Source organism: Helianthus annuus, chromosome 4, assembly GCF_002127325.2.
Source record: "Helianthus annuus cultivar XRQ/B chromosome 4, HanXRQr2.0-SUNRISE, whole genome shotgun sequence".
NCBI classification, from domain to species: Eukaryota; Viridiplantae; Streptophyta; class Magnoliopsida; order Asterales; family Asteraceae; genus Helianthus; species Helianthus annuus.
The window spans coordinates 16,148,767-16,220,183 of record NC_035436.2 but is presented as its reverse complement, the minus strand read 5'-3'; the positions used below and the strand labels follow the sequence as shown (position 1 = coordinate 16,220,183).

The window sequence follows — 71,417 nt, the reverse complement described above, 5'->3', positions numbered from 1 at the left end:
GATGAAAATCTTTCTTGGTGGTCCTCGTCTAAAGAAACACTTCCAGATTCTGATTCTGAAAAGCTTAAAGAAGAATTAGAAACTTTTGTCGTAAAGTTAAACTTAGATGATTCCTTTGAAGAACTTACTGAAGCTGAAGATGAAGCCGTGGCATGTGAACCAGAACCAACGGCAGAAATCAGTGATCAAGGTCAGTCAAGTACTCCGTTAAGAAGATCATCTAGAGCGTCGAAACCGAATCCACGTTATGCTCACGTGGTTTCAATAGAAGAAGAGGTTAAGGAACCCGAGACTTATATTGAAGCGAGCACAAAACCAGAATGGATCAAAGCAATGAAACAAGAACTTGATGCATTGAAGAACAACGAAACCTGGGAGTTAGTTCCGAAGCCCGAAGGAGTGAAAACTGTAAGTTGTAAGTGGGTATTCAAATTGAAAAAGAACACAGATGGTACTATACAACGATATAAGGCACGGTTAGTAGCTCGGGGATTTACCCAAGAATATGGTTTAGATTATGACGAGACTTTTAGCCCTGTTGCCAAGCTCACAACAGTAAGAGTTCTAATCGCGTTAGCTACAAGTCTTAACTGGAAGCTTGATCAAATGGATGTAAATAATGCATTTTTATACGGAGATTTAAGTCATACAGTTTACATGGATCAGCCGATTGGATTTGAAGAAAAGAAGAATCAAGGTTATGTTTGTAAGCTGAAAAAGGCGTTGTATGGACTCAAGCAGTCTCCGCGAGCTTGGTATGGTAAGATGGGTGAGTTCTTAAGTCATAATGGATATGAAAGTTCATCTTCAGATGCGAGTTTGTTCGTGAAACGAGAAGGAGCGTATGTTGCCATAGTATTAGTATATGTGGATGATTTAATAATTTCGGGCAACTGGAATGAAGAAATTGGTATGCTCAAAGAAAACTTGTGTACTCGTTTTCGAATAAAAGATCTGGGACGACTAAAACATTTCTTGGGGTTAGAAGTGAGTTATTTAGATGATGGGGTGATATTACATCAGACTAAATATGCGTCTGACATACTACAAAGGTTCAGCATGGGATGTTCAAAATCTGCCATAACGCCGGTAGATGTGAACGTAAAGTTATATGCCGAAGAGGGAGCCAAGGTAGAAGATCCAACTAGTTATCGAAAACTAGTTGGGAGTTTAATATACTTGACACTCACGAGACCTGACTTAGCGTTCTCTGTAGGGCTCTTAAGCCGGTTCATGCAGGAGCCACGAAAACCGCATATGTATGCAGCAAAGAGGGTGCTAAGGTATGTAAAAGCAACACTTGATATGGGTGTAAAGTATAAGAGAGGAGGAAAGGTTGAGTTAAAAGGGTTTTGTGATGCGGATTATGCCGGTGATCCGAATACAAGAAGGTCAACAACCGGATATGTGTTTCTCGTCGGTGACGGTGCTATAAGTTGGTGTAGCAAGAGACAACCCACAGTTTCCCTATCCTCTACAGAAGCCGAGTATAGAGCTTCGGCAATGGCTGCGCAAGAATCGACATGGCTAGTGAGAATGTTGAAGGACTTAAACCAAGAAGTAAATTACAAGGTGGAACTTTTATGTGATAATAAGTCGTCTATTGAACTAGCTGAGAATCCTGTGTTTCATGCTCGTACTAAACACATAGAGGTTCATTATCATTATGTGCGTGAGAAGGTGTTGAATGGAGAACTTGAGCTATCATACATCAACACAAACGAGCAAGTAGCAGATATATTAACTAAAGGATTGCCAAAGTCAAAGATGTTGAACTTTTGTTCAAGCCTGGGAATGAAGAGTGTTGATATTGAGAGGGGGTGTGAAAGTAATCGCAATATCAACTATGAAGAAGGCTGATTTGTATGGCAAGAAAGGGAGGTACGGATAGTCTCGGAGGGGCGGTTTGGAGGAGACTAAAGTGGAAGGGCTAAACTGGAAATTATGATTAGAGATAATTAGTTTAATTGAGTCTGAATTATTTTGTGTTTATCCGTATGTTTAGTCTAGTTTATTTAGAATAGGATTAGTGCCTTGTGTGGCAAGTTAGAATAACTATAAATAGGGATAAGGTTTAGTTTCCTATACATGTTCTGTAATTCGTTTTCAGTTTTAATTAAAAAAAAGTGTGTTTAATTAAACCTTGTGTTCCTGTGAAATCTCGGCTCCCAGTTAACAACTTAAACATTACATATTTAAAAATAAAAACCATTACATATTTAAAAAAAACATTACATAATTAAAAAAACAACAAAAAATAAAAAAGATTACATAACTAAAATAAAACTTAAAAACAAAAAATTACTACATAAAAAATCTAATAATATGCGAAGCCGAAACGTGACAGAATTCATGGTTGTGTTTGTGCCTGAAGTTGATAAGAGCGAGTTGTATGATGTCGTCCTCCCCAAGGTCACCACCTGCATTTTCCACCACGGTGTGAACCGTCTCGAATCTTTCGCAATTCAACCTGAAAACCCTAAAACAAGAAGAAAGCGAGTCCACTATTCGGGTGGTCTCACCCCAATGAAAGCAAAAGTGTTGAAAAATTCTCCCCCAAAACGGACCGCTCGAGCGGTTACGCGGCGTGTAGTGGCTCAAGGCTTTGGCCCACGACTCGCACAATGCGATATCCTCTTTTTCGGTCCAATGAATGGTTGACATTTTCAGTTTTGTGAAGTGGAAATGGGAGAGCGGTTATAAAAAAATTTGGGTGAAATGTGAGAGTTTGTAAAAAAATGGAAGACGTGGTTTATATAGGGTAAATTTTGTTTTTTTTTTTTAAGTTTATTTTTAAAATTTAAAAAAATAACCGTTGTTGTCAAATGGCTAATGCCCACGCCAATTGAAACGTGCCATGTCAACGCGATTTGGTCTCAACGCCCGTGGGATTTCCACCGCCGAATGACCCACGCCATCCTCCACGCCGTGGCCGGGCTCGTGTGCACGACGTTGACAAACTTCCACGCAACTTGTAAATGCGCACACCGTGTGGTCTTAGCACGCAAATTATAGGTAGCATTTGGTCCATTTACTATAAATGAGTCGATTTGGGTTATCTTTTTATCTCTAATGGGTTTATTAAAAGACTTGGCGAAGAAAATAGGCCGAAGGTGTTGAAAGATCGATCTCTAAAGAATCAAAAGGGTTCACTCTTTAAGGAATAAGGATTTAACTAAATAGGAACTAGACTGGATTAGTAAAAAACATGTTAAAAGTCGGCCCAAATATATTCAAATGCATAGAAATATCAACTTTCTAAAGACTAGATTTAATGAACACCTTTCCTCTCCAACACAGATATAATTAGTTATATAAACGGTTGGACCGTTCTGATTCTTCAGCACTGCACGGACTTTATATATACTCCCTATATAGACAGACCATTCTCCTCGATTTGACTCATAACTCGAAGCAGGTTCGACTCATAGTAAGGTAACACTGTGAACACAACCTTATTCTGGTATGTTACATGTATGTGTTTTTTGATTAGATAACCGGGTCGTTTGAGTTTAAATCCATTTTATCTTGTATAAATTTTAAGTCAGTGGTAATTGACAAAACTAAAAATTATTTAAGCATCTCATTGCTTTGGTTGAAAGATATGATTAAACTAATTTTTAATTTGGATTAAAGATCAAAGTTTCATGTTAGGTTTAGTTGGGTAAATGAGTTGAATGACATATGAGTTTTGGGTTTTAAATTTTAATTCTAGGCTTTTGTTTTATAAACACTTAAAAAGTACTAGATTTCTAAGTAATTATGTTTCTGATAGTTAAACTTTTTTTTTTTTTTTTGTTTTTTGTAATTTCAATACTACAAACTGAATATATTAAAGTTATATGTTACACTTATATAATCTTTGTGTGCAGCTACGTATTTGAAAATGTCAAGCGTTACAACACCAGTAGGTATTGATCTTGGAACAACGTACTCATGTGTTGCAGCCTGGTTTGATCAACACGACCGTGTTGAGATCTTCCCTAAGGAACAAGGTTACATGATTACTCCATCGTATGTGGCTTCTAACGGCAGAGACCTTTTAGTAGGTGAGAGTGCTAAAAACCAAGTCACCAGAAATCCCACTCGAACTGTTTTTGGTAAGTTGATTTGATGAACAACTTTGATATTTAAAAAAAAAAAAATCATACCTTTAAGTTTTAACCTTTGTTTAGTATATTTCAGATGTTAAGCGTTTAATGGGAAGCAGATTCAGTGATACCAGATTGCAGCAAGACATACAATCATGGCATTTTAAGGTAATCAAAGGATCTAATGATAAGCCGGTAATTGTACTTGAACACATGGGTGTAGACATGGAGTTTTCACCTGAAGAAATATCTTCCATGATTCTAAAGAAGTTGAAAGAGGCTGCGGAGGCATTCCTACGAACCACTGTTAGAGATGCAGTGATTACCGTTCCTGCATATTTCAGTGACAAGCAACGACAAGCAACAAAGGTTGCTGGTACACTGGCTGGCCTCAACGTTATGCGCTTGATCAATGAGCCCACAGCAGCTGCAATTGCCTATGGTCTAGACAAGTTTTCCGACCCAGACCACCCAAATCAGAAGAACGTTTTCATATTTGATTTGGGTGGAGGGACATTTGACGTGTCACTTCTCACTATTAGTAAGGACGGAACCATACGTGTTAAAGCAGTGGGGGGTGACACTCATTTGGGTGGAGAAGATTTTGACAAAACAATGGTTGATTATTGTGTACAAGTATTTAAGAAAAGGCAAAACAAGGATATCAGTGAAAATGCAAGAGCAATGGCGAGATTGAAAGTTGCATGTGAGAAAGCAAAGAGGGAGTTGTCCTCGACGTACATTTGAAACTTCGATTGACATAGATTGCTTGTATGATGGGATTGATTTTTCATTAAAGGTTACTCGGGTGAAGTTTGAGAAGCTAAATGCTTGTTTTTTTAACAAGTTTATCGAGCATGTGGAAAATTGTTTAAGGGATGCGAAAATGCAAAAAAATAATGTTGATGATATAGTCCTTGTTGGTGGGTCAACAAGGATTCCCAAAGTACAACAAATGCTTAGGGAGTTTTTTTGACTTGAAACCACTTTGCAAGAATATTAAAGCGGATGAAGCTGTTGCTTATGGTGCGGCATTGTTGGGTGCAAAGTTAAGAGGGAACAACACTAAAGTTGTGAATGATTTGATACTTCTAGATGTCACTCCTTTATCCCTTGGTGTCAAAGAGTATGGAGGACGTATGAATGTCCTAATCCCAAGGAACACACCAATACCCACAACGATGGAAAAACTTGCTGTAACAGTGTTCGACAACCAAGTAGGAATGCAAGTATCAGTGTTTCAGGGTGAGTACGATGAAGTGGAAGACAACATCTTCCTTGGTGAATTCATTATTCATGGCGTTCCACCAGCCCCTCCAGGTAAGGAAAGATTGAAGGTTTGCTTTAGCATAGATGCCAATGGTATTCTTGATGTCTCAGGTGAGTTGGTATCTACGGGTGATAAAAAGAATCTAGTGATAACTGAGAGTGGAAGTTTGTCTGGCTATGACATTGAGAGGATGTTGAACACGGTTGAGCTATGAATTCTAATAATGGAATAAGGAATAAAACAAAGTTTCCACTTTCAAGATGTTTGTTTTGTTTTTTTATCAACTTCAAATCTAATATTATATATTGCTTTTATGGATGATGTCTCATGTCTATACAATGCACTGTTATGATTCTTGTGACTATATGCTATTGCTAACAACCAAAACATATAGTAACAAAAATTAGAATGACTCGGATGGTGTGTATGTTCATATTACAAGTTTGGTTTCGAAGTTTGAAAATTTACATTTTTGGTCCATACTCTTCACAACGGGTAACATCGATGGTCCCTGGGTGGATGAACCCTCTAACATTTAAAAATAAGCTTTAAATATCAAAACTTAAAAACACTTTTAACTTAGCAGAACGAATTTGCAATATGGACATACACAAGGATAATCCGAGTAATGAACTCTAAAAATTATATGTGAAGGTGCAATTCTAAGTAAAGTTGAAAATTTCTTGAATATTTTGAATTAGGGGAGGGGTTCAAGATTTAGGTAAGTACTTCTAGGGATATTTTGGAAATTCTTGTAGATGTAACTAGTTCGCTACTCTATAAGTGAACTCATGCAAGTTCTAATAATGCTTTTGGGAGTTCGTTAGTGTGACAAGCGAACTCAACTAATCCGCTTGAGTGGCAAGCCTACTTCATCAAGTTTTTCGCCAAATGTCACTCGTCCCTTACAGTTTTTCATCAAACTCTATGGTGTTTGCTTGCCACTTAAGCAAACTTTTCGAGTTCATTTGCACCAGTAGCAAACTGCCTAGAAATACAATAACTATACAAATAGCCTATAAGTAATTAGCTGAATCTTAAACCAACTACTAATTCAAAAAAGTCAATCAAATTGGTGCATTATGAACAGTGTATGCTTGCCTTTGGAATTGAAAACTCTTTAATATATATTTTGAACCCTGGATTAGGATCAAATACAAAAGCTTCTAAAATTAAGAAGTGTACAAAGGCTCCGAAAAATAAAACAACTACAAAAAAAAAAAAAAAAAAAAAAAAAACCTAAACACCCATCACCACCCAAAAACCTAAACCCCCTCCCTACCCACCCAATATTTTTTTTGGCCGGGGGGGGGGGTAGTTTTTTTAGGGGGTTTTTTTGGTGAGGTATAGTTTTTTTTTTTTTTTTTTGCAGATTGGGGTGGGGGTGGGTGTTTAAGTTTTTAGTTTAGGTTTTAGGTTCTTGGACACTTGTCACTATATAAAGTTTTCTTGCACTTCTTACAATTATGAGTCTTTGTAGAATAACTTAACCCTTTGAACCCTTGTAAATGGGCTTAGTTTAGATCACACATGTTATGAAGCCACTTTTTTTTAACAAACTTACTTACTCTCTAACTCTACTCCAGGTTACATTCTTATGACAATCATGAGCCTTCACCATTTAGAAATACAAAGGCTTATCCCACTTGTTTTGCTTAGTTGTAAATATTAGGATTTGTATGCATGTTTGTAAAATTTAGAAATACAAAGGCTTATCCCACTTGTTTTGCTTAGTTCTACATATTAGGATTTGTATGCATGTTTGTAAATCTCCCATAAGGAAGTACTATAAAGGTTGGATGACACGACTTTGATAACTCCTCTAATAGCATCCACACAGTTATGTTTTCACCAAAATACCGCAATGTTAGAGAAAACACATCTACGTACGCGAAGCTTGAAAATTTCCACCGGTGGGTCGGAAATCACCAGACCTAAAAGTATATACCTAATTTTTTTTATAAAACCGGGGGTCGAAAACGTATATACCTGAAAAATTTTATACGAAACGTATATACGTAACACTACTGAGTGAAAAGTTCGGAGGTCCCCCCGCCCCGATCCGCCCCCTTCATAGCTGTGCCACTGTATACGTATTTAGTTTTCTTAAAAAAAAAATCCAACGAATGTAGTTTTCAAATAAAAACCAAATTAGTAAAAACTAAATGAAATAAAAACATATAATATATAAAATATAAGGTGGTAAAATTACAAAAAAATGGTTAAAGTTACTTTTTTATATTTTGTTTGAATTGGGCTTTGTGAATTGAAATAACTAAACCATCCAAAAAGTATAGTCACCTAATAAGGAAGTGTGGCAATAATTAAGTCACCTAATAACTGAATGTAGTGAAACTAGTTTTTGCCCCGCTCGCGTTGCGGGGCAATAGGCTGAATATTTCTCTCTCATAACATGTATTTTCTGTACAGAGAGTAAAATTGTAATTATATTTTGAACTGGAGGCGAAATCATAATTTTAAACTGAGAGCAAAATCATAATTTTGAGCTAAGGGGAAAACGTAATTTTTTTAACTGTGGGAGAAAACGTAAATTTTAGCTGAGGGCAAAATCGTAATTTTGAGCTAGAGGGAAAAACAACATTTTCTTTTGAACTGGGGGCAAAAACGTACTTTTAAACGGAGGGCAAAACCATAATTTTAAACTGGGAACAAAATTAAATATGAGTTTTTGAACCGAGGGCAAAAGCATAATTTTGAGCTAGGGGCAAAATTGTAATTTTATTTTGAGCTGAGCGCAAACGTAATTTTGAGTTGAGGGCAGAAGCGTAATTTTGAGCTAGAGGAAAAAAACAACATTCTATTTTGAACTGGGGGCAAAAACGTAAATTTAAACGGAGGGCAAACCGTAAATTTAAACTGGGAACAAAATTAAAAATGTGTTTTTTAACTGGGGGCAAAAGCGTAATTTTGAGATAGGGGCAAAATTATAATTTTATTTTTAGCTGGGGGCAAAACCATAATTTTAAACGAAGGACGAAAGCGTAATTTTAAACTGGGAATAAAATTAAATAAAAAAAAGGTTGGTCCAATAGAAAAGTGCCAGGTAGCTGCCTGACACTATTCCCCCAAACTTCTAAATGTATATGTAAGATAATAACTATAAATTAAATTAAAGAAAAAATAAAAAGAAATGAAAATGATGTTATTGGTGAAAAGGGAACGAACCCCATCTCTGAAGTGCTTAACGCCCGTTATTAGGTACCCTCAATCCCACATTAAATGCAGGTACTAGTGTTTGGCGCCAATGCTCGATGAGGCGCCAACCCGCTACAGAGAGCCTCACAAATGACAAGTCAACTTTATCTATTATACACTAAATATCTATTTTTATAGTTCAGTTTTTATCCGAGCTAGTCATAAGACTCGCGCGCATTGTGGCGCGGGTACTTCACAAATATCTAATGGATTAGTCCAAGCGTTATATGATGTGTTAACCATATGAAAACGCATGTTTTGACGTATCCGATTGAACTCAATGTATCCTAAAGTTGCATTGCGATTGGATCAAAATGTAACGTAAATCGTATTTATATCGTATAATCATAATGTATTATACGCGACCCGACTAACTCGAATTTATACCTTCAAGCCAAAAACTCTCGAGGGGGTCAAAGTGACATTTACAAAGTTCATAAAAAGTTAAGTGGTTAAAAATTGCATTCCTAAACATAAGGGCTAAGAAAGGGTAAAGATAAAATTTGATAAAGTTTTGGGGTAAGAAGGAAACTATAACAAAGTTGGGGCTGAAAAGGAAACTACGACAAAGTTGGGGTGTCAAAAGCAAACTATTTGTAAAATGGAGACTCCGTTATAAGAAGTTGTCGGTTGAATGGACTTTTGAAAAGTTGTATGTAGGAGATGAATGTTTAAAGCGGGTTGAAGATGTAGAAGCCAAGTTATAATCTCTTTTTAAAAAGTATCATAATACATTCATGGCATCTAAGGCTTCCATGAGTCACTCAAATATTTCAACATCTTCTAACGAACCGACTCAAGATGTAGATGATTTTCATGCTTTCCTCAAACGTAGACCTGTTGAAACTGGAAAAAAAACTGAACTTGAGGTGTATATGGACGAGCCAAATGATGAATGTGTGGATGATTCAAAATATGATGTGTTGAAATGGTGGAGCCAACATTGTAGCAAATTTCCTGTATTGAGCAGGATGGCTAAAGATATATTTAGCATTCCGATCACAACTGTTGCATCGGAATCAGCTTTCAGTGCTGGTGGACGCATATTGGACGACTATCGGAGCTCTCTTTCAAAGGACATGGTGGAACTTCTTGTTTGTGGAAGTGATTGGTTAAAGTCCGGCTCAAAAGCAACCATTAAAACATTAAAGGTAACCTTTTATTACATTATTTTTTCATTTATATTCTTATACTTTATGCACTTAAGTTTTATCTACTTTTAATGCGTAGCAATGTGCGGACGAAGAAGAAAATTTGGAGATTGAAGTGTTGATTCCAGATGGATGTGGTACAAGCACTTGAATAGAATGGTATTTTTTTTACCTTTTTTCTGTAATATATATCTAGATTATGAACAATTTACAGCCTTGATTATAACGTATTTTTGTCCATATTTTATTATTTGACCCGTTTTAAAATATTTTGACTAGTTGTGTTTAATTGGTTGGTTTGACAGGTTATATTTGTCAATCTTTTAGAAGGATTTTGCTAATGAAGATGGGATTTTGCTGAAGAAGACGCTATATGTTGCTTTAGTGTTAAGATGTTTTTTTTTTGTATTTGAAATAATCAGTTTTATGTTCGTATTTTGGTGAACTTATTATGTAACTTGATTGGATTTTGGTGAATGATTCACGGTAATGACCTTTAAATTTGAAATCTTTATACCATTTTTTTAATTTGAAACTGAAACTGAGCGAAACTGAGCAAAATCGAGCTGCTCGGTTGTAAACCAAGCGAGTTCGAGCAACGATTTTTGCTCGTTTCATTAAATTCGATCCGAGCAGAGCCGCTCGGTTTAAATTCGAGCCGAGTTCGAGCAGAGCCTTGCTCGGTTCTGCTCGGCTCGTGAACAGCCCTAAATGGAGTAGTAGTTTAGGGACTAAATTTGCAATTTTATGAAACTTTAAAAGTACCAAAATTAAGGGTATAAAATTGTAACATTGTAAAAGTACGGGAAATGGGAGGCAAAGTCGATGGGGTTTCCACCAATTTTGTAACCAACTAAACTAATTATTTAAACATTATAAAGAACCAACATGTTTATGCATATATGACTTGTAACATTGGTTTAGGGTGTTTTTCAAAAAAAATTGAAATTTTCCTTTTTAACCCTAAAGTTTTAATCTTTGACAATTTAAGTTTAAAGTTTTAATATTTGTTTCCTTTTTAACCCTAAAGTTTTAGTATTTGACAATTTAAGTTTAAAGTTTCAATTTTGGTAATTTAACCCCTTTTGATTAATTTGATTTTTCACTTCTAATTCAAAAGTTTCCATCTTATACAATTTAACCACTTAGATTAATTTGATTTTTCACTTCTATTCAAAAGTTTCCATCTTTTGCGATTTAACCATTTTGTTTTTTTTTTTTTTTTACTTATGTGTTGTAATCTTGGCTTTGAGGGTTTTTCAAAGAAAAAATGGTTATGCATATGGTTTTTGTAACCTTGGCTTTCGGTTTTTTTTTTAATTGATTTTTTACTTTTCACCCAAAAGTATTTCATAAACCACTTTTAACCCAAAACTATTTGTTTTTTTACTTTAACACAAAACTTTTTAATCTATCCTCACAACTTTTTTTACTTTCAACTTTGGTCCTTTATAGTTTTCATTTTCCGCAAAATTTTCGCTTTATGCTTCGTTCTAAATTTTGTGACTTAACACATCGCAACATGCGTCTTTGGTTTAACGTTTTTACGTTTTGTTCTAAATTTTGCGAGTTAACATGACGCAACGTGCGTGCGTGTATTTTTTTCCCGTTTGATAGGTTCAACATAACGTGCGCGTCCTAAATCGACTTAATTATAACAAAAGAATCCCCGCCGCATTGCGGCGGGTTGTATTTCTAGTTAAACTATAATTAACAGTGATTTTTACTACTAAAAAAATAAATAAATAAATAAATAAAAGTTTGATAATCAAAATCTCAACTGTCAATCACCTCCAACTGTTATCGTTATCTCTCTCCCACCTCAACTTCTTCTCACTCTTTCTCTCTCTAAAATCGCCATGGTTTCCTCACTTTCTCTCTCCTCACCACACCTACACTCTCTTCATCAACAGAACCAGCATCTTACTCTCTCTCCTACTTTCTCTCTCTTCCCCGTTCGAATTCTCTTCAATTCCTCATCTTCCCCCAAAAAAGTTGCATCAAATTCAATCAGGTGCAGCAGCAACGACGGTTCTTCTACTCCTGCAACTGCTCGGAAGCTCGGAGTGTCAGTTTACAAGCCTAAATCCTACGAAGTTCTCGTTGCAGATGCCGCTAATTCTCTCGCCTCTGCTCTCGATGACGGCAAAACGCGCCTCGAAATTGATTTCCCGTAATTCTCTTATCTATTCATTTTAAGCATTTTATTAGACACTCATGCCTCTGTTAATATTAATAAAATTGCATCTAATAATGTGCTGATTGTTCCTCATTGCATGATTTGTTTGTTGAGTGTGTTTCCCCCAATCCCCTGCCTTCGGGTACCCCTACCCGTAGGCCGCACACCGCCGCCGGTCCTGCGGGTAGTAGTACCTTGAGGGTAGGGTCTTGAGTGTGACAAGAGGAGAGAGATAGAGATAGAGAGAGTTGTGTGGATGGAGAGAGGGGTCAAGTGGTGGGGTCCATGTTTTAAGATAGTGGTGTTACTAAATCGGGTAGTTTAGGGTAGTTGATAGACCGAGAGACATGGCGCAAGGGGATTGGCGGGACTAGGTCACTCCCACTTAAGAACGTTTAGGAGCTCATAGACATGCCACCCATCACTAGGTTACTCCCACTTAAGCATGTTTAACTGTGGAGCTTTGCTCTCACCCATATCCAGTGCGACCAAAACGCGTTGGTGATATTTCAGACGGGCCATTAGTTACGGCCTGGTTATTGGAGTATATTATTATTAGGTTTTATTAGTGTGAGCCTACATGCTCATTCTTATGATCTCTATATATAGTATGACAACCTTCATTCATAATCAATTTAAGTATTTTACCATCTTACACCAGTATGTTGTCCGTACTCCGTAGGCAGAACAAAACAATGTGGGATTGCGTAAGGTATCACAGTGTAGATTGTGGAAATGTGATTGTATATAATTCATCCCGTAATATAAAATTAGGTAAAGAGGTAAATATTGGATTAGTATAGAAGTAGGAGATATATGATTCTAGTATGCAACTATCAACATTTAGGATATATGGAGAGATGGGGTATAAATGGAACACCAGGCTAAGAAAACCAGCTCATTGGAGTTAGGATATAACTCCAGCAAGTTCTTAGCATCAGAAACTCAGCTGCAAGTCCCGTTGCCTACTGAGGAGCCGGTAAAATTTGCTTAATTATTCATCTGCAAGAAGGCCCCGTGCCCTAAAAATTTAAAAAGCGTGCTTGAGGTGCGGGGCTATCGGAAAAACGACTCAGGGTCTAAAGGCGGCGCATGTGTGTCAAAATTAGGGTCTGGAGGAGGCTAAATTTCAAAAACGACCAAAAGGGTGAAGAGATTATGAATGGGTTTGATGAAGGATGTAAAAGAGGTGAGAGAGATGCAGCTTTCAGTTGTACATAAAGCTTATTTGTTTGTACATATAGCAATGTCTCGCGTACAGGAGGATCTCGCTTCGCACCTTGGCTTTCGGGTCGTAAACACCTTGGAGGGCCTCACACTTTTTAAAAAACAAGCTTGGACCCACAGTTCATGACCAGCTGCACTAAGTAATAAGAATGATCGTTAGTTTGTAACGGGAAATCAAGAAGCTAATCAGTCTTTGTTTATTTACTGGAGTATATACATTGTCTGATTGCCACCTATTCATTTGTTATAACTCATAATCTGATAAAACTGTTGCATACATTTGTTATTTTTCGTTTGCTTACATTTTAAATTGATGACATCAACAGGCCATTACCTACCAGCATTTCTTCATATAAGGTATCTTCATAGACTTCATGCTGCTTCTGTAAAATGATGCTTTTTTTTTTCTAAGTAAAAAGATTCCCCTATATGACATTGTGAAGGGATCTTCAGATGAGTTTACTGATGCCAATGTGCAACTTGCATTGGCTGTTGTAAGGAAGCTACAAGAAATTAGGGAAACCCGAGCTCGCATTGTAAGACATTTTTATTTTTCATTGAATTTTCTTCATTTGAAGTATCTACTAGACATTTGAAGTTGCCACCTCATTGTCAACCGTTGATGGTATATGTGTTTTGAACTTATTGTTTGATGTAGGTGTTCCCTGACAAGCCAGAAAGACGTAGAGCCTCAGAGCTATTCAAATCAGCTATTGATTTGGTAAGTGAAATAATCCTTTTAGTACTAACTAGATTAGAACGCCGTGTATTACACGGGCTGAATAAATGTAAATTTATATACTAAATAATAAAATAATATATCTTTAAAAACCTCGTGTATTGTTGTACAGGTTGAATAAATATAATTTTATACATCAAATAATGAAAAAAAATACCAAATAATAAATTATTTATATATTTACAAAACCCCGTATATTGTACGGGTTGAATAAATCTAATTTTATATACAAATAATAAAAAAGTTATAATTTTAAAAACCTCATGTATTACACGGGTTGAATAAATGTAATTTTGTATAGTAATTTATAAAAAAAGTTATATCTTTAAAAAACCCGGTGTATTACACGGGTTGAATTTATATATCAAATAATAAAAAGTTATATTTTTAAATACCTCATGTATTACACGGGTTGGATAAATATAATTTTACACAGGTTGGATAAATGTAATTTTGTATAGTAAAGAATAAAAAAAGTTATATTTTTAAAAAACCTCGTGTATTACACAGGTTGAATAAATGTAATTTTATATAGTAAATAATAAAAAGTTATATCTTTAAAAAAGCTCGTGTAATACACGAGTTGAGTTCTGATTAACTTTAGATTTTGATTTCCTGCATTTTCTCTCCTATAAAATAATAATAATTTTTCTCTCCTTAAAATTACATCTTAAGTCATATTCTTCTTTTTATAAAACATATTAAAAAAATATATAATATTTTATTTAAAATAAATATATTTAAAATATATACCTATATATATATATATATATATATATATATATATGTATCTTAAATAATAATATAATGTAACATGACTCTTTTTATTATCAATATTTTTAATAATTATATATATTAAATGGATATCTCATCGTTATCTCATAAATAATTATTTAATTTTAATAGGCTAAAAAATAGATGGCTCCAATGAATGACATGTGTCCCATAAATGGTTTCTTTTATTATATAGTATAGATTTATATATGGATTTATTTTTACATTTCGAAGTATGTAATTTGGTGCACTTGAAACAATAGATGCTGTTCAACTGAAATTTGTTCTGCTCCTCCAAAAAAACTCTTTTGTTATTGATCAGTTTATATGAACATATCTTTGTGGAAACATTAGCAATATGTTCTTGTTAGCTGTTTTAATTGTTAATGTCATTATAAACCCTAATCTGAGATTCATAAATCCCTATATGTCCTTAATCCAGGTTGACGGAATCACTATCGGTTCGTTGGATGATATTCCAGCTGGCCCTGTTTCTTCCTTCTTCAAATCTATAAGGAACACACTCGATTTTGATTTTGACGATGAAAATGAAGGTTAGTTCTATAAAAAAAACAAACTTCTCTAAACTTCCATACTGCAGCGTTTATTTTAATGTGAATGAGGAATATATACTTGTGATAATATTGGTGAATATCGTATATAATAACTAGAATGTAATCTAGACTTAGATTATTTGATCATGTATTTGGATTAAAAGTGAAAGTGCGCTAATTTTAACGTTATTTTACTAATTTCGTGAAAATAATGTTATAAGAGGGGGATGGTTAATCATGCATCATGTGGTGGCGTTGATAGCCGAAAGACACGGGAGTACATGCACTAATTGGCCTTTGTTTTAATTGCCGAGTGTTATGTGCCTTATGTCCAAGGCTTGATACAAAACTACCATCGAGCCGGGGGTCTCACCAGTGGCGGACCCAGGATTTTTTTCCACTGGGGTCCCCTTTTTTCGGTGTTAAGATTTTTCACGACCAAACGTTAAAATTTTCGGGTCGATCGTTCGGGTCGGGGCAAGGAACATAGCAAAATATAGTATCATAATAGCAATATATGCCCATATTGCTTATTAGAGAGTAGGTTAGCCCATATTCACATTCCACATATTGTTGCATTGTGTCACTGCATGTAAAAGAAAGACGGTTTAACTTAATCTAAGATTAATAAACCAGTTTCATCAAATTTTTTTGCAAAGTTGCAGACGTATAAACATGGGATTAGATAATGTAGATTTTTGTCATTTTGAGTCGAGAGTTAACTTGTTCTTTTTTATTGTCAAGTTTTTGACATCCATATGATTCATAATTAAACATGAAAATAAAGAACCATTTAACGGACATGCAAAAACTACATTATGCAAAAACATTGGGGTCCGGGGACCCCGATTCACCCAATGTGGGTCCGCCCCTGGGTCTCACTGGAAGCAGCCTCTCTATTCCAACGGGGTAGAGGTAAGGCTGTCTACATCTTACCCTCTTCAGACCCTACCTTAGCTTTCCTATTGGTGGGATTTACTGAGTATGATGATGATGATTGGTCATAAGGCAGGAAAGGAAAGTCAAAGGCCGTTAATTGGCAGTTAATGACAGTTTTCTGGTACCCCAAACGAATGGGTATAACTACCTTGTTCGTACCGTTTCATAGACTATAAATGGGCGCAAAATTGTATGGATACGTAGATCAATTTCATAATCAAAACAGTATGCGTTGAGTTTCGTTGACAGACGAAATTTATCCAAATTGACCCCATGTTTTTGTTCTTGATGCATGATTAATTCATAATTAAGTGTTCTTGATATCCAACAATAATTACAATTTTTGTTGCATAAGTGACCCGTTTATGACATTTTTTTGTAACTGACCCGTTTATAACATTTTTTATAACTGACCCGTTTATGACATTTTTTTTTGTAATTGACCCGTTGATAACATGTTTTTTGTAACTGACCCGCTTATGACACAGATAGGTGGCAGTCTGACAAACCGCCAACGCTTTATGTATTCATTTGTTGCAGCACCCGTGAACTTGCTACCATCGAGACATATCTGGTACGGGTGTATTTTCTCTTATATGGATTGGTTTAGTAACAGGTAAAATCGGTTCAGGTTGAAAAAGGTGGTTTTGCTACATGCAAAAAAGAACAAAATCGGTTTGGTTGACCAACAAACACTTCTTGAATTATGGTTTAGAAACAATATTGTTAGTACAATAATTAAAATATCTGAATAAAACAATATTGGTCCATGCTGACGTGCAGGAAAAATTTGGGGCATCAACACCCGCGCTTCTATTTAATCTGGAACTTGAGACGTTGCGGTAATATTTATGTGAATTTAATTTCAGATAAAATTCATATATGATGCCATTAATTTTAGTTTTTTTTCCTCTGTGACAAATGGAACGGTTGGATTTGGCAGAGCTGACCTTGGTCTTCTTGGTTTTCCACCGAAAGATTTACACTACCGATTTCTTTCTCAATTTACTCCGGTTTTTTATATTCGGATAAGAGAGTATTCCAAGGTAGTTCTTTCAATCTTATGATTTTATTTATTTAAATTATTATTTTTATAGTGTTTGACATTTCTTTGATAGACATTTTTACTTTGAAATGTAAAGACAGTAGCAGTAGCACCATATATTGTGAATTACACTGGGGCCCTCTTCCGCCAATACCCTGGTAAGAATATTAATTTTGACATTACGTTGATGACATGTCAGCATCCCCATCTGATGCCATATATATGCATATGAAATAAATATATATACAAGTTCCTCTAAAGTTATCTTTTTTTAGAACAATACCCTGGTAAGAATATTAATTTTGACACTACTGTTGCAGGACCCTGGCAGGTGATGCTTAAGCAAACGGATAATTCGTATGCTTGTGTTGCTGAAAGTGAAACCCGCTTCACCCTTAATGAAGTAAGTACTTCACACTTAGTTTTTGACCCGTATCTTTTCAAGCCGATTTTGTTTATTTTAGTGTTCGGCCCGTTCGGGATAAAAGGGTAACCCGAATCAACACATTTTTCATAGACATTTGTTTGGTATGAACAGACGAAAGAAGAACTGCTAAGGGTTCTTGGACTGAAGGAGGAACAAGGAAGCCAACTTGAGTTCCTTCGCAGGGGCTATAAGGTAAATTTCTCATTTCTATTCGTTCCTCCAAAAATTCACCCTCCACCCGTAGGATGTATTTCTCTAGAAAGTTCCAGGCAAAATCACTCATCAGCCCATTCATCATCATTATTGTTATCATCATCATTAGATAATAAACTGATGGTAATTCAAAAGATGATGTTTCTTGGCTAAATTGCTCATTGACCATTATCATAGTTACAAAATTTCAATAAACTGATGGTAATCCATCTTTTCTTTTTTCGAGGCTTATAAATAACTATATTTTTTATACAGTAATGCCTCTTTAAATAAAATGATTTAATCAAATTTTATGCATAGAATACGCTTTGAGCGGCTTTCAATCAATTTGACCCGTGTAGCCTGTTTTCAATTTAGTCATTTTTTTATCTTACAAATTTGACCCCTTAAAGGCTTTGTAGAGTTCAAACTTTTGACCTTCTTCCATAACCCGTCCCAAATTAACACGTTTACCATTTTTTTGTACATTTGGTATAATTCGGTGTGTTGTCTGTAGACTGCAACATGGTGGGAGGAAGACGTTGATTTGGAGTTATCATCAGCATGGCGTAACTAAGTTGAACCCGATAAAAAAACGGGGCCTAGTTATGATCATTTTATATTGTTTTTACTTGTATATCAATCAGTACACATATTTCCTCTTGATTTTTTTTCTAAAGTTTTATATACTTCCATTTTTGTCACTAGGTCTCCTATTGGTCATAGTGAAGAATATATATGTATCGTCGTAGATTTATTTTTATTGGACAATTAACATCTAATGCATAATTTTCTATGGATTGATGTTGAAGATTAGGGGCAAGCATTGGAGCAACCTTTAACCTATTGATATCAAATCATTAATATTAGTTAAAACAAAACGAAAACATGTTAAAAGTTGCCTATAGCAATACCAAAATCTGTACCATCTCTGGAATTGTTGTACCAAATAAACATTAGATCATCTTAACAACAGTTCTTTTTTAAGTATATTTAACATATATGTTTGGGTTCTGACGAAAATGAGCTCGGATTGAAAAGGGTCGTTTTATTAAAGTATCAAATGACAAATAACAGTTATGGTAACCGTATATTATTATTATTTTATAGATTAAACATAAAAAGACAATTAATATAAGGATTCATAAAACCCCCAACATAGCTATGCAAAACCTATGGTTGAGTAATATTTTATCCTACAGATTTGTTTACCTCAATTTCCCCTGAGTTGCCGCATCCCATTTCACACCTTTTTTACTAGCTTCAAAGAAAATGATCATACAAAGAACAACCTTACTAACACAAACAACACGGCATAACATTATCCAGTTTTGATACATAGTTTTCAAATTTTGAGGCAAAGCATGAAACATATTACAACATCAACAAGAAAGCATGTGACAACAATTTGAGGTAAAGCATGAAACATATTACAACATCAACAAGAAAACATGTGACCGCAATACTTATGTATAACATCATAAACCATATACCTCAAATTACTCACAAAACTAAAATATGCAATCCTCCATGATCTTCTCACTATCAATGGACCCATAATCATCCAAAATCCACAAACAAATCCAACCACTATGCTTATAATCAACCCCCAATCTGCTCCATCCTCTTCTTTTTTCTCTCCTATTGTATGAGTTGCTGCTTTAACCCGTTCACAACCATTAGTTTCAGTTAGTGGAGCTCCACAAAGTTTGTTGCCAAAGAAGCTAGACTCACTGAAGCTTTGAAGCTGTGTACTTGTTGGAATTCTTCCTGTCAAACTGTTGAAGGACACGTTGAAGCTACTCAAGAAGTTTAACTTTGACAAGCTCATGGGAAGTTCTCCAGAAAGCCAGTTTACCGATAAATCTAACGATATAAGTTCTTTCATGTTTCCAATCTTCTCTGGGATACTTCCACTCAATTGATTTCTTGATAAATTCAACGATTTTAATTCCATTAGGGACATTAGCTCACTAGGAATGTGTCCGGTGAGATTGTTACTCGAAAGGTCTATCAACATCACTAATGGAAGAATACTGCTATATGTGTCCTCTCGTCCGTTTGTCACCAATGAATCACCAGCAATAAATAATTCAGGTCCAATAATGCTAATGCTGTAAGCAAAGTCTCTTAAATTGCTTTCGGTGCCGGAAAGGATACTAAAGTTGTTGAAGCATCTCGGAATATTTCCAGATAAGTTGTTATGAGCAAGATCTAATATTTTAATATGTCTAATATGACAAAGCTCATGAGGAATATTTCCGGCAAAACGGTTTGATCGAAGGTTGAGAATTCTTAAAAGAGTAAGTTTTGTTCCAATCCATGTTGGAATGCTTCCGGTAAGTTCATTCCTTCCAAGTTCAAGAATACCTAGATCTGTTAAGTTCATTAGAGAAAAATGTAATCTTCCAGAGATCTTGTTCCCATGCATGTTCAGATGCTGTAAAGGTAAAGAACCCAATGTTCTTGGAATCTCACCAGACAAACTGTTATTCCCCAAATTTAAGGTTTCCAACCTTGGCCATTTCTCCCAACACTCTGGAAGGTCACCCGACAAATGATTATTTTCCAAATTAAGAAAAGATGTGCTTGTCACACCACTAGAACACAAGAAAGGATGTAACGATCCCCGAAACCCATTCGAGCTAATGTCAATAAACACAAGTGTGACAGGGTTACCAGAGAACGTTAATGGTCCTCGGATATGATTATTTGACATATTCAAATACCTTAAATTGGAGAATGATCCCACAAATGATTCGGGCATGGGCGATGAAATGCCTGTGTTGCTTATGTCTAAATAACTTAAATCCTTCTGTGATTGCAACCACAACGGAAATTGAGGCCCTAAAACCCAATTTCTCAGAGACAAATGTTCCAACTGGAAAGGGGGAATCCAGTTTGCAACTTGCAGCCTTAAGATTAATTTGTTAGTTGATCCTTCTAGACCCTTCAAGCTCACTAGTTTGATAAAGTGAGCTTCTGTCACAACACCTGTAAGCAAATTATGAGAAAAATCTAAAAGAATCAACTTTGAAAGTTGTCCGAGGCTATCAGGAAGGCTGCCATCCAGTCGATTATAACTAATACCCAACGCCTCCAATGATGATAATTTTCCAATTGAGTATGGAATGGGACCAGAAATTTGATTATCAGTAAGATATAATGTTCTGAGAAATGACAAGTTTCCTATGGAATGAGGAATTATACCAGTTATATGGTTCCCGATCAAGGATAATGACTCCAAGGCAGGTGATTTGCACTCGAAAAAACTTTCAAGAAAATATGTCAGACTAATATTATCAATATTGTTAAAAGACAAATCAATCTCTCTCAAATTACAAAAGTTACCCAATGATTTAGGTATTCTCTTAGTGAGTTGATTGTCAGACAAGTCGAGGCTAATAAGATTTGTTAGATTTTGAAGGGAATCTAGAACTGAACTTGAAATACCACAACCTCCAATATCTAACGAGATGAGATTACTACCGGACAACTCTTGAAATATTGAGGAAGAATTCATGAAATCATTGTCGGCAACATGAAGCAACTCAAGAGAAGTCAGATTGCGGAACCCAGGAATAGGAGCATGAAAATAACACCGAGTTAAATCCAGCGAAACTAGACTAGTTACACTGAATATCCACTGTGGTACTGAACTGTTAAAATAATTGTAAGAAAGATCGAGAACAGAAAGGGATGTGAGATTGACACTAGGAACATACATGTGTAGATTTGAGAGTTCACATAGAGACAAATGTAGCTGGACCAAAGAAGGAAGGGTGTTAATCACCTGAAGCCAATCGGTTGCTTTGCTAAGGTCCATGCCACTCATATCGAGGTGATGCAACATACCAAGGCTTGACAACCACTTCATATTCGCCATGCTCGTTCTTTCAAATGGATCGTCATGAAAACTTCCAAGAGACAGAACATGTAATTCTGAGAGATTCCCTAGTTGTGGAGGGATTGTTCCGCTAAAATTGGAACGTGAAAGGTTAAGGTACCTTAGGTTTTGAAAAGAACCAATGAATTTAGGAACATGGATGCCTCCAAAATCATTGCAGCTCAAATCTAGATGCTTGAGTTGCTTTAGATCCAACAAAGATTGACTTATATCACCTTTCAATGTCATGCCATCAAGTCCAGGAAGATGAACACGATGAACATGACCTGTAGAATTATCACAAGCTATCCCAGCCCATGTACAGCAGTCCTTGTTCTCAGCAACCCACGAAGCGAGTCGTACATATGATTCATCAGTGAGGCCACGCTTGAACCGGAGAAGTGCTTGTCTCTCAACATCATTGCATAACACATGATGAGAGTTTTGATTAGATGAGCATAAACGGAACAAGGCCAATACAACAAGAAAGAACAAGTGAAAACAAGAGAAACAAGAATATGAAGATCGAGCACTCATATTGTTTGATATTTGTTTAGAAGAGGAGATGGGGGCTTAATCTAAACTTGAATATTTATAAATACCAATAGTACGTAGCTTTTACTATGAATGGACTTAAACATCTAGTAAACGTCAAGTCAAGTAAACGAATAGTACACACACCAGTCTATACGGACACAAATAGCATCAGTTCAGTGTGTGGACATGATAAATGAGAGTGATGGATGAATAAATCAATTTAGAATAAGTCAAGGATAGCTGTCATCCAATGTTAGTGGACATAAATGGAGAGGTCTATAATCAGCTTTCATTTCAAGTTAGAAAACCAATCAAAATTGATACCAATTTGTGAAAAGTAGAAATCAGACTTTGAATGAGTCCAAATAGACTTTGAATGAGTCCAAATAAACCATGAAAGGTGCATGACTAAATCTGTCAAATGAAGCTCGTATAAGGATAGCAGGTGAACTATATTTTGTTCTTTTAGGCTACATGCCTGGTATGGGGGCGTCGCCCCACCCGTCTTGCTTTGGCGACGGCATCTACACCAACCCCCCCCCCCCCCCGCGTCCCAGTCCTCACCGTCCGAATATGGACGTTTGCGACGGACCAAAACATGTGGGCCCCCCTCTTTCTTCTCGGCGCCGCTTCGTCACCCCATCCCGCCACCCCGGTCTTCTTTCTTCCCTCCGTCACTGTACCGTTCAACCTTAGTCTAAATTAATCATCTTTGAATCATATATAATCATTTGAAAGTTTTAATAGAGAAAACAACACGAGAACCACAACCAATTCATGGCCTGATTGTAAATTGACTATGATATATTTATCAAGCCGAATTTTGTTTTTCCATGCCAGCATAATGTATAAACACCCATAGACAATCAAGGAATTTATATATATATTTTATCTTCAGCATCTACCTTTATGCGAGCCTACTTAACATGCAGTTTAACATCAACTTTATCGGTAGGATTTCAAATTTAAACTAACATCAACGAATAAATTAGAAAAAAAATATATTCAATCCTGGTACTTATAAGTTTCTTAATCCTTAGAGTTAGGTGACCCGGGACGCCCCGTGATGACAAATCCTTCACGCGTTGAAGGTAGTGAAACACCGCCGCCACCACATTTATTCACGCGTGAAGATTATAACGCGTCCTCATCATCACACGTTGTAATTGAAATTATGGAACGTTGAAATGACCGTTGGTGAAAAAATTTGACCGTTTATTTATGATTTGGCTATATATATACACACACAATGCAATTATTTAAAATACCAAACAATACAATTCTTCCAACACAAAAAATAGAATCTTTCAAACTTCAAAAAAATACAATTCAACCCAAAATGGAAGGTTCAAGCAAACGAGGTTCGGGTTCGAAGAAAAAACCCGTACGACTGAAGGTTCAAGTTAAATTTGGCGAGCCGGCGAGATTTCGGTTGCAAGACGAACCCAACACAATCCCACCATTTCAAACCCAACCGTTTCCCAACCAACCCTTTCAAACCCAACAATTTCCACCATTTCAAACCCAACCGTATTAAAACCAACCTTTCATTCCACCATATCAACCTCAACAATTTCAAACACAGCTGTTTCAAACCCACCATTTCAACGTCGACCCACGAGAAGATAACAATCTCATCCACCAATTTGTCCGTGCATACCGCGAACCACAACAACTTGATGACGATAGTGAACCGGCTGAAGAAGAAGACGACGATTATGAAGTTGAAATCGTCCCAACATCCGCTGGGAGAGCTTGGAGGAGCGAAAAATAGGTCGGCTTGGTCAAGGCATACTTGCACATCTCCGAAAACAAGAAACATTTGAATGAGCAAAAAAGGACTTGTTTTGGAGACGAGTTATATCTCATTTTGGCAAACTTCCCGGTTCGACCGAAGGAAACATGGATTAAATGACTTCGAAGTGGGGAGATTTGAACCCAAAAATGAGTAAATTTAACGCTTGCTTCATTCAATTGGTACGTTTTTTTTACAAAGTAAACTGTTTTTTTTTTTTTATTTTTTTATAAACCGTAAACTGTTTTTTTTTTATTTTATAAAACATAAAACTGTTTTTTAATGTTTATTAAACATAAAACTTTTTTTTTTATTTTTAAAAACAGAAAACCGTTTTTTTATTTTTAAAAACAGAAAACAGTTTTTTCTATTCTAAAAAACAGAAAACTGTTTTTATATTTTATAAAACATAAAACTGTTTTTTTTAAACAGAAAACCGCTTTTATTTAAAAAAAACAGAAAACTGTTATTTTTATCTTATTTTATAAAAAGGTTTTTTTTTGTATTTTTTTAGACCTGAAATCCACAAAGCGGAGCGGCGATGCAACTATCATAAAAAAAACGCCTTAGAAGACTATTGCCGGTTATACAAGCATAAAACTTTTCCACACTTGGTGGCATGGGAGGTTGCGAGACATCACCCGAAGTGGGTACCGGTTGCGTTGGTCGACATGGATGGGCCGACGGCTCTAAGAAGAAGAGGAGGTCCCAAAAGATCAAAAACTTCCGATTATGGGAACTACACTACTTCCGGGTCGGGTAACATGCCCCAAATGAATTTGAACTACCAACCTGATCAAGATGTTACACCGACAAGGCCGTGCCGCAAGAAAAATGGTGATTCGTCAAGTAGCTAGAGGAAAGGAAACGGTGGCGGAGTCGATCTTTGAATTCAAAGAGGCTAAATTGGTAGAAATGGCCGAATCCAAAGAAAGAAGAGAAAAACTTGTGGTGGCAAAACTTAAACGTGAGGAGGCGTATATTAGACACTTGACCGAAATCGAAAAAAATAGTGATTTAAACGTCTTGTTACAACCGCACAACAATCTCGACGAACCGTTTAAGTCGATCTTACTTCAACACAAATGTGAGATGTGTGGAAAGTGTGGTTGGGAGATGCCGTAGATTTTTAGGTTTTTTTAATTTGCAATGTTTAGTTTTTTTTAGTTTGTAATTTAGGATTTATTTAAATGAAATTTATAATTTATAATTTTATTGTTTTACTGTTAATTTATATTTTAAAAATTAAAAAAACCATCACTAGTGATGAGCATTTCCACTAAAATCCATCACTAGTGATGGAATAAAGCTCGATGACATGACGGAACTTGATTGAATGTTGTGATTGACGGAATTTCATCACTAGTGGAGTGTCCCTACCCCGTTATAATTGTATTGTAAACTAAGTGTTGTAATTCTTAGGATACTAAAATATATATGTAATAAATTTGCTATACTACTAGTCCAAATATATATATATGTATCTTACCATTTTTATAAATTAATTATTAAAAGTTGTCACGAGAAAAAGTATATTTATTTGTTTATAGATAAAAGTTAAAGAAAATATGTGGACGTAACTGAGGTCATTTTGTAAGTAAAGGTCCTGGGTTCGATTCCCACAAAGGGGGTTTTTCCCATATTTATTGGGTTTCCTCCTGAATTGGTGTATAGACATTATGCCTAGTGGAGATGGATATGATCGGGTGGTTCCGCTGGTGGCACGATGATACTCCAGTGGTCCGTCAGTGATCCAAATTTGCCGTTCAAAAAAAAAAAAAAAGATCAAGTTGCAAAACAATTTACTAAAATTCGACATAATTAGTAAATGAGACCGTTGTATGAATAAATCAATCATTTTAATATCATGTAATAAATTTTGTATTTATTAATGTACCCACACCCTTCTACATGGTGGTGATGTATCAGGTGGCGGTGGTGGTGGGCTTATGGAGGTGGGAGAGGTGCGACGGTGGGATGGGGTGCGACGGTGGGAGAGGTGCGACGATGGGATGGTGGTAGTAGGTGGGAGGGTGGCAGCGGGTGGGAGGGTGTTATGGTGGCAGCGGGTGAGGTGAGGAGAAGGGGTCTATGATGTGAAGAGGAGTGTTTAGAAGAGGTTAGAAGACATGGGTTGATGTCTGCGTGAGGAAGAGGTCTCGCAGACCTTTTTTAATGAAAGGTCTGCGAGAAAACAAACAAGCTACAGGACCCAAAGGTCTGCGCGCGTCTGCGCGACGCAGACATAAGTGGCCAGAAGTGCTTCTGGCCAAAAAACAAACAACACCTTAGTGTGGTTTATCAGAACTTTGAATTTGATCCTCAATTTTTCAAAAGTATATGGATGGTCTGATGGTTTACACTTTGTAACGCATTTAATTCACAACTTTTCTAAAAGATACATGGACGGCCCCAATGGTTTGCACTTAGTAACGTATTTAGTCCCTAATTTGACCATGCTTGAATCATAAGATTTGTTGGTTGGGGACTAAATACGTTACTAAGTGCACACCATAAAGACCATCCGTGTACTTTTGATCCAGGGATCATATCCAAAATTTTGGTAAATCGCGGGGACCATGTAACACCCCAAAATCCTAATTTTGACTATAGTTCCCATTCGTGCTCTCTCACTCCCTCAGTCACCTAAGCTTTTTTTTCTTTTTCTTTTCTTGTTCCTATTATAACTATGTTATGATTTCACCTGCTACTTCTTTAGTTAAGTTTAATCCAATTATTTTGCCATAATGTTGTAGTCATTGTTCCTGCTATGATCATGTTAAGTTCTATGTTAAGTATAGTTAAGATTAAGAGTGACTAGAGGTATAGTTAGATCAAGGTTTTATTATAAGTTTAATATATTATCGAATCCCAAACCGTAAAATCAAACCATTAACAGTTAGGTGTGATTCGGTTGTAATTTTCAACGGTTCGGTTTCAGTTTTCGACAATAAAAAATCGTTACTAACGTTTTGGCTCACGGTTTGACCTAAAAACCAGCCAAACCAAACCATGAACATCCCTACTGTTAGATTTTGCAAGCATGAGGAGGCAAATTGCAAGATATGGATAATACGGGGGTGCGTAGTACAAAAGGTCATTGTAAGCAGGATGCAAATTGTAATTTACTCCTTATAAAAATAGGCTAAAAGTAATTAGGTGAATCTTAAAATTAATCTTAAATCAACTATAATTGATGCAGGCTCAAGTGTAGAGGATCGGGCCATGACATTTCTGGAGGCCAATCATCGAGCTTCCAAGGGTATTTTACGAAAACGAGCATAATTTTGGCTACGGGTCTCCGTTTTAGGCGTTCGACCAGTCAAATCGAAGCTTGAAACGAGGAGCACGTCATGGCAAGGTCCCGGAGGGGCCTTGTCCAAGTTTCGGCTCCTCTAGATCTTTGTAAATAGTTAGAAACTAAAATAAATACGCTTTATTGATAACAATTAAAATGTGAAAACTTTCAAGATAAGTCAACAACTGGGATGCAAATTATTATACGAAAGCTCTTGACATATTAAATTATGTTTTGAAAATACATACATCTGACCCATCTCCATCTCAAATCAAAAAATATCAAGCAAAACAAAATCAATACTTCAATTGTTACATTTTGGAACCCTTTCTAGACCAGGCTGTGGGCAATTTTAAAACATGATATATCCAATAAATATCATAAATTGCCCTCATTCGTGTATCCCAAAGTTAATTGGTTTGGTGTATAGGAGATTAGCATATAGTAGTTTCATTGGATTTTTTTTTACTATGAGAATGTACTGTTAACAAATTCAACATTGAAAACATTGGAATTTTTACCCGGTTACGTTGAATCAGTTTGGATTGTGCTAAACTGTCCTTGGCATTGTAATGGTTCTTGGATGATTGTCTTAGCATCTATCGTACTCAGGTCGCAGATTTGTTACAAAGTTTTTCCGATTGATATTATGTTGCTCGTGTTTAGCGCATGTACTCCCTATTATGCGAAGATTAGGTTAGTTTCATTCTCATAGTCACGGTTAGGAGAACTTTTGATGCATCAACAAAGCATCAATTAATAGAGGTTTTAAAACTCCAACTACAAAACGTGACAACCAAACACCAAAAGACACCATGATTCATTTCATCAAACACCTTAGTTGCACAGCTTCATGGCAAGAAATAAAAGCTCAGGCAAAACCATCATAGTCTTTGAAATTTGGCTACACACCACAGATTCAAGACTATCAAATTATAGAGGTTTTAAACAACATATACAACATATATAAGACTTTTTGCACATTGTACAACTACATGATGCGCATTTGTGTTACAAGTTTATAATATGCTAGTATTAAACCCCGCGCGTTGCGCCGTGGTTCCCGAATTGTTCTATATAATTTGTTAGGTAAACAACAACAAATATGGTTAATAATGTTGCAACAAAATGAGTACAAACCTTTATAGCTATAAGTTACACGTTAAGTTGCAATCTGACCCGCTACCAATAGAATGTGACCTGCAATCTGACCTATGAAATGCCACCTTGATTTTAACCTGTTGTAAAATACAATGAGCTTTGCCACCCCATACAGCATGCATCAAATGACCTCTTCTTTGTGCTTTTAAAGATCCATCTTCAATAGTTAGGCTGGAATCAAAGAAACAAAATATGAGGTAATTAATGTTGGTGCACTTGTGTCTGTACTTTGTCTGTATTGGGTCTGTATGTAAACGATGTCCTTAGTAGTCTGTAAGTTGACCAAGTCAACCATCCTCCGGTTTGACTTGGACAACATTTGAAAGATGTTCTGATCGAAGGATAGCCTCGAAGGATACACCTGATCCTTCGAGGTGATCGAAAGATATGGTTCGACCATGGTTCGACCATTAGACCTCGAAGGATGATCCTTCGAGGTCCATGCTGATCTTTCGTGTAACATGTGGTCGACAGATGATCCTTCGGACCATCTGTCGAATCCTTCGAGCAGACCTGCTGAGCTGGGTATATATACCCATGCATGTGTTGAGTGTTACAGAGTTCTGCCATTCCCACACACCCGAGAGATAGAAGCTTAGAGAGCATTCTGCCCAGAACTCACACACACACTTAGAGAGTTTATAGAACACTTCTGTAAACATTGAGCTTGTAACCGCACCTTCATTTGCATTAATACGACTAGTGTTAATCGGTGAATCTTTGTGTGTTTGTTTCTCTACTTGCTACTAACTCGGTTTGCTTGCTAGCTTGGATTCCGCACTCGCTAGTAGGTTTGTATAACAAGGTTTAGGTTCGTAATCCTCCGCGAAACAGGGACCTACAAGTGGTATCAGAGCTAAGGCTCTTAACCTTGTTTAAAACCGGGTTTTTACAAGTTTTGGTGTGTTGAAACACTTGGTTTTGCACCTGTTTTTACTGGTTTTCTTGCTTTTTCTTTGAGTAAAAACGTGTCTAAACTAACCGGGAGTGTTCAAGTTTGGGTTGGGTAACATAAAATTGGTTTTTAGAAAACTTTGTGTTTTCCGGTGGTATTCCGGTGTGTTTCCGGTGACTGGCTTAAGGATAAGGTTATCCTTTTTGGGCAATCTTTCAAAAGTTGGTGGGAAAGTTGATCTGACATCCCCTTTTGCCGAAAGTTTGACCTTACCAACCTGTCACCTTTTCACCAACCCGTCACATCTGTGTCAGTGTGTCAGTGCTCATTCGAAAGATATCCTTCGACATCGAAAGATATCCTTCGACATCGAAAGACAATCCTTCGATCAGTGACAGCTCGATAGATAAACATCTTTCGAGTAGTCCTTCGAAGTTCGAAACATATCTTTCGATCAGGGAATCTTTTCGAAAGATAGTTGTTTTATCTCGAAAGATAAGGATCTTTCAAGTGTGAATCTTTCGAGATTTTGAGTCTTTCGAAGCCAGTGCTCGAAAGTCAACAGTGATCCTTCGAACACTGTTGATCATTCGAACAAGTGTGATCCTTCGGAAGGTAGCTATTCGAAAGATAAGTGTCCGAAAGATAGGGATTGACTCGAAAGATAAGGATCTTTCAAAAGGGAATCCTTCGAGTTCTTGAATCTTTCGAAAATTATTGCTCAAGACTCAACAGTAGTCTTTCGAGTACTGTTGATCCTTCGAACAATAGTTGATCTTTCGATTGTGGTCTGTTTATTGTTAACAAGTTTCTGTGATTTCAGATCTTTCGAACAGGATCGTTCGGCTGTGTGATCTCTCGGATTATTCACTTAGAATTTATTTTTCTTGTCAAAGATGAATCCGAGTTGGTGGAATCCTGCCCCAGACAGTGGTAAATATACAAGTTCAGGAGTTACTCCTTCATGGTGGGGTACACCGGCTCCTGATAGTGGAAAATACACGTGTACAAGTCTATCACCATCATGGGCCGAATCTCCAGTATCTACATCTTCACAAGCAAATGCTTTACCATCAAATCAATGGGCATTAGTAACGGGTCAAACTCCGAGTGTACAAAGTATCTTATTAAGCGAAAGCGAAACAGGAAGTTTGAATCGACCCCCAAAACTGATGAGTTTGAATGAATATCCAGGATGGGCTGAGAGGTTTAAAACATATGTTCTTGGTCAAAATACGGAACTGTGGATACGTTTCACCACAGATTTCGATCAAGCCATAGAGGTTGCTGCTTCAGAGACTGCGTCATTTGCTGATCTTCCCGAAGATAAAAAGAAAACGTATGATCTGGAAAAGAAAGCATACGCCATTCTCACCCAAGCCCTGAGCAAGGATATTTATCACCAGTTTGTCAGCTTCAAGACAACTAAGAAGTTGTGGGACGGTTTGAAAACAAGAGGAGTAGGGAATGAAGCAACACGTCAGTTGCGTCATGATCTGCTCAAGAAAGAATTTGACTGCTTCGCTTGCATGGATAAGGAGTCTCTGGGAGACATGACAAGTCGTTTCTATCACCTGCTTACTGAGTTGAACAATTTTGGAGTTACAACAACTCAAGCAGAGGTGGTAAAGAAGTTTGCTGATGCCTTACCTCCTCAATGGAATAGTTTCTTGGAAATCCTTAAGTATAACGGAGCGTTGACAACTACAAATATTAACGACTTCGTGCAGCTTTTGGAAAACAAGGATCAGGAGGAAACACTGAAGGCGAAGAGAGTTCCATTGCCACAGAATCCAGAAATGTATTATGGAACTTCCAGCTCTTCGTCTGCAAGAACTGGTTCACATGCTCCAATTCAAACGGCGTTTGTCACAAGCACAGATTGTTTTGGCAATCCAATACAAGTTCCTGTTAAGCCACCTCCCACCACAGACATGTATGGAAATCCAATCCAACCACCTCCACCTCCTCCTGCTCAACAACAACGTGCATGTTATGGAGGAACATCATCTGCTGGTCAACAATCAAAGCCAAATACAGTACAGCTCGACACTTCAAGCTTCTCCAAAGTCAGTGTAGAAGTAGCCAAGGAACACATGGAGCTACTTAACACTATAGTGAGCGCGTACTGTGGGTTGATAGAAGGTCAGATTGGTAACATTAATCTGACACAGGAAGACTATCGGCAGATAGATAAAGAAGAGATGGACTTGATGGACATCAAGTGGGCCTTTGCTAGTGCTGTGAGAAGAGCAAAGGATTGGATGGAAAGTACTGGAAGAACCAGCTTGGAAAGTAAGAGAGACACCAAGTATGGGTTTGATAAACAAGCAGTAAGGTGCTTCAACTGTGGTGAACGGGGTCACTTTAAACGGGAATGTGCAAAGCCAGCACAGCATGGAAACCAGAACCCCTTCAGAAACCAGGGCAACCAGCAGAACCAGAACAGGAATAATGAACGTACATTAGTGCCTGTCAGCAATCAAGACAACCGGGCACTTGTAGTTCAGATGGATGAAGGTTGCGACTGGACAATCCAGTTTGGTGGTGATGGTCCTAATGGTACAGCTTGCTTTGCTCAAGTTGTGAAGGATGTAGTTAACACCAGTGGTGGAGAATCTTCCGCCAGTGGTGGTGAATCGTCTGAAGATGAAGACTCTTCTGGGTACAGCAGAAGTGTTGATGAAGATTCATCTGGGTCAGGCGATGAGAATATGGGTGAGACATCTGGTGTCTCAGTTGATGCTGATATTGATGAACTTTTGGAAGAAGCTGCAGCAGAAACTCAAAGAAGATCTGTTCTGATGGATCAAGCTGCTTGTACTTCGTCTTCTCTCCATTCAGCCTTTATGGCTAATGTCGACAGTTCTTCAAGTCAGGTATGTGTCGATGAACCCATTGCTGTAAACTGTGATAACTGGGATAGCTTGCAGGCTAAATGTGCTGAGTTTGAGGCAAACATGTCTGAGTTGCAAGCCAAACATGATGCTTTACAAGCTAGTTTGTTTGACTTGCAAGACAAACATGATTCCTTGAATGCTGAGTGGTGTGCATTGCAAAGCAAACACGAGGCTTTGCAAGAAAAATATGATGTGACATTCATCCACAATCAGAAGTTGACTGTGGATCTTTCAAAATGCACAGAAGCCAATATGTTTTATGAAAACCATGAAAAGGAATTTAAGTCAATGATTGAGACATTAAAGAAAGACAAAACTGAATTGACTAAAATGGTTTCCAGAAAACAAACGGACATTAATTTGTACATCTCACGTCTTGAGGCAATGCAAAAAGAAATGGTCTGTGTAAAAACGGAAAGTGAGGCAATCCAACTCAAGCTAGACAGCTATTTGAGCTCTAGCTACGTGTTGGATCACATCATTGACGTTCAGAAAGAAAAACGGGATGTCACATGCATAGGATACAAAAAATGTCCACCACCAGTCAGACACAATTATGATGCCATGCCTGATGAGGAGGATAGAGTGTTCTTCGAACCATCTGTTCCTCTTGATGTGAAGGAGTTTGCAGCAGGACTCGGATACCAGAAAGAAGTATCCTCAGATTCGGATGTGTCAGCAGATACATCTGTAACTGCTGAACAGAAACAGGATCCTCCAGTTGAGGTTGAGGATGCTGATTCTTCAGATGATGAATCTGATGATGCTGCTCCAGCAAAGTCTGATGCGGTAGTCAAAAATGAGGACATACCTCTTGAGAATCACATTCTATGTGATCCCCCTGTCACACCCGCTAAGACTGTTGCAACTGAGTCCTCGTCGGAGAAGGAGTCGGAGAGTGTGACCTTGCTGTACACTTTGGTTGGTGATGATAAAATTTACTCAGACAAAGATTTTCCTATTAAGAACGTTAATCAATCCTTAATCGATAAAGTCTTTGAAAATTCGACAAGTAAGTTTTTGGGGAAGAAAGGACCACATGTTACAGTTACACAGTGTCCTCCAATCCCAAAGGCTGAAGTTCGAAAGCAATTTGGCAACAAGAAATTGCCAACAGTGCCAACACAGCAAAATCACACCAAACCCAAAGGTAAAGCACCGGCTCAAGTCCAGAAGAAGCCGAATCAAAAGAAGAAGAAAAATGTTAACTTTGTGAAATCGACGGGAACGGACAAAATTGAAACGTTTGAAAATAAATCTAACTTAGATTTTGTCAAGAAAGCTACTGTTTTGAAAAGGAATGAACAAAACAGCTCAAAGCCTAGTACCTCGAGTTCACAAGGTTCAACATCATCAGCTAAGAGAACACATGATTCTTCGAGGTATGTTGAACGAAGATCATGTTTTGAGTGTGGAACCATTGGGCATATAATTCGAAATTGCCCTTACCTTCATAAGCAAAAAGGGAAGGTTGATGATCCCCGTGACAAGACTGACCGTAAGCCATCTACTTCCACAAAACAAGATCCCCGACTTGTAAAAGAAAGGGAGAAGAAGCAGAAACGCCAACAGGTCAAAAGGATTGAAAAAGCAATTAAAACCGATGTGGTTCAAAAACAATCTGTTTCTGTAAAATCAACAAATTCAAAAACTTCAAACTGTAATGAAGTTAAAATTTTAAAGAATGACACTGATAAAACAAAACAGACATGGAAACCTAAATCGGTTACTGAATCAGGGGGACCATCACAATTTACAAACCATCAAAGACAAGAAGTTATTGTCATTGATGAAAATGGAAGACCCAAGACCACAATGGCTTGGGTCCCTCTCTCCAACTAATCTCTGAGTGAGTGTGCAGGAAGTTCCAGGAGGAACTATTGATAGTCTTAGGATTGTTGATAGTGGAATGTCCTTGCACAAGATAGGCGACAGAAGAAATTGTTGCCTTTGATGGAGAGAGAGAAAAGAAAAAGAGAATGTGGCTGAATGAAGTTGCAAAATTTGACCAAATGAAGAACGTGCCAAAAATTTGGTCTTTCTGGTTTTGATCGGGTCCTCAGGAACGAATGAAGTGAAATGTGTGCCGATGCCTTGGCATGGATTGAACATCCGCACACCATTTCTGAAAGAGAAAGTCAAAGACCTTCGCTGGTGGAATGTGGAAGACCAGCCGGACCCGGAGGTTTATGACTTTGTTGCTGTCAAGAGACTTCTCAGCAGTTGCAAATTCGACCTTGAAGTCCACACCGGGTGGATATCCAGTTGGGAGAGTGCTTAGATTCCTTGCAATGCACGGAACAGTTGCAGGATACGCCTTTAAATTCTTAATCTCTCCTATACTTGTCGATATTTTAGCTGCTTTGTGAATTGTTATTATCTCGTACAGCACTCTTTGACCTGACACGTTGATCTCGGATATCACCTCACACGTGATTGTTTCAATATGAAACTCATCAATGTTGTCAAGGTCCGCACCGCTTACCGACATGCCAACTCATTTTTCCAAAATTTGTTAAATCTTTTCTGATAAAACTTAATTTTGGTAAACGGCATTAAGGTCAAGCACAAGAGTAAACCAACATCGGAAAATCATTTTTGTAAATATCTTTGTGTGTTTTTAAATTTGTCTTAGTTTATTGATTTTAGGGGGAGTATATCCAAAAATCTGAAAATCCAAAAACATCGAAAAATTCAAAAACACAAAAACAATAGAAAAACAAAAATGAGTTTCCTGGCGAGCAAAAGAGAAAATGATAGTACATCAGTGGTCTATCCAAACCTCTTTAAACCTTAAATGCAAAACGATAAGCAGCTCTATATAAGATGTATCGGTAGGCTCACAATCATTTTAAAGTGTGCAGGGTGATATAAATCTTAATCGACTGAAGATCAGGTGGGAACCATTCATTGGCATATGGTCTTAGTACCGAAATTTCGTTTGATAGATTGCCGAGGTTCTGAGATATTCGGTCTTTATGCTGCTTATCATCTGGGTATCATGGTTGTATCTTTTACCGAAAAATAACGGGGACGCAAGTCTAGATCTTCCATGATACTATACATACGTGTACATATTGCATACTGCATTCGACCTCAATAAGTGATAAACAATCACATGTCCAAATCAAATAAGTGATAAAATATCACATTTATCCGGGTGTCAAGTTCGTCTCTCTGCTGTACGGAAGTACTGACCTGTTCACGGACTTGCACCTGTGCCCTCATGCATACGAAAATCAAGTTCCTCATCAATAAGTGATTATATCACATAGGACTTGTTTTCAAATCAAAATAAGTGAGTATCTCACAATTTATACGGTCAAACAGATGATAATCGGTATACTCACCGGTAAGATGAACACTCATGCATACCTTGATACGGGAATGTGTCGTGATGTGGATGAACACCGGTCGGTAAGTATAAATCATACCTTAACGTATCCCCTCGCCATGATTACATCTGATAAGTTGAGCTTAAGTGGACAACAATACCGATAATTGTTATAGGATGCTTATCTTAATGTTAACTAACTGAACAACAAGAGTGTTTTGGCATGACCGTACACTGATATGATTCTCTTACCCTCGAAACTCGCAAAAAGAATGTTTGTCTATATTTATTTATTTACTGTTTAACTTTTATTATTTCTTTTAAACAGTTTCGTCGTTTGGTGCATATCAGCACGACATTAGCGGTGATGTCGTTTGATAACACTCAAAGGATTTTAAATTGTTGTCTTTTAATTTCAAAAATACCAAAAAGATTTTAGGCTTGTTTTAATATAAACTTTATAAAAGCCAAAAAGATTTTATTTCTGCTTTATTTTCGATCGTACGATGTTGGAGCTCAAGTCTTCGTTACCTGAAACCTGACTGAAAACCGAACTGACTAAATCTTCATAAACGGTCGAAATTTGCATGTTTTGAAAGCTAAAAACTAAAATTGACAAATTTTATTAAACTTTCAAACTGTCGGACGGTGTTTGATTATGACATGGTCATTCGTGTGTCATTTGTTTATACTATATTCCAAGCAATTGTTCTCATTACGCGTTTAGATTTCTTGCATGTGCAGATTCTAAAGGCTAGGAGAACATGGTCGTTGACGAGCTTTGGAATGAAGACACGAAGGCACTCAATGAATGAAGATGATCGAGTTGCCGCTGGCCATCATCATCACCTCGAAGGATCTTACTTCATAAAGTTAAAGTATTTCACGAGCATAACTCAAGGGGGAGCTTATGTTAAGGGGGAGTTTGTCAACACACTTCCTACATGATACGGGTAGTTTGTTGATACACTTTCTACTTTCAAGACGTGAAGACTTTGAAGACCCTCCGACATTGAAGACATGATAGGACATCAGAGTCTTGAAGACTTGAAGACCAAAGACCGTCGAAGTTCAAGACGAGTCTACACTTTTAGAAGAACAAGACAAAGATTAGAGATCAAAGACAAAGCTACAGCCAAGGGGGAGTTTGTTGGTGCACTTGTGTCTGTACTTTGTCTGTATTGGGTCTGTATGTAAACGATGTCCTTAGTAGTCTGTAAGTTGACCAAGTCAACCATCCTCCGGTTTGACTTGGACAACATTTGAAAGATGTTCTGATCGAAGGATAGCCTCGAAGGATACACCTGATCCTTCGAGGTGATCGAAAGATATGGTTCGACCATGGTTCGACCATTAGACCTCGAAGGATGATCCTTCGAGGTCCATGCTGATCTTTCGTGTAACATGTGGTCGACAGATGATCCTTCGGACCATCTGTCGAATCCTTCGAGCAGACCTGCTGAGCTGGGTATATATACCCATGCATGTGTTGAGTGTTACAGAGTTCTGCCATTCCCACACACCCGAGAGATAGAAGCTTAGAGAGCATTCTGCCCAGAACTCACACACACACTTAGAGAGTTTATAGAACACTTCTGTAAACATTGAGCTTGTAACCGCACCTTCATTTGCATTAATACGACTAGTGTTAATCGGTGAATCTTTGTGTGTTTGTTTCTCTACTTGCTACTAACTCGGTTTGCTTGCTAGCTTGGATTCCGCACTCGCTAGTAGGTTTGTATAACAAGGTTTAGGTTCGTAATCCTCCGCGAAACAGGGACCTACAATTAAGAACCATAAACTGTATCACAGAGCCTAACCTATTGTTAATCACATTCAGGGGATTAATTTAGGACTCACCGGTCAAAACATGGCCATCATGAAGGCTGAGGGTTTACCTGTAAACACAGTGACGCCAGAAACGGAAGCAGGTGCAAATCGACGATGGTGCACTTTTGTTTCCTCATTTAAAAGACTTGAACTGCAACACCCACTTATAGTGGCAAAACGGTACAAATATTCGATCTTTATCTTCACACCAAACCCATTCGAGCTAATGTCAATAATATCAAGTGTTGCAGGGATACCAGAGAATGTTAATGGTCCTCGGATATGATTATTTGACATATTCAAAAACATTAAATTGGAGAATGATCTCAAAAATGATTCAGGCATGGGCGATGAAATGCCTGCATTGCTTATGTCTAAAGCCCTTAAATCCTTCTGTGATTGCAACCACAACGGAAATTGAGGGCCTAAAACCCAAGATTTCAGATACAAGGATCCCAACTGGAAAGGGGGAATCCAGTTTGCAACTTGCAGCCTTAAGATTAATTTGTTAGCTGATCCATCTAGATCCTTCAAGCTCACTAGTTTGATAAAGTGAGCTTCTGTCACAACACCTGTAAGTAAATTATCAGAAAAATCTAAAGAAGTCAACTTTGAAAGTTGTCCGAGGCTATCAGGAAGGCTGCCATTCAGTCGGTTTGACCTAACATACAACTGTTCTAATGATGATAATTGTCCAATTGAGTATGGAATGGGACCAGAAATTTGATTATCTCTGAGATGTAATGTTCTGAGAAATGACAAGTTTCCTATGGAATGAGGAATTATACCACTTATATAGTTCCTGAACAAGGATAATGACTCCAAGGCAGGTGATTTGCACTCGAAAAAACTTTCAAGAAAATATGTCAGACTAATATTACCAATATAGTTCTCAGACAAATCAATCTCTCTCAAATTACAAAAGTTACCTAATGATTTAGGTATTCTCTTAGTGAGTTGATTTTCAGACAAGCGGAGGCTAATAAGATTTGTTAAATTTTGAAGGGAATCTAGAACTGAACTTGAAATACCACAATAACTAATATCTAACGAGATGAGATTACTACTAGACAACTCTTGAAATATTGAGGAAGAATTCATGAAATCATTGCCGGCCACATGAAGCAACTCAAGAGAAGTCAGATTGCGGAAGCTAGGAATAGGACCATGAAAACTACACGCAGTTAAATCCAGTGAAACTAGACTAGTTACACTGAATATCCACTGTGGTACTGAACTGTTAAAATAATTGTAAGAAAGATCGAGAACAGAAAGGGATGTGAGATTGACACTAGGAACATACATGTGTAGATTTGAGAGTTCACATAGAGACAAATGTAGCTGGACCAAAGAAGGAAGGGTGTTAATCACCTGAAGCCAATCGGTTGCTTTGCTAAGGTCCATGCCACTCATATCGAGGTGATGCAACATACCAAGGCTTGACAACCACTTCATATTCGCCATGCTCGTTCTTTCAAATGGATCGTCATGAAAACTTCCAAGAGACAGAACATGTAATTCTGAGAGATTCCCTAGTGTTGGAGGGATAGTTCCGCTAAAATTGGAACGTGAAAGGTTAAGGTACCTTAGGTTTTGAAAAGAACCAATAAATTTAGGAACTTGGATGCCTCCAAAATTATTGCAACTCAAATCCAGATGCTTGAGTTGCTTTAGAACCAACAAAGATTGACTTATATCCCCTTTCAATTTCTGCTTCAAGGCTTCTTCGTATCCTGTCATGCTATAATAATCATCGATACTACAATGACCATCAAGTCCAGGAAGATGAATACGATGAACATGACCTGTAGAATTATCACAAGCTATCCCAGCCCATGTACAACAGTCCTTGTTCTCAGCAACCCACGAAGCGAGTCGTTGTGATTCATCAGTGAGGCCATGCTTGAACTGGAGAAGTGCTTGTCTCTCAATGTCATTGCAATGAGAGTTTTGATTAGATGAGCATAAACGAAACAAGGCCAAAACAACAAGTAAGAACAAGTGAAAACAAGAATATGAAGATCGAGCACTCATTTTGTTTGATATTAGTTTAAAAGATGAGATGGGGGCTTAATCTAAACTCGAATATTTATAAATACCAACAGTAGCTTTTACTTGGCTGTATGAACGGTAGCTTTTACTTGGCTGTATGAACGGTAGCCAATCTATATGGACACAAATATCATCAGTGTGTGGACACGAATAAAGCAATTTAGAATAAGTCAAGGTTAGTTGTCATCCAAAGTTGGTGGACATAAATGGAGAAGCCTGTAACCAGCTTTCATTTCAATTTAGAAAACCAATCAAAATTGGGACCAGTTTGTGAAAAGCAGAAATCAGTCATTTGTAGTAACTTTGAACGAGTCCATGAAAAAGGTGCATCACTAAATCTGTCAAATGAAGCTCATATATAGATAGCATGTGAACTATATTTTGTTCTTTTAGTCTAAATTAATCATCTTTGAATCATATAAAGGTGCATAATGTATACACACCCATAGGCAATCAAGGAATTTTTTTATATTTTATCTTCAGTATATATATAAATAAACTTTCTTTCATTTTTTGGGGAGTTTTTGGGCATCTAGCTTTATGCGAGCCTACTTAACTTGCAGTTTAACATCAACTCTATAGTAGGATTTCAAATATAAACTAACATCAACAAATAAATTAGAAAAAAATATATTCAAACCTGGAACTTATAAGTTTCTTAATCATTGAGTTATAATTGTATTGTAAACTAACTGTTGTAATTCTTATGATACTAAAATATACATATGTAATAAATCTGGTATACTCGTTCAAATATATATATATATATATATATATATATATATATAGGGTAGGGTTCATGCGAGAAACACGTTTATTGTGAGAACCAATGTGAACACAACAAAATAAACCCACTACACCACCTAAAACATAAAAATTATCTAAAATAAAACAACCCCCCCCCCCAAAAAAAAAAAAAAAAAAAAAAAAAAAAAACAAACAAACAAACCCCCCTCCCCCAAGCTAAATGTTAAAAACTAAACCATAAAGCTACACCCCCAAAAAACTTTAAACACACAAAAAAAAAATTAGAGTAAACTGCCATTTTGGTCCCTGTGGTTTGGGCACTTTTGCCGTTTTAGTCCAAATCTCAAACTTTTTACATCTGGGTCCCTGTGGTTTGCATTTTGTTGCCATTTTAGTCCAAAATCCAAAAATCCCCTTCTTTTACTGTTGAAAGCTGCCTATTTTGTCATTTAGTGCAGGGGCATTTTAGTCATTTTTTAAAGATTATATTATATAATAATAATAAAATTATATTATATATAATAATAAAGGTATTGTCACTAGTTTCCAAAACTTCAATCCATATTCAAGAATCAAATCAAATTCCCAGAACTTCAATCAAAATTCAAGAATCAAAATCAAATTCCAAATTACATCTTTAAACCAAATTGTATGAAATCCACCTGCACCTACAAGAAAAGTCATGTTTATTCTTTATTCTTTATCATTATTAGTTCATCTCCCAAACACCACAACCTTTCTAGATCCAGATCTAAATCCATCTTCATCTTTTCCCGCTTAACACCCACCGCCATTCTTCGCCGCACACCCACCATCACTATCAACCGTCTTCATCGAACCCACCACCAACCACCGTTTCATGACCACATCCTATCCAGATTTGATGTTTTTGTGATGTTTTGTTGCAATTACTGCTGTGGATTCTGGAAGTAAGGATTTGGAGTTTCTGGATCCGAAAGATGTTGAAAAGATGGAAAAGATTTCATCTTTTTCTCCTAATTCAGTATGGATCATTTTTTGTGTCTGTTTAATTTGCTAGAGGTCTTGTTTTTATGATCTTTTTAGTCCATTTTAATGTTCTTGCATTGCTGCATATGAATTTTTTTGATCTTCTACTAATCAACCTGTGACTTTTGATGTTTAAATGCTTATTGTTCATTGATCTTTAAAATCTACAAGAATTATTGTTTGATGTAAGACAAATTGATAATGTCACTTAGGTAAAAGAAACTAAAAGAACTCTGTATTATACAAGAATTTGAAGCCTTTGGTTGACACCTAAAAGTCAAAATGAACTCTTTTTATGATTTTCTTATAATTCTGAATCTTTTTTTTTTAATATCTGTTTTAGTTAAAGTTTATGATCCTTGTTTGATGTTCTTGTCCCTTCAATCCAGTATAGATCTTTTTTTATCTCAGTTTTTTGTTAAAGAGTTAAAGTTCATGATCTTTGCAAAAGTTACACAATGGCAGTTTTGTTCGTCTCAGATGGGTTTTTGTTATACTGGATTGTAGAGAGAGAGAGAGAAGAGAGAGGGTAGAGAGAGAGAGGAGAGATGATCAGATGGGTTTTCGTTATATTTTATTATTATTATATAATATAATCTTTATTTATATTTTACTAAAATACTCTTAGTCCAAAAAATGACCAAAATGCCCCTGCACTAAAGGACAAAATAGGCAGCTTTCAACAGTCAAAAAAAGGGTTTTTGGATTTTGGACTAAAATGGCAACAAAATGCAAACCACATGGACCCAGATGTAAAAAGTTTGAGATTTGGACTAAAACGGCAAAAGTGCCCAAACCACAGGGACCAAAATGGCAGTTTAGTCAAAAAATTAAATATTTTTTAATAAAAATCGCTAGTTTTAGTCTCCAAAAAAATTTATTTTTTTTATTGACGAAAAGTAGCGATTTTTATTAAAAAAAAATTGTGTGTGTTTTTAAGATTTTTTTAGGTATTTTTGGTTGTGTTCACATTGTTTCTCGCGGTTCTCGCAATAAAGGGTGGTTCCTAACGGATCCTTCTCCTACATATATATATATATATATATATATATATATATATATATATATATCCACATCTAGTTGTAAGAACCGCGAGAACTACACCCCACGGAGCGCCGTTCGCCATGATTTTTTTTACAAGTAGATGTGTATATTATAAACACAGCCGTAAAAAATCATGGCGAACGGCGCTCCGTGGGGTGTAGTTTTTTACACCACAAGTTTGGTGAAAAAAAAGAAAAAAAATTAAAAAACACCAAACTTGTGGTGTAAAAAACTACACCCCACGGAGCGCTGTTCGCCATGATTTTTTACGGCTGTATTTATAATACACACATCTACTTGTAAAAAAAAATCATGGCGAACGGCGCTCCGTGGGGTGTAGTTCTCGCGGTTCTTACAACTCGGGGTGGTTTTCATTCTAGCAGCCCCCCCTATATATATATATATATATATATATATATATATATAATTGCACGTTAAAAAACAATCACGTACGCAATGTACGTTAAGCCATTTTGTACGTTAACTGACCTCTATATATATATGGATGATCTGATGGTTTACACTTGGTTTAACCTTATTTTTTGAGTATAGTACACGTTGGACTCATTGTGGTTTGTCAGAACTTTGAATTTGATCCTCACCTTTTCAAAAGTATATGGATGGTCTTATATGGATGGATGGTCTGATGGTTTACACTTTATAACATATTTAATTCACAACTTTTCCAAAAGATACATGGACGGCCCCAATGGTTTGCACTTAGTAACGTATTTAGTCTCTAATTTGACCATGCTTGAATCATAAGATTTGTTGGTTGGAGACTAAATACGTTACTAAGTGCACACCACAAAGACCATCCGTGTACTTTTGATCCAGGGATCATATCCAAAATTTTGGTAAATCGCGGGGACCATGTAACACCCCAAAATCCTAATTTTGACTATAGTTCCCATTCGTGCTCTCTCACTCCCTCCACAGTCGCCTAAGCTTTTTTTTCCTTTTCTTGTTCCTGTTATAGCTATGCTGTTATGATTTCACCTGCTACTTCTTTAGTTAAGTTTAATCCAATTATTTTGCCATAATATTGTAATCATTGTTCCTGCTATGACCATTTTAAGTTCTATGTTAAGTATAGTTAAGATTAAGAGTGACTAGAGGTATGGTTAAATCATAAGGTTTTATTATAAGTGTAATCTATTATCGAATCCCAAACCGTAAAACCAAACCAAAACCAAACCGTGAATCCCAAACCGTAAAACCAAACCGTTAGTAACTGTTAGGTTTGATTCGGTTTTAATTTTCAACGGTTCGGTTTCGGTTTTCGACAATAAAAAACCGTTACTAACGGTTTGGCTCACGGTTTGATCTAAAAACCGGCCAAACCAAACTATGAACATCCCTACTGTTAGATTTTGCAAGCATGAGGAGGCAAATTGCAAGATACGGATAAGACGGGTGTGTAGTACAAAAGGTCTTGTAAGCAAGAGGCAAATTGTAATTTACTCCTTACAAAAATAGGCTAAAAGTAATTAGGTCAATCTTAAAATTAATCTTAAATCAACTATTATTGATGCAAGCCCAAGTGTAGAGGATCGGGCCATTACATTTCTGGAGGCCCATGATCGAGCTTCCAAGGTTATTTTACGAAAACGAGCATAACTTTGGCTACGGGTCTCCGTTTTAGGCGTTCGACCTCTCAAATCGAAGCTTGAAACGAGGAGCACGTCGTGGCAAGGTCCCGGAGGCGCCTTGTCCAAGTTTCGGTTCCTCTAGATCTTTGCAAATAGATAGACAATAAAATAAATACGCTTTATTGATAACAATTAAGATGTGAAACTTTCACGATAAGTCAATAACTGGGATGCAAATTATTATACGAAAGCTCTTAACATATTAAATTATGTTTTAAAAATACTTACATCTAACCCATCTCCATCTCAAATTTAAAAAATATCAAGCAAAACAAAATTAATACTTCAACTGTTACATCTGAATTCTTTGGAACCCTTTCTAGACCAGGCTGTGGGCAATTTTAAAACATGATATATCCATTAAATATCATAAATTGCCCTCTTTCGTGTATCCCAAAGTTAATTGGTTTGATGTATAGGAGATTAGCATATAGTAGTTTCAATGGATTTTTTTTACTATGAGAATGTACCGTTAACAAATTCAACAGTGAAAACATTGGAACTTTTCCCCGGTTACGTTGAATCAGTTTGGATTGTGTTAAACGGTCCTTATCATTGTGATGGTTCTTGGATGATTGTCATAGCATCTATCGTACTCGGGTCGCAGATTTGTTACAAAGTTTTTCCGATTGATATTCGTTGCTCGTGTTTGGCGCAAGTAGTCCCTATTATGCGAATATTAGGTTAGTTTCTTACTTTCTTTCTCATAGTCACGGTTAGGAGAACTTTTGATGCATGGTTGCAGCTTCAAGAAGGCATCAATTAATAGAGGTTTTAAAACTCCAACTACAAAACATGACAACCAAACACCAAAAGACACCATGATTCATTTTATCAAACACCTTAGTTGCACAGTTTCCTGGCAAGAAATAAAAGCTCAGGCAAAACCATCATAGTCTTTGAAGTTTGGCTACACACCACAGGTTCAAGACTATCAAATTATAGAGGTTTTAAACAACATATACAACATATATAAGACTTTTTGCACATTGTACAACTACATGATGCGCATTTGTGTTACAAGTTTATAATATGCTAGTATTAAACCCCGCGCGTTGCGCCGTGGTTCCCGAATTGTTCTATATAATTTGTTAGGTAAACAACAACAAATATGGTTAATAATGTTGCAACAAATTGAGTACAAACCTTTATAGCTATAAGTTACACATTAAGTTGCAATCTGACCCGCTACCATTAGAATGTGACCTGCAATCTGACCTATGAAATGCCACCTTGATTTTAACCTGTTGTAAAATACAATGAGCTTTGCCACCCCATACAGCATGCATCAAATGACCTCTTCTTTGTGCTTTTAGATTAGAGATCCATCTTCAATAGTTAGGCTGGAATCAAAGAAACAAAATATGAGGTAATTAAGAACCATAAACTGTATCACAGAGCCTAACCTATTGTTAATCACATTCAGGGGATTAATTTAGGACTCACCGGTCAAAACATGGCCATCATGAAGGATCGACTGAGGGTTTACCTGTAAACACAGTGACGCCAGAAACGGAAGCAGGTGCAAATCGACGATGGTGCACTTTTGTTTCCTCATTTAAAAGACTTGAACTGCAACACCCACTTATAGTGGCAAAACGGTACAAATATTCGATCTTTATCTTCACACCAAACATCACCGTTGTCTATAGTAAAAAAAAAAAAAAAAAAAGAAATTGAATACTTTACCTTATGGTTCAATTCATTTCCTTATGGTTCATAACATTAGAATAGCAAGTCTAAGTTCGATAACTGAATTACTAATAAGAACTTGAGTTCAATTTATCAACTTTACCTTTTTTTTGTCAAACATTACAAGAGAAAGAGTCATCTTTGGCAGTAACTTTAGGTAATTAAAAGGTAATTTATGTTAGTAACAGAACAAAAAGAAACTCAACTTTATGTAAAGAAATTATAATATTAAGCAGATAACCTTTAAGTTGCAATCACAAATGCCATTTCATATTCAAAGAAGAAAGCAAAAGGAATCTTTAAAACCTTCAAAGATCACCAACAGCTGTAAAACCCATGTTTCATAGACCGATTAACGTGCAACTAATAGCCCTAAACAGCACTATTGTTTGAAACTGAATCACTTGTGATGGATTCTGGCATTAACCAACTGTTTGAAACTGAATCACTCTATAACAAACACGTAAAAGAGCATCAATGGATAGCAAATTAAACCGTTATGAATACGAAGACAGAGAGATTATAATAACTTACTTATGGTAGATGAATCGGAATTCAAGTTAGCAGGCAAAATTGAGGGTTTTTCCGCCATTAAAGTGTAAAATTCGCACGCTTCAAGAATGAACAAACGGTTGCTGCACTTGATAAGTTGATATATTTATCCTGATTTGTTAACATTGGGGGTTAAAATGTGGAATTAGGTTGAAAAATGATAACAGAAGTGGGGTCGGGTGGGGTAGGGCAAGGTTATTTTAATTTAATATTTAAAATTTTCTATTTTTAATAAACTCAAAAAGACACATTTTCCCATCTTTAACGAAAAAATAGACGGGGTTAAGTTAGTTGTTGGACCATAATGATGATGGTGAAACCTTTTTGGACTCATCAACGATAAATAAAACCTTTGTATTATAATGGCAAAACTACCCAAACTATATGGACCATTTTGACATTTTACTCAACTAAAAATTAAAATATAATTAACTGTGATTATTCATATATTTATTTACACAGAAAATAAATAAATAAAAGTTTAATCTCTAAATCGTTATCTTACTCTCTCTCCTGCTTTCTCTCTCTCTTCCCCGTTCGAATACTCTTCAATTTCTCATCTTCCCCCAAAAAAGTTGTAGCGAAATCCTACCAAGTTTTTGTTGCAGAGGCCGCTAATTCTCTCGCCTCTGCTCTCAATGACGCCAAAACTCGTCTTGAAATTGATTTCCCGTAATTCTCTAATCGACACATTTTAAGCATTTTATTAGACACTCATGCCTCTGTTAATATTAAAAAAATTGCATTTAATAATGTGGTGATTGTTCCTCATTGCATGATTTGTTTGTTGAGTGTTTCCCCCATAAGAACAATAGCCATCAGCACCCGACATGTAATTCCGTGTTTGTGACAGCCGAAAAACGCCTCAGGGTCTAAAGGTGGCGCATGTTATTTTCCGTTTGCTTACATTTGTTATTTTTTGTTTGCTTCCATTTTAAATTGTTGACATCAACAGGCCAGTACCTACCAGCATTATGCTTTCTTGCTGGTTTCGTAAAATGAAGCTTCTCGAAGCTTTTTTGCTAAGTAAAAAGATTCCCCTATATGACATTGTGAAGGGGTCTTCAGATGAGTTTACGGATGCCAATGTGCAACTTGCATTGGCTGTTGTAAGGAAGCTACAAGAAATTCGGGAAACACGAGCTCGCATTGTAACTCATTTTTATTTTTATTTTCATTTCATTTCATTTTCTTCATTTGAAGTATCTACCGTTTTTGTGCCAAATTTGAGATAACACAATACACATGACCCAAATCAACCCATTTACAAGTAAACGGGTGAAAATTGCCACCTCATCGTCAACCGTTGATGGTATACGCGTTTCGAACTTATTTTTTGATGTAGGTGTTCCCTGACAAGCCAGAAAGACGTAGAGCCTCAGAGCTATTCAAATCAGCTATTGATTTGGTAAGTGAAATAATCATTATAAACCCTAATCTGAGATTCATAAATCCCTATATGTCCTTAATGCAGGTTGACGGAATCACTATCGGTTCGTTGGATGATATTCCAGCTGGCCCTGTTTCTTCCTTTTTCAAATCTATAAGGAACACACTCGATTTTGATTTTGACGATGAAAATGAAGGTTACTTTTATAGTAAAACAAACTTCTCTAAACTTCCATACTGCAGCGTTTATTTTAATGTGAAAGAGGAATATTTACTTGTGATCATATTGGTGAATAATTAGAATGTAATCTAGACTTAGATTATTTGATCATGTATTTGGATTAAAAGTGAAAGGGCACTAATTTTAACGTTATTTTACTAATTTCGTGAAAATAATGTTAAAAGAGGGGGATGGTTAATCATGCATCATGTGGTGGTGTTGATAGCCGAAAGACACGGGAGTACATGCGCTAATTGGCCTTTGTCTTAATTGCCGAGTGTTATGTGCCTTATGTCCAAGGCTTGATACAAAACTACCTTCGAGCCGGGGGGTCTCACTGGAAGCAGCCTCTCTATTCCAACGGGGTAGATGTATGGCTGTATGATGATGAGGATGATGATGATGATTGGTCATAAGGCAGGAAACGAAAGTCAAAGGCCGTTAATTGGCAGTTAATGACAGTTTTCTGGTACCCCAAACGAATAGGTATAACTACCTTGTTCGTACCGTTTCATAGACTACAAATGGGCGCAAAATTGTATGGTTACGTAGATCAATTTCATAATCAAAACAGTCTGCGTTGACTTACGTTGACAGACGAAATTTATCCAAATTGACCCCATGTTATTGTTCTTGATGCATGATTAATTCGTAATTAAGTGTTCTTGATATCCAACAATAATTACAATTTTTGTTGCATAAGTGAACCGTTTATGACATTTTTTTGTAACTGACCCGTTTATAACATTTTTTTATAACTGACCCGTTTATGACATTTTTTTTGCAACTGACCCGTTTATAACATTTTTTTATAACTGACCCGTTTATGACACAGATAGGTGGCAGTCTGACAAACCGCCAACGCTTTATGTATTCATTTGTTGCAGCACCCGTGAACTTGCTACCATCGAGACATATCTGGTACGGGTGTATTTTCTCTTATATGGATTGGTTTAGTAACGGGTCAAATCTGTTCAGGTTGAAAAAGGTGGTTTTGCTACATGCAAAAAAAGAACAAAATCGGTTTGGTTGACCAACAAACACTTCTTGTCCACTATAAAAATTCTGAACAGTTAATGTTTGAATTATAGTTTAGAAACAATATTGTTAGTACAATAATTAAAATATCTGAATAAAACAATATTGGTCCATGCTGACGTGCAGGAAAAATTTGGGGCATCAACACCCGCGCTCCTATTTAATCTGGAACTCGAGACGTTGCGGTAATATTTATGTGGATTTAATTCAGATAAAATTCATATACGATGTCATTAAATTTTAGTTTTTTTTTTCTCTGTGACAAATGGAACGGTTGGATTTGGCAGAGCTGACCTTGGTCTTCTTGGTTTTCCACCGAAAGATTTACACTACCGATTTCTTTCTCAATTTACTCCGGTTTTCTATAATCGGATAAGAGAGTATTCCAAGGTAGTTCTTATGACCTTATGATTTATTTATTTTAATTATTTTTTATTGTAAGGTTTGACATTACTTTGATAGATATTTTTACTTTAAAATGAAAATACAATGGCATTAGCACCATATATAGTGAATTACACTGGGCCCTCTTCCGCCAATACCCTGGTAAGAATATTAATTTTGACATTACGTTGATGACATGTCAGCAGCCCCATCTAAAGTTATCTTTTTTTAGAACAATTAGCTTTAAAATATTAATTTTGACCCTACTGTTGCAGGACCCTGGCAGGTGATGCTTAAGCAAACGGATAATTCGTATGCTTGTGTTGCTGAAAGTGAAACCCGCTTCACCCTTAATGAAGTAAGTACTTCACACTTAGTTTTTGATCCGTTTCTTTTCAAGCCGATTTTGTTTATTTTAGTGTTCGACCCGTTAGGGATAAAAGGGTAACCCGAATCAAAACATTCATAGACATTTGTTTGGTATGGGCAGACGAAAGAAGAACTGCTAAGGGTTCTTGGACTGAAGGAGGAACAAGGAAGCCAACTTGAGTTCCTTCGCAGGGGCTATAAGGTAAATTTCTCATTTCTATTCGTTCCTCCAAAAATTCACCCTCCAAAAATTTGACCCCTTAAAGGCTTTGTAGAGTTCAAACTTTTGACCTTCTTCCATAACCCAAATTGACCCGTTTACCATTTCTTTGTACATTTGGTATAATTCGGTGTGTTGTCTGCAGACTGCAACATGGTGGGAGGAAGACGTTGATTTGGAGTTATCATCAGCATGGCGTAACTAAGTTGAACCCGATAAAAAATGGGGCTTAGTTATGATCATTTCATATTGTTTTTACTTGTATATCAATCAGTACACATATTTCCTCTTGATTTTTTTTTCTAAAGTTTTTTATATACTTCTATTTTTGTCACTAGGTCTCCTATTGGTCATAGTGAAGAATATACAAGTATCAGAATATAATTTTCTATCGATTGATGTTGAAGACAAAGGGCAAGCATTGGAGCAACTTTTTAACCTATCAATATAAGAATTCATAAACCCCCCAACATAGCTATTCAAAACCTGCGGTTGAGTAATTTTTCTGTCCTACAGGCTTATTTACCTCAATTTCCCCCAAATTTTCTACATCCCATTTTACACCATTTTTTACTGCTTCAAAGAAAATGATCATACAAAGAACATACTTACTAACACAAACAACACAACACGACATGACATTATCTAGTTTTAATACAAAGTTTTCAAATTCTGAAGTAATCCATGAAACATATTACAGCATCAACAAGAAAACATGTGACAACAATACTTATGTATAACATCATAAACCATATACCTCAATTTACTCAGAAAACCGAAATATGCAATCCTCCATGATCTTCTCATTATCAATGGACCCATAATCATCCAGAATCCACTAACAAATCCAACCACTATGCTTATAATCAACCCCCAATCTGCTCCATCGTCTTCTTTTTTCTCTCCTATCGTATGGGCTGCTGCTTCAACTGGTTCACAACCATTAGCTTCAGTTAGTGGAGCTCCACAAAGTTTGTTGCCAAAGAAGCTAGACACACCAAAGCTTTGAAGCTGTGTACCTATTGGAATTCTTCCTGTTAAATTGTTGAAGGACACGTTGAAGCTACTCAAGAAATGTAAACTTGACAAGCTCATGGGAAGTTCCCCGGAAAGCATGTTTACGGATAAATCTAAAGATATCAGTTCTTTCATGTTTCCGATCTTCTCTGGGATACTTCCACTTAATTGATTTCTTGATAAATTCAACGATTTTAACACCAAGAGGGACATTAGCTCACTAGGAATATACCCGGTGAGATTGTTACTCGAAAGGTCTATCAACATCACTAATGGAAGAATACTGCTATATGTATCCTCTCGTCCATTCGTCACCAATGAATCACCAGCGATCGGGCTTTCAAGTCCAACGATACTGATGTAAGCAAAGTCATCTCTTGAATTGCTTTCGATGCCGGAAAGGATACTAAAGTTGTTGAAGCATCTCGGAATATTTCCAGATAGGTTGTTATGAGCAAGATCTAATATTTGAATATGTCTAATATGACAAAGCTCATGAGGAATATTTCCGTCAAAACGGTTTGATCTAAGGTTAAGAATTCTTAAACGAGTAAGTTTTGCTCCAATCCATGTTGGAATGCTTCCAGTAAGTTCATTCCTTCCAAGTTCAAGAATACCTAGTTTTGTTAAGTTCATTAGAGAAGAATGTAATCTTCCGGAGATCTTGTTCCCACGCATGTTGATATGCTGTAAAGGTAAAGAACCCAATGTTCTTGGAATCTCACCAGACAAAGTGTTATTCCCCAAATTTAAGGTTTTCAACCTTGGCCATTTCTCCCAACACTCTGGAATATCACCCGATAAATGATTATTTTCCAAATTAAGATAAAATGTTCTTGTCGCACCACTAGAACACAAGAAAGGATGTAATGATCCCCCAAACCCATTCGAGCTAATGTCAATAATATCAAGTGTTGCAGGGATACCAGAGAATGTTAATGGTCCTCGGATATGATTATTTGACATATTCAAAAACATTAAATTGGAGAATGATCTCAAAAATGATTCAGGCATGGGCGATGAAATGCCTGCATTGCTTATGTCTAAAGCCCTTAAATCCTTCTGTGATTGCAACCACAACGGAAATTGAGGGCCTAAAACCCAAGATTTCAGATACAAGGATCCCAACTGGAAAGGGGGAATCCAGTTTGCAACTTGCAGCCTTAAGATTAATTTGTTAGCTGATCCATCTAGATCCTTCAAGCTCACTAGTTTGATAAAGTGAGCTTCTGTCACAACACCTGTAAGTAAATTATCAGAAAAATCTAAAGAAGTCAACTTTGAAAGTTGTCCGAGGCTATCAGGAAGGCTGCCATTCAGTCGGTTTGACCTAACATACAACTGTTCTAATGATGATAATTGTCCAATTGAGTATGGAATGGGACCAGAAATTTGATTATCTCTGAGATGTAATGTTCTGAGAAATGACAAGTTTCCTATGGAATGAGGAATTATACCACTTATATAGTTCCTGAACAAGGATAATGACTCCAAGGCAGGTGATTTGCACTCGAAAAAACTTTCAAGAAAATATGTCAGACTAATATTACCAATATAGTTCTCAGACAAATCAATCTCTCTCAAATTACAAAAGTTACCTAATGATTTAGGTATTCTCTTAGTGAGTTGATTTTCAGACAAGCGGAGGCTAATAAGATTTGTTAAATTTTGAAGGGAATCTAGAACTGAACTTGAAATACCACAATAACTAATATCTAACGAGATGAGATTACTACTAGACAACTCTTGAAATATTGAGGAAGAATTCATGAAATCATTGCCGGCCACATGAAGCAACTCAAGAGAAGTCAGATTGCGGAAGCTAGGAATAGGACCATGAAAACTACACGCAGTTAAATCCAGTGAAACTAGACTAGTTACACTGAATATCCACTGTGGTACTGAACTGTTAAAATAATTGTAAGAAAGATCGAGAACAGAAAGGGATGTGAGATTGACACTAGGAACATACATGTGTAGATTTGAGAGTTCACATAGAGACAAATGTAGCTGGACCAAAGAAGGAAGGGTGTTAATCACCTGAAGCCAATCGGTTGCTTTGCTAAGGTCCATGCCACTCATATCGAGGTGATGCAACATACCAAGGCTTGACAACCACTTCATATTCGCCATGCTCGTTCTTTCAAATGGATCGTCATGAAAACTTCCAAGAGACAGAACATGTAATTCTGAGAGATTCCCTAGTGTTGGAGGGATAGTTCCGCTAAAATTGGAACGTGAAAGGTTAAGGTACCTTAGGTTTTGAAAAGAACCAATAAATTTAGGAACTTGGATGCCTCCAAAATTATTGCAACTCAAATCCAGATGCTTGAGTTGCTTTAGAACCAACAAAGATTGACTTATATCCCCTTTCAATTTCTGCTTCAAGGCTTCTTCGTATCCTGTCATGCTATAATAATCATCGATACTACAATGACCATCAAGTCCAGGAAGATGAATACGATGAACATGACCTGTAGAATTATCACAAGCTATCCCAGCCCATGTACAGCAGTCCTTGTTCTCAGCAACCCACGAAGCGAGTCGTTGTGATTCATCAGTGAGGCCATGCTTGAACTGGAGAAGTGCTTGTCTCTCAATGTCATTGCAATGAGAGTTTTGATTAGATGAGCATAAACGAAACAAGGCCAAAACAACAAGTAAGAACAAGTGAAAACAAGAATATGAAGATCGAGCACTCATTTTGTTTGATATTAGTTTAAAAGATGAGATGGGGGCTTAATCTAAACTCGAATATTTATAAATACCAACAGTAGCTTTTACTTGGCTGTATGAACGGTAGCTTTTACTTGGCTGTATGAACGGTAGCCAATCTATATGGACACAAATATCATCAGTGTGTGGACACGAATAAAGCAATTTAGAATAAGTCAAGGTTAGTTGTCATCCAAAGTTGGTGGACATAAATGGAGAAGCCTGTAACCAGCTTTCATTTCAATTTAGAAAACCAATCAAAATTGGGACCAGTTTGTGAAAAGCAGAAATCAGTCATTTGTAGTAACTTTGAACGAGTCCATGAAAAAGGTGCATCACTAAATCTGTCAAATGAAGCTCATATATAGATAGCATGTGAACTATATTTTGTTCTTTTAGTCTAAATTAATCATCTTTGAATCATATAAAGGTGCATAATGTATACACACCCATAGGCAATCAAGGAATTTTTTTATATTTTATCTTCAGTATATATATAAATAAACTTTCTTTCATTTTTTGGGGAGTTTTTGGGCATCTAGCTTTATGCGAGCCTACTTAACTTGCAGTTTAACATCAACTCTATAGTAGGATTTCAAATATAAACTAACATCAACAAATAAATTAGAAAAAAATATATTCAAACCTGGAACTTATAAGTTTCTTAATCATTGAGTTATAATTGTATTGTAAACTAACTGTTGTAATTCTTATGATACTAAAATATACATATGTAATAAATCTGGTATACTCGTTCAAATATATATATATATATATATATATATATATATATATATATATATATATATATATATATATATATAGGGTAGGGTTCATGCGAGAAACACGTTTATTGTGAGAACCAATGTGAACACAACAAAATAAACCCACTACACCACCTAAAACATAAAAATTATCTAAAATAAAACAACCCCCCCCCCCCAAAAAAAAAAAAAAAAAAAAAAAAAAAAAAAAAAAAAAAAAACAAACAAACAAACCCCCCTCCCCCAAGCTAAATGTTAAAAACTAAACCATAAAGCTACACCCCCAAAAAACTTTAAACACACAAAAAAAAAATTAGAGTAAACTGCCATTTTGGTCCCTGTGGTTTGGGCACTTTTGCCGTTTTAGTCCAAATCTCAAACTTTTTACATCTGGGTCCCTGTGGTTTGCATTTTGTTGCCATTTTAGTCCAAAATCCAAAAATCCCCTTCTTTTACTGTTGAAAGCTGCCTATTTTGTCATTTAGTGCAGGGGCATTTTAGTCATTTTTTAAAGATTATATTATATAATAATAATAAAATTATATTATATATAATAATAAAGGTATTGTCACTAGTTTCCAAAACTTCAATCCATATTCAAGAATCAAATCAAATTCCCAGAACTTCAATCAAAATTCAAGAATCAAAATCAAATTCCAAATTACATCTTTAAACCAAATTGTATGAAATCCACCTGCACCTACAAGAAAAGTCATGTTTATTCTTTATTCTTTATCATTATTAGTTCATCTCCCAAACACCACAACCTTTCTAGATCCAGATCTAAATCCATCTTCATCTTTTCCCGCTTAACACCCACCGCCATTCTTCGCCGCACACCCACCATCACTATCAACCGTCTTCATCGAACCCACCACCAACCACCGTTTCATGACCACATCCTATCCAGATTTGATGTTTTTGTGATGTTTTGTTGCAATTACTGCTGTGGATTCTGGAAGTAAGGATTTGGAGTTTCTGGATCCGAAAGATGTTGAAAAGATGGAAAAGATTTCATCTTTTTCTCCTAATTCAGTATGGATCATTTTTTGTGTCTGTTTAATTTGCTAGAGGTCTTGTTTTTATGATCTTTTTAGTCCATTTTAATGTTCTTGCATTGCTGCATATGAATTTTTTTGATCTTCTACTAATCAACCTGTGACTTTTGATGTTTAAATGCTTATTGTTCATTGATCTTTAAAATCTACAAGAATTATTGTTTGATGTAAGACAAATTGATAATGTCACTTAGGTAAAAGAAACTAAAAGAACTCTGTATTATACAAGAATTTGAAGCCTTTGGTTGACACCTAAAAGTCAAAATGAACTCTTTTTATGATTTTCTTATAATTCTGAATCTTTTTTTTTTAATATCTGTTTTAGTTAAAGTTTATGATCCTTGTTTGATGTTCTTGTCCCTTCAATCCAGTATAGATCTTTTTTTATCTCAGTTTTTTGTTAAAGAGTTAAAGTTCATGATCTTTGCAAAAGTTACACAATGGCAGTTTTGTTCGTCTCAGATGGGTTTTTGTTATACTGGATTGTAGAGAGAGATAGAGAGAAGAGAGAGGGTAGAGAGAGAGAGGAGAGATGATCAGATGGGTTTTCGTTATATTTTATTATTATTATATAATATAATCTTTATTTATATTTTACTAAAATACTCTTAGTCCAAAAAATGACCAAAATGCCCCTGCACTAAAGGACAAAATAGGCAGCTTTCAACAGTCAAAAAAAGGGTTTTTGGATTTTGGACTAAAATGGCAACAAAATGCAAACCACATGGACCCAGATGTAAAAAGTTTGAGATTTGGACTAAAACGGCAAAAGTGCCCAAACCACAGGGACCAAAATGGCAGTTTAGTCAAAAAATTAAATATTTTTTAATAAAAATCGCTAGTTTTAGTCTCCAAAAAAATTTATTTTTTTTATTGACGAAAAGTAGCGATTTTTATTAAAAAAAATTGTGTGTGTTTTTAAGATTTTTTTAGGTATTTTTGGTTGTGTTCACATTGTTTCTCGCGGTTCTCGCAATAAAGGGTGGTTCCTAACGGATCCTTCTCCTACATATATATATATATATATATATATATATATATCCACATCTAGTTGTAAGAACCGCGAGAACTACACCCCACGGAGCGCCGTTCGCCATGATTTTTTTTTACAAGTAGATGTGTATATTATAAACACAGCCGTAAAAAATCATGGCGAACGGCGCTCCGTGGGGTGTAGTTTTTTACACCACAAGTTTGGTGAAAAAAAAGAAAAAAAATTAAAAAACACCAAACTTGTGGTGTAAAAAACTACACCCCACGGAGCGCTGTTCGCCATGATTTTTTACGGCTGTATTTATAATACACACATCTACTTGTAAAAAAAAATCATGGCGAACGGCGCTCCGTGGGGTGTAGTTCTCGCGGTTCTTACAACTCGGGGTGGTTTTCATTCTAGCAGCCCCCCCTATATATATATATATATATATATATATAATTGCACGTTAAAAAACAATCACGTACGCAATGTACGTTAAGCCATTTTGTACGTTAACTGACCTCTATATATATATGGATGATCTGATGGTTTACACTTGGTTTAACCTTATTTTTTGAGTATAGTACACGTTGGACTCATTGTGGTTTGTCAGAACTTTGAATTTGATCCTCACCTTTTCAAAAGTATATGGATGGTCTTATATGGATGGATGGTCTGATGGTTTACACTTTATAACATATTTAATTCACAACTTTTCCAAAAGATACATGGACGGCCCCAATGGTTTGCACTTAGTAACGTATTTAGTCTCTAATTTGACCATGCTTGAATCATAAGATTTGTTGGTTGGAGACTAAATACGTTACTAAGTGCACACCACAAAGACCATCCGTGTACTTTTGATCCAGGGATCATATCCAAAATTTTGGTAAATCGCGGGGACCATGTAACACCCCAAAATCCTAATTTTGACTATAGTTCCCATTCGTGCTCTCTCACTCCCTCCACAGTCGCCTAAGCTTTTTTTTCCTTTTCTTGTTCCTGTTATAGCTATGCTGTTATGATTTCACCTGCTACTTCTTTAGTTAAGTTTAATCCAATTATTTTGCCATAATATTGTAATCATTGTTCCTGCTATGACCATTTTAAGTTCTATGTTAAGTATAGTTAAGATTAAGAGTGACTAGAGGTATGGTTAAATCATAAGGTTTTATTATAAGTGTAATCTATTATCGAATCCCAAACCGTAAAACCAAACCAAAACCAAACCGTGAATCCCAAACCGTAAAACCAAACCGTTAGTAACTGTTAGGTTTGATTCGGTTTTAATTTTCAACGGTTCGGTTTCGGTTTTCGACAATAAAAAACCGTTACTAACGGTTTGGCTCACGGTTTGATCTAAAAACCGGCCAAACCAAACTATGAACATCCCTACTGTTAGATTTTGCAAGCATGAGGAGGCAAATTGCAAGATACGGATAAGACGGGTGTGTAGTACAAAAGGTCTTGTAAGCAAGAGGCAAATTGTAATTTACTCCTTACAAAAATAGGCTAAAAGTAATTAGGTCAATCTTAAAATTAATCTTAAATCAACTATTATTGATGCAAGCCCAAGTGTAGAGGATCGGGCCATTACATTTCTGGAGGCCCATGATCGAGCTTCCAAGGTTATTTTACGAAAACGAGCATAACTTTGGCTACGGGTCTCCGTTTTAGGCGTTCGACCTCTCAAATCGAAGCTTGAAACGAGGAGCACGTCGTGGCAAGGTCCCGGAGGCGCCTTGTCCAAGTTTCGGTTCCTCTAGATCTTTGCAAATAGATAGACAATAAAATAAATACGCTTTATTGATAACAATTAAGATGTGAAACTTTCACGATAAGTCAATAACTGGGATGCAAATTATTATACGAAAGCTCTTAACATATTAAATTATGTTTTAAAAATACTTACATCTAACCCATCTCCATCTCAAATTTAAAAAATATCAAGCAAAACAAAATTAATACTTCAACTGTTACATCTGAATTCTTTGGAACCCTTTCTAGACCAGGCTGTGGGCAATTTTAAAACATGATATATCCATTAAATATCATAAATTGCCCTCTTTCGTGTATCCCAAAGTTAATTGGTTTGATGTATAGGAGATTAGCATATAGTAGTTTCAATGGATTTTTTTTACTATGAGAATGTACCGTTAACAAATTCAACAGTGAAAACATTGGAACTTTTCCCCGGTTACGTTGAATCAGTTTGGATTGTGTTAAACGGTCCTTATCATTGTGATGGTTCTTGGATGATTGTCATAGCATCTATCGTACTCGGGTCGCAGATTTGTTACAAAGTTTTTCCGATTGATATTCGTTGCTCGTGTTTGGCGCAAGTAGTCCCTATTATGCGAATATTAGGTTAGTTTCTTACTTTCTTTCTCATAGTCACGGTTAGGAGAACTTTTGATGCATGGTTGCAGCTTCAAGAAGGCATCAATTAATAGAGGTTTTAAAACTCCAACTACAAAACATGACAACCAAACACCAAAAGACACCATGATTCATTTTATCAAACACCTTAGTTGCACAGTTTCCTGGCAAGAAATAAAAGCTCAGGCAAAACCATCATAGTCTTTGAAGTTTGGCTACACACCACAGGTTCAAGACTATCAAATTATAGAGGTTTTAAACAACATATACAACATATATAAGACTTTTTGCACATTGTACAACTACATGATGCGCATTTGTGTTACAAGTTTATAATATGCTAGTATTAAACCCCGCGCGTTGCGCCGTGGTTCCCGAATTGTTCTATATAATTTGTTAGGTAAACAACAACAAATATGGTTAATAATGTTGCAACAAATTGAGTACAAACCTTTATAGCTATAAGTTACACATTAAGTTGCAATCTGACCCGCTACCATTAGAATGTGACCTGCAATCTGACCTATGAAATGCCACCTTGATTTTAACCTGTTGTAAAATACAATGAGCTTTGCCACCCCATACAGCATGCATCAAATGACCTCTTCTTTGTGCTTTTAGATTAGAGATCCATCTTCAATAGTTAGGCTGGAATCAAAGAAACAAAATATGAGGTAATTAAGAACCATAAACTGTATCACAGAGCCTAACCTATTGTTAATCACATTCAGGGGATTAATTTAGGACTCACCGGTCAAAACATGGCCATCATGAAGGATCGACTGAGGGTTTACCTGTAAACACAGTGACGCCAGAAACGGAAGCAGGTGCAAATCGACGATGGTGCACTTTTGCTTCCTCGTTTAAAAGACTTGAACAGCAACACCCACTTATAATGGCAAACCGGTACAAATATTTGATCTTTATCTTCACATCAAACATCACCGTTGTCTATAGTAAAAAAAAAAAAAAAAAGAAATTGAATACTTTACCTTATGGTTCAATTCATTTCCTTATGGTCATAACATTAGAATAGCAAGTCTAAGTTCACTAACTGAATTACTAATAAGAACTTGAGTTCAACTTATCAACTTTACTTTTTTTTGTCAAACATTACAAGAGAAAGTGTCATCTTTGGCAGTAACTTTAGATAATTAAAAGGTAATTTATGTTAGTAACAGAACAAAAAGAAACTCAACTTTATGTAAAGAAATTATAATATTAAGCAGCTAACCTTCAAGTTGCAATCACAAATGCCATTTCACATTCAAAGAAGGAATCTTTAAAACCTTCAAAGATCACCAACAACTGTAAAACCCATGTTTCATAGACCGATTTACATGCAACTAATAGCCCTAAACGGCACTATTGTTTGAAACTGGATCACTTGTGATGGATTCTGGCATTTACCAACTGTTTGAAACTGAATCACTCTATAAAGAGCATCAATCGATAGCAAATTAAACCGTTACGAATACCAAGACAGAGAGATTATAATAACTTACTTATGGTAGATGAATCGGAATTCAAGTTAGCAGGCAAAATTGAGGGTTTTTCCGCCATTAAAGTGTAAAATTCGCACGCTACAAGCATGAACAAACGGTTGCTGCACTTGATAAGTTGATATATTTATCCTGATTTGTTAACATTGGGGGTTAAAATGTGGAATTAGGTTGAAAATTGACAACAGAAGTGTGTGGGTTAGAGAGAGAGGTTGGGGTGGGGTGAGGGGGGGTGGGGTGGGGTAGGGCAAGGTTATTTTATTTTAATATTTAAAATTTTCTATTTTTAATAAACTCAAAAAGACACATTTTCCCCTCTTTTAACGAAAACAATAGACGGGGTTAAGTTAGTTGTTGGACCATAATAACAATGGTGAAACCTTTTTGGATCTATCAACGATAAATAAAACCTTTGTATTATACTGGCAAAACTGCCCAAACTACATGGACCATTTTGACATTTTACACCAGCAATGGCTCGGAAGCTCGGAGTGTCAGTTTACAAGCCTATATCGTACGAAGTTCTTGTTGCAGATGCCGCTAATTCTCTCGCCTTTGCTCTCGATGAAGGCAAAACGCGTCTCGAAATTGATTTCCTGTAATTCTCTAATCTATTCATTTTAAGCATTTTATTAGACACTCATGCCTCTTTTAATATTAAAAAAAATCGCATTTAATAGTGTTGTGATTGTTCCTCATTGCATGATTTATTTGTTGAGTGTGTTTCCCCCAATCCCCTGCCTTCGAGTACCCCTACCCGTAGGCCGCACACCGCCGCCGGTCCTGCGGATAGTAGTACCTTGAGGGTAGGGTCTTAAGTGTGACAAGAGGAGAGAGATAGAGGTAGAGAGAGTTGTGTGTATGGAGAGAGAGAGAGTGGAGTCAGGTGGTGGGGTCCATGTTTTAAGATAGTGGCGTTACTAAATCGGGTAGTTTAGGCCGTGGGGTATGGTGGGCTTGAGTTGGAGTTTGGGTTGGGGCATGAGTTGACACGTGGAAAACAAATCCAAACCCACGCCTATGGGGTATGGTGGAGCTTGGGTTGGGGGCATGAGTTGACACATGGGGGCATGTGAAATGGCTAGTTTGGTTTGGCCATTGAGAGCCTGCCATGTCACCTTGCTAGCCCGCCCGACGCCCGGCTTCAAACCCAAGCCTCAAGGGCCACGCCCCAACCTAAGCCCACCCGGGGTGGTGGCTTGGGCGTTTTCCCCCAACCCACGCCCCAACCCAAACCCCATACCCCATAGCCTTAGGGTAGTGGATAGACCGAATGACATGGCGCAAGGGGATTGGCAGGACTAGGTTATTCCCACTTAAGAACGTTTAGGAGCTCAAAGACATGCCACCCATCACTAGGTAACTGTGGAATTTTGCTCTCACCCATATCCACTGCGACCAAAACGCGTTGGTGATATTTGCGACGGGCCATTAATTACGGCCCGATTATTGGAGTATATTTTTATTAGGTTTTATTAGTGTGAGCCTACGGGCTCATTCTTATGATCTCTATATATAGTATGACAACCTTCATTCATAATCGATTTAAGTATTTTACCATCTTACACCAGTATATTGTCCGTAATCTGTAGGCAGAACAAAACGATGTGGGATTGCGTAAGGTATTACAGGGTAGATTGTGGAAATGTGATTGTATATAAATCATACTCTAATATAAAATTAGGTAAAGAGGTAAATATTGGATTAGTATAGAAGTAGGAGACATATGATTCTAGTATGCATGCCTGCCTATTCATGAAGTTAAAAGAGAAATGTAAAGACAGTAGCAGTAGCGCCATATATTGAACGGTTGGATTTGGCAGAGCTGACCTTGGTCTTCTTGGTTTTCCACCAAAAGATTTACACTACCGATTTCTTTCTCAATTTACTCCGGTTTTTTATAGGGTTGAGATCCTGTACAAACAATACTAATTGTAAGAACCGTAAGAACAGATCTGAGCCATTGATAGTTTAAATGAAGGGTTGATACTGATTACAAATAAAACCCCTATAACTAATAATTAATACTATCAAGTTAGGGTATTTTAGTCATTTAGTCATTTCCCATAAAATACTAATTCCACCAAGTTTTTTAAACTAAAATAACTTTTATATATTTCATTAATTTTGGAAAAAATTTATACTATAAAATCAAATATTTTTTTATCTTTAATATGAGTACCATATTGCTATACTTTTTTAATTATAAAAATGACCTTTAAAAAAGTTACAAAAAGATGTTTTATAATTGTGCTAGTTACGTGGTTGGAATGTGCTAATATGAAAATGTATTGTGTTAATTTTAAATCTATACGTATGTTCTAATTTTATTGTGTAATTCTTATGTGTTGTTATTTTTTTTCCTTTTGTATTGTTATTGGGAGCCTATATATAAATAAATTTGTTTTCTACCAGTTATGTAATAGTATGTGCTATTTATAAAATTAAAACAAAAATATGAAATTGTGCTAATTATGTAATAATTATGAAATTGTGCTAATTATGTAATAATTATGAAATTGTGCTAGTATGTGTTTATAAGATTAAAAAAAATTGTGCTAGTATGTACCAGTATGTGTTGTTTATAAAATATAAAAAATGAAATTGTGCTAGTATAGAACAATATGTGTTGTTTATAAAATAAAAAAAAATGAAATTGTGCTAGTTATGTAATAGTATCTGTTGTTATTTTTTTCCTTCTGTGTTGTTATTGGGAGCCTATTTAGAAATAAATTCCTTGGAATGTCGTATTTTTATTGTGCTAATGTTGTTTTGTTGGTGTTACCGTCGGATGCCCAGACGGTGGTGTTAAGAGAGTGCTAATGTCGTTTTTTGATTGTGCTAATGTCGTTATTTGATTGTGCTAATGTCGTTTTTTGATTGTGCTAAATTCAAATTTTGGTTTGAATTAATCTGCATGGATTTAGGGATATCTTTTTAATTTTAATTAGTTATAAATAAATAAGGTTAAAATGTCTAAATTATCCCTAAACTAATTTTTAATTGAATAACACTTGTCATTTATATATTGGTTCTTATGGTTCTTACAAACATAAGAGTTTGTATTTGATCTCATGCCGTTTTTTATATTCGGATAAGAGAGTATTCCAAAGTAGTTCTTTCAATCTTATGATTTTATTTATTTAAATTATTTTTTTATAGTTTTTGGCATTTCTTTGATAGATATTTTTACTTTGAAATGTAAAGACAGTAGCAGTAGCACCATATATTGTGAATTACATTGGGGCCCTCTTCCGCCAATACCCTGATATGAATATTAGGTTTGACATTATGTTGATGACATGTCAGCGGCCCCATCTGATGCCATATATATGCATATGAAATAAATATATTTACAAGTTCCACTAAAGTTATCTTTTTTAGAACAATTAACTTTAAAATATTAATTTTGACATTACTTTTGCAGGACCCTGGCAGGTGATGCTTAAGCAAACGGATAATTCGTATGCTTGTGTTGCTGAAAGTGAAACCCGCTTCACCCTTAATGAAGTAAGCACTGTTGCAGAAATCGGCCTAGGCGGCCCGATTAATCGGCGCCTAGGCGCTAGGCGGTCACTTACTGCCTAATTTTGAGCTAGGCGGTCAATTAATCGGTCATGGTCAAAAATCGGTCAAAATCGGTCCTAGGCGGTCAAAATCGGTCCTAGGCGGTCAAAAATCGGATTAATCGGACAATATTAGTCGGTCTCGGTCAAAATCGGTCCTAGGCAGTCAAAATTGGTCAAAATCGGTCAAAATCAAACCATACTATCTGAAACTTGAAGTATTTATGTGAATTTTGAAGTATTATTTTTATATTATTGGGTATATATATAATTTTGAAAAAATACATACAAAAATCCCATTCCGATTAATCCCGATTAATCCTGATTAATCCCGATTAATCCCTAGGCTGTACCTCACCGCCCGACTAACGCCTAGCGTCTTCTACAACATTGGAAGTAAGTACTTCACACTTAGTTTTTGACCCATTTCTTTTCAAGCCGATTTTGTTTATTTTAGTGTTCGACCTGTTAGGGATAAAAGGGTAACCCGAATCCACCCATTTTTCATAGACATTTGTTTGGTATGAACAGACGAAAGAAGAACTGCTAAGGGTTCTTGGACTGAAGGAGGAACAAGGAAGCCAACTTGAGTTCCTTCGCAGGGGCTATAAGGTAATTTTCTCATTTCTATTCGTTCCTCCAAAAATTCACCCTCCACCCGTAGGATGTATTTTTCTAGAAAGTTCCAGGCTAAATCACTCATCAGCCCGTTCATCATCATTATCGTTATCATCATCATTAGATAATAAACAAGTATAATTTAAAATAAGTATAATTTTTATAAACTAATGCCTCTTTAAATAAAATGATTTAAAATTTTATGCATATTGAATTGAGCGGCTTTTAACCAACTGTTAGCCTGTTTTCAATTTAGTCATTTTTTTATCTTACAAATTTGACCCCTTAAAGGCTTTGTAGAGTTCAAACTTTTGACCTTCTTCCATAACCCAAATTGACCCGTTTACCATTTTTTTGTACATTTGGTATAATTCGGTGTGTTTTCTACAGACTGCAACATGGTGGGAGGAAGACGTTGATTTGGAGTTATCATCAACATGGCGTAACTAAGTTGAACCCGATAAAAAAAAACGGGGCCTAGTTATGATCATTTCATATTGTTTTTACTTGTATATCAATCAGTGCACATATTTCCTCTTGATTTTTTTTTTCAAGTTTTATATACTTCCATTTTTGTCACTAGGTCTCCTATTGGTCATAGTGAAGAATATACAAGTATCAAAATATAATTTTCTATCGATTGATGTTGAAGACAAAGGGCAAGCATTGGAGCAACCTTTTAACCTATCAATATAAGAATTCATAAACCCCCCAACATAGCTATTCAAAACCTGCAGTTGAGTAATTTTTCTGTCCTACAGGTTTATTTACCTCAATTTCCCCCAGATTTTCTACATCCCATTTTACACCATTTTTACTGCTTCAAAGAAAATGATCATACAAAGAACATACTTACTAACACAAACAACACAACACGACATGACGTTATCTAGTTTTAGTACAAACTTTTCAAATTCTGAAGTAATCCATGAAACATATTACAGCATCAACAAGAAAACATGTGACAACAATACTTATGTATAACATCATAAACCATATACCTCAATTTACTCAGAAAACCGAAATATGCAATCCTCCATGATCTTCTCACTATCAATGGACCCATAATCATCCAGAATCCACTAACAAATCCAACCACTATGCTTATAATCAACCCCCAATCTGCTCCATCGTCTTCTTTTTTCTCTCCTGTCGTATGAGCTGCTGCTTCAACTGGTTCACAACCATTAGCTTCATTTAGTGGAGCTCCACAAAGTTTGTTGCCAAAGAAGCTAGACACACCAAAGCTTTGAAGCTGTGTACCTATTGGAATTCTTCCTGTTAAATTGTTGAAGGACACGTTGAAGCTACTCAAGAAATGTAAACTTGACAAGCTCATGGGAAGTTCCCCGGAAAGCTTGTTTACGGATAAATCTAAAGATATCAGTTCTTTCATGTTTCCGATCTTTTCTGGGATACTTCCATTTAATTGATTTCTTGATAAATTCAACGATGTTAACTCCAAGAGGGACATTAGCTCACTAGGAATGTATCCGGTGAGATTGTTACTCGAAAGGTCTATCAACATCATTAATGGAAGAATACTGCTATATGTATCCTCTCGTCCTTTCATCACTAATGTATCACTGGGAATAGATACTTCAGCTAGAGTACCGATGTAAGCAAAGTCATCTCCTAACTTGCTTTCAATGCCGGAAAGGATACTAAAGTTGTTGAAGCATCTCGGAATATTTCCAGATAGGTTGTTATGAGCAAGATCTAAGATTTGAATATGTATACTATGACAAAGCTCATGAGGAATATTTCCGTCAAAACGGTTTGATCTAAGGTTAAGAATTCTTAAAAGAGTAAGTTTTGTTCCAATCCATGTTGGAATGCTTCCATTAAGTTCATTCCTTCCAAGTTGAAGAACATCTAGTTCTGTTAAGTTCATTAGAGAAGAATGTAATCTTCCGGAGATCTTGTTTCCATGCATGTTTAGATGGTGTAAATTACGTAAAGAACCCAATGTTCTTGGAATCTCACCAGACAAACTGTTATTCTCCAAATTTAAGAATTCCAACCACGACCATTTCTCCCAGCACTCTGGAATATCACCCGACAAATTATTATTTCCCAAATTAAGAACTATCATACTTGTCACACCACTGGAACACAAGAAAGGATGCAACGATCCCCAAAACCCATTCGAGCTAATGTCAATAAATTCAAGTGTGGCAGGGATACCAGAGAACGTTAATGGTCCTTGGATATGATTATTTGACATATTCAAATACCTTAACCTGGAGAATAATCTCAAAAATGATTCAGGCATGGGTGATGAAATGCATGTGTTGTTTATGTCTAATTTCTCTAAATCCTTCTGTGATTGCAACCACAACGGAAATTGAGGCCCTAAAACCCAATTTCTCAAAAACAAGGTTCCCAACTGGAAAGGGGGAATCCAGTTTGCAACTTGCAGCCTTAAGATTAATTTGTTAGCTGATCCTTTTAGATACTTTAAGCTCACTAGTTTGATAAAGTGAGCTTCTGTCACAACACCTGTAAGCAAATTATGAGAAAATACTAAATAAGTCAACTTTGAAAGTTGTCCAAGGCTATCAGGAAGGCAGCCATCCAGTCGGTTAAACCCAATACTTAACTCCTCCAACGATGATAATTGTCCAATCCAGTTGGGAAAGCTTCCATTTAATTGGTTATACCTAACATTCAACCGTTCCAATGATGATAATCGTCCAATTGAGTATGGAATGGGACCAGAAATTTGATTTTCATCAAGTCTTAATGTTCTGAGAAATGACAAGTTTCCTATGCAATGAGGAATTATACCAGTTATATAGTTCTCAGACAAGGATAATGACTCCAAGGCAGGTGATTTGCACTCGAAAAAACTTTCAAGAAAATATGTTAAACTAATATTACCAATATTGTTAACAGACAAATCAATCTCTCTCACATTACAAAAGTTACCCAATGATTTAGGTATTCTCTTAGTGAGTTGATTTCCAGACAAGTCGAGGCTAATAAGATTTGTTAGATTTTGAAGGGAATCTAGAACTGAACTTGAAATGCCACAATAACTAATATCTAACGAGATGAGATTACTATTGGACAACTCTTGAAATATTGAGGAAGAATTCATGAAATCATTCCAGGCAACATGAAGCAACTCAAGAGAAGTCAAATTGCGGAAGCTAGGAATAGGACCATGAAAATAACACTCAGTTAAATCCAATGAAACTAGACTAGTTACACTGAATATCCATTGGGATACTGAACTGTTAAAATTATTGAAAGAAAGATCGAGAACAGAAAGGGATGTGAGATTGACACTAGGAACATACATGTGTAGATTTGAGAGTTCACATCGAGACAAATGTAGCTGGACCAAAGAAGCAAGGGTGTTAATCACCTGAAGCCAATCGGTTGCTTGGCTAAGGTCCACGCCACTCATATCGAGGTGATGCAACATACCAAGACTTGACAACCACTTCATATTCGCCATGCCCGTTGTTTCAAATGGTTCATAATGAAAACTTCCAAGAGATAGAACATGTAATTCTGAGAGATTCCCTAGTTGTGGAGGGATACTTCCGCCAAAATTGGAACGTGAAAGGTTAAGGTACCTTAGGTTTTGAAAAGAACCAATGAATTTAGGAACTTGGATGCCTCCAAAATCATTGCAACTCAAGTCTAGATGCTTGAGTTGCTTTAGATCCAACAAAGATCGACTTATTTCCCCTTTCAATTTCTGCTTCAAGGCTTCTTTTTCTCCTATCGTGAGATAATAATCATCGATACTACAATGACCATCAAGTCCAGGAAGATGAATACCGTGAACATGACCTGTCGAATTATCACAAGCTATCCCAGCCCATGTACAACAGTCCTTGTTCTCAGCAACCCACGAAGTGAGTCGTTGTGATTCATCAGTGAGGCCATGCTTGAACTGGAGAAGTGCTTGTCTCTCAACATCATTGCATAATACATGATGAGAGTTTTGATTAGATGAGCATAAACGAAACAAGGCCAAAACAACAAGTAAGAACAAGTGAAAACAAGAATATGAAGATGGAGCACTCATATTGTTTGATATTAGTTTAGAAGATGAGATGGGGGCTTCATCTAAACTGGAATATTTATAAATACCAATAGTACGTAGCTTTTACTATGAATGGACTTAAACATCTAGTAAACGTCAAGTCAAGTAAACGAATGGTACACACATGCACCGGTCTATACGGACACAAATAGCATCAGTTCAGTGTGTGTGTGGACATGATAAATGAGAGTGATGGATGAATAAAACAATTTAGATCAAGACAAGGTTAGTTGTCATCCAAAGTTAGAAAACCAATCAAAATTGGGACCAATTTGTGAAATGTAGAAACGAGTCATTTGTAGTAAACTTTGAACGAGTCTAAGTAAATCATGAAAGGTGCATGACTAAATCTGTGAAATTAAGCTCATATATGAATACCTAGTGAACTATATTTTGTCTTTTAGTTTAAATTAATCATCTTTAAATCATATAATAATTTAATAGTTGAATAAAATGCTAAAAAGATCCTCGAGTTTAGGTCATTTTTATAACTTCAAAATGAAACATTTTGTATCCGGGTCCCTAAGGTTTCGTTGTTGTTGTCATTTCCATCCAAATCACTAACTTAGTTAAAATGAAACATTTTGTATCCGGGTCCCTAAGGTTTCGTTTTTGCCTATTTATTTATTATTTTCTTTTTTATCTTTCAATAAAAAAACAAAAAATAATTATAAGTATAATGTATATACACACACTGGCCAAGCTTTATTGGGGCAGGGGTACGCCCACCAATTTTTTTTGGTAGTAATAATTTTACAATAGTTTCTGAATTTTTTTAGTGTAAAATATTGGATTTTTTAAGAGGTCGTCCCTCACAGCTTTGGATTTTGAGAGTTTGGCTTCCACTGAGTTTTCGTTCAATCTCCGCAATTGTATACACACTCTATCTCCTTTATCCTACTCTCTTCTCCACCTCCACCTCCATCTTCATCACCACCACCACTGTCGCTGCCACAACCACCCCCTTCTATCTCGGTACTCGTACGTCATCTCTTTCCGTCTACCCGTCGTACCAAACATCAGTACCACATGTCTCTCCCGTCATGCCAAACATCATTAATTTATTATTATTTATTTATTAAACATAAAAAAGAAAATTAAAAAAAAATATTGCATAAATTTATAAATGTGTATATGTGTGTGTATATATATATATATATATATATATATATATATATATATAGGGAAAAGATCATGCGAGAACCACCTCTTATTGCGAGAACCGTGAGAACCAATGTGAACACAACCAAAAATGCCTAAAAATAGCTAAAAATCACACAAAATTTTTTATTTTTTTTTGATATTTTTATATAAAAATCGCTAATTTTCGAAGCCAAAAAAAAAATTAAATTTTTTTTTTAAATTTTTTTCTGCCACTAAAAGTAGCGATTTGAGCATAAAAAATATTAAAAAAAATAGATTTTTTTTTTGATTTTTTTAGATTTTTTTTAGGTTTTTTGGGGGTTTAGTTTTTAACATTTTAGCTTGGGGGGGGGGGTTAGGTTTTTGGGGTGGGGGGGGGGTTAGGTTTTTTTTTAGGTGTTTTGTGGGTTTTAGTTTTTAGCATTTAGCTTGGGGGGGGGGGTGGGGGTGGGGGTTAGGTTTTTTTAGGTTTTTTTAGCTTTTTTAGGTTTTTTTAGCTATTTTAGGTTGTGTTCACATTGGTTCTCGCGGTTCTCACAATAAGAGTGGTTCTCGCATGAGCCCCTCCCTATATATATATATATATATATATATATAGGGGACCGCTAAAATGAGAACCACCTCGAGTTGTAAGAACCGCGAGAACTACACCCCACGGAGGGGCGTTCGCCGCGATTTTTTTTTTACAAGTAGATGTGTGCATTATAAACACGGTCGTAAAAAATCACGGCGAACGCCCCTCCGTGGGGTGTAGTTTTTTACACCTCAAGTTTGGTGTTTTTTAATTTTTTTTCTTTTTTCTTTTTTTTTTCACCAAACTTGAGGTGTAAAAAACTACACCCCACGGAGGGGCGTTCGCCGTGATTTTTTACGGCCGTGTTTATAATGCACACATCTACTTGTAAAAAAAAAATCGCGGCGAACGCCCCTCCGTGGGGTGTAGTTCTCGCGGTTCTTACAACTCGAGGTGGTTCTCATTCTAGCGGCTCCCTATATATATATATATATATATATATATATATATATATATATATATATATATATATATGGAGCCGCTAAAATAGGAACCACCCCCAGTTGTAAGAACCGCGAGAACCACTCTCAACCAATTAGATTCAGCCACACAAAAGGGTAGTTTAGTCATTTACTACCAAATGTCATTTCACTATATCTCTCCTCATTTATTATGTCTGATCTCTTTCTCTCTCCACTTTTTCATCCCTCTCTCTTTAAAGTCTTTATCCCAGACTTTTAATATCATATGTGTCATCTTTCCCAAAAAATTGAAATCCCTCTCTCTCTCTCTTAATATCATCTGTGTCATCTCTTCCATATATTACAACATCATCTTTCTTCATTTGAAGATCACCAAAATGGTCACTGTCTTTATAAAAGTTTATAATATATCTCTTTCTTCAAATGAAGTTCAACAAATCTTCATCCCTCACACCGGCGACCCCCAACCACCGCACTCACTACGGCGGACCCCTCGTTTCTCCGGCGACCCTCAGATCTGCAACCCCATTTGTCATCTCCTCCAAACCATCAGATCTGCAACCCCATCTGTAACCTTGTTTAAGTCCCTCATCTTGCGTGGTTTGATGTTACATCTGGGTTTTGTTTGATCTGTTAGAATGGGCAAAGCAGGTGGTGGGTGGTGGGCAGAGGCGGTGCCAGTAGTACGACCGGTGGCCCCAAACAACGGCGGAAGGCGGTGGTGAGGCGGTGGTTTGGTGGGAGTTGTGCAGAGGCGAAGGGCGGTGGTGGTTTGTGGGGAGACCTGTGGGGGTTTTTGTGCAGAGATCGGTG

General features: G+C 36.4%; 6 protein-coding genes and 4 long non-coding RNA genes across 15 annotated transcripts; 4 read left to right on the top strand and 6 right to left on the bottom strand.

The window, feature by feature from the left end:
• Positions 1-2,325: 2,325 nt before the first annotated feature.
• On the top strand, positions 2,326-5,575 carry LOC110932994 (heat shock cognate 70 kDa protein). The gene is made up of 5 exons (XM_022176242.1): positions 2,326-2,656; positions 3,873-4,100; positions 4,186-4,797; positions 4,856-5,037; positions 5,087-5,575. The coding sequence occupies exons 1-5, from the start codon at positions 2,326-2,328 to the stop codon at positions 5,573-5,575; spliced, it is 1,842 nt and encodes a 613-aa protein (XP_022031934.1).
• A 5,945-nt stretch (positions 5,576-11,520) lies between these two features.
• Positions 11,521-18,604, top strand: LOC110935842 (protein LOW PSII ACCUMULATION 3, chloroplastic). Its single transcript, XM_022178196.2, has 12 exons — positions 11,521-11,901; positions 13,461-13,491; positions 13,578-13,670; positions 13,793-13,855; positions 15,090-15,201; positions 16,629-16,714; positions 16,924-16,982; positions 17,084-17,186; positions 17,283-17,343; positions 17,506-17,588; positions 17,724-17,804; positions 18,322-18,604. The coding sequence occupies exons 1-12, from the start codon at positions 11,588-11,590 to the stop codon at positions 18,379-18,381; spliced, it is 1,146 nt and encodes a 381-aa protein (XP_022033888.1). The 5' UTR covers positions 11,521-11,587; the 3' UTR covers positions 18,382-18,604.
• A 638-nt stretch (positions 18,605-19,242) lies between these two features.
• LOC118491440 (receptor-like protein EIX2) lies at positions 19,243-22,227 on the bottom strand. The gene has a single exon (XM_035989233.1). The coding sequence runs from the start codon at positions 22,225-22,227 to the stop codon at positions 19,243-19,245; it is 2,985 nt and encodes a 994-aa protein (XP_035845126.1).
• Positions 22,228-28,262: 6,035 nt separating this feature from the next.
• LOC110935841 (receptor-like protein EIX1) lies at positions 28,263-39,585 on the bottom strand. Of its 2 annotated transcripts, none has more exons than XM_022178193.2 (2): positions 37,471-39,585; positions 28,263-28,652 (listed from the first exon to the last, which is right to left on the bottom strand). In XM_022178193.2, the coding sequence occupies exon 1, from the start codon at positions 39,472-39,474 to the stop codon at positions 37,474-37,476; it is 2,001 nt and encodes a 666-aa protein (XP_022033885.2). In that variant the 5' UTR covers positions 39,475-39,585; the 3' UTR covers positions 28,263-28,652; positions 37,471-37,473. The 2 variants fall into 2 exon arrangements, with proteins under 2 accessions (XP_022033885.2, XP_035845651.1); XM_035989758.1 differs by lacking the exon at positions 28,263-28,652 and having other exon boundaries at positions 37,471-38,012; positions 38,812-39,585.
• A 5,280-nt stretch (positions 39,586-44,865) lies between these two features.
• Positions 44,866-46,308, bottom strand: LOC110935846. 4 transcript variants are annotated; one of them, XR_002589468.2, is made up of 5 exons: positions 46,170-46,308; positions 45,877-46,085; positions 45,739-45,786; positions 45,390-45,589; positions 44,866-45,286 (listed from the first exon to the last, which is right to left on the bottom strand). It is a non-coding gene; the product is annotated as an uncharacterized LOC110935846 (long non-coding RNA). The 4 variants fall into 4 exon arrangements; XR_002589469.2 differs by lacking the exon at positions 45,739-45,786; XR_002589470.2 differs by lacking the exon at positions 45,739-45,786 and having other exon boundaries at positions 45,942-46,085.
• Positions 46,309-49,298: 2,990 nt separating this feature from the next.
• Positions 49,299-50,139, top strand: LOC110935843. The gene is made up of 4 exons (XR_002589465.2): positions 49,299-49,380; positions 49,494-49,576; positions 49,709-49,789; positions 49,953-50,139. It is a non-coding gene; the product is annotated as an uncharacterized LOC110935843 (long non-coding RNA).
• Positions 50,140-50,472: 333 nt separating this feature from the next.
• LOC118491439 (receptor-like protein EIX2) lies at positions 50,473-53,527 on the bottom strand. The gene is made up of 2 exons (XM_035989232.1): positions 50,565-53,527; positions 50,473-50,479 (listed from the first exon to the last, which is right to left on the bottom strand). The coding sequence occupies exons 1-2, from the start codon at positions 53,525-53,527 to the stop codon at positions 50,473-50,475; spliced, it is 2,970 nt and encodes a 989-aa protein (XP_035845125.1).
• Positions 53,528-58,943: 5,416 nt separating this feature from the next.
• On the bottom strand, positions 58,944-60,398 carry LOC110935845. Of its 2 annotated transcripts, XR_002589467.2 has the most exons (4): positions 60,222-60,398; positions 59,951-60,149; positions 59,468-59,667; positions 58,944-59,364 (listed from the first exon to the last, which is right to left on the bottom strand). It is a non-coding gene; the product is annotated as an uncharacterized LOC110935845 (long non-coding RNA). The 2 variants fall into 2 exon arrangements; XR_002589466.2 differs by having other exon boundaries at positions 59,951-60,395.
• Positions 60,399-63,639: 3,241 nt separating this feature from the next.
• LOC118491724 lies at positions 63,640-64,962 on the top strand. Its single transcript, XR_004892094.1, has 3 exons — positions 63,640-63,728; positions 64,316-64,396; positions 64,793-64,962. It is a non-coding gene; the product is annotated as an uncharacterized LOC118491724 (long non-coding RNA).
• A 349-nt stretch (positions 64,963-65,311) lies between these two features.
• On the bottom strand, positions 65,312-68,447 carry LOC110932995 (receptor-like protein EIX2). Its single transcript, XM_022176243.1, has 2 exons — positions 65,404-68,447; positions 65,312-65,318 (listed from the first exon to the last, which is right to left on the bottom strand). The coding sequence occupies exons 1-2, from the start codon at positions 68,445-68,447 to the stop codon at positions 65,312-65,314; spliced, it is 3,051 nt and encodes a 1,016-aa protein (XP_022031935.1).
• Positions 68,448-71,417: the final 2,970 nt, after the last annotated feature.

Excerpts from the sequence above, each read along its gene's own strand:
- LOC110932994 (XM_022176242.1), top strand. The coding sequence starts at position 2,326 with ATGCGAAGCCGAAACGTGACAGAATTCATGGTTGTGTTTGTGCCTGAA. Across the intron at positions 4,101-4,185 it reads TCCCACTCGAACTGTTTTTG|ATGTTAAGCGTTTAATGGGA; the intron begins GTAAGTTGATTT and ends AGTATATTTCAG. Across the intron at positions 4,798-4,855 it reads GGCGAGATTGAAAGTTGCAT|ATTGCTTGTATGATGGGATT; the intron begins GTGAGAAAGCAA and ends CGATTGACATAG.
- LOC110935842 (XM_022178196.2), top strand. The coding sequence starts at position 11,588 with ATGGTTTCCTCACTTTCTCTCTCCTCACCACACCTACACTCTCTTCAT. Across the intron at positions 11,902-13,460 it reads CGCCTCGAAATTGATTTCCC|GCCATTACCTACCAGCATTT; the intron begins GTAATTCTCTTA and ends TGACATCAACAG. Across the intron at positions 17,344-17,505 it reads CCTCTTCCGCCAATACCCTG|GACCCTGGCAGGTGATGCTT; the intron begins GTAAGAATATTA and ends CTACTGTTGCAG.
- LOC118491440 (XM_035989233.1), bottom strand. The coding sequence starts at position 22,227 with ATGAGTGCTCGATCTTCATATTCTTGTTTCTCTTGTTTTCACTTGTTC.
- LOC110935841 (XM_022178193.2), bottom strand. The coding sequence starts at position 39,474 with ATGAGTGCTCGATCTTCATATTCTTGTTTTCACTTGTTCTTACTTGTT.
- LOC118491439 (XM_035989232.1), bottom strand. The coding sequence starts at position 53,527 with ATGAGTGCTCGATCTTCATATTCTTGTTTTCACTTGTTCTTACTTGTT.
- LOC110932995 (XM_022176243.1), bottom strand. The coding sequence starts at position 68,447 with ATGAGTGCTCCATCTTCATATTCTTGTTTTCACTTGTTCTTACTTGTT.